The sequence below is a fragment of the Lygodium microphyllum genome, chromosome 14 (genome assembly GCF_053477565.2).
Source record: "Lygodium microphyllum isolate KBCC chromosome 14, Lygodium_microphyllum_v1.1.10, whole genome shotgun sequence".
NCBI lineage: Eukaryota > Viridiplantae > Streptophyta > Polypodiopsida > Schizaeales > Lygodiaceae > Lygodium > Lygodium microphyllum.
In genome coordinates, this window is record NC_141148.1 from 87743866 (window position 1) to 87809056 (window position 65191).

Genomic DNA, 65191 nt, shown 5'->3' on the forward strand with positions numbered 1-65191 from the left:
GTCCCCTTGAGATTGTTGGTCCCCCCTTGCATTCTATTGACCCAATGTCCTCTCACGTTGTGCTAGATTAAGGCTAGCACAATGCAAGGGGGAGCCCATCATTGTGTTTAAAAAATCCTTATCCCATTATATCAGTCACATTACCACCCCACTTCATAAATTGGTTCTTAATGTTCATTTTGAGTAATTTTTTACACCCCATGGGGCTCTTGAGCCATTCTAAATACAAAGATCAATTGATAGTTCAAAAATCAACATTTGGATGGAGAATTGGAAAAAATAATGGTATCCTTGTTGTGAAAGGAATGGCCCAAAACTTTCGTTTGGGCTGTGAGTCTCCTCTCGGGTGCCTTTTTCATTTCTTCATATCTTGGCCTCTTGGTGTGTGTCTATTTTGAGCATTTTTTAACCATAGACTGGCATTTTTCAACTCTTGCATTGTGTGGGTCCTCCTAGGTGTCTTTTTCTCTCGGCCCAAATAATGTCGACTTTTGGGCCATTCAAGATATACAAATCAATTGATAATACCAAAATACTAGGGCTACTCAAAACTATCAAGGACCCCCTCCCCCTCATGTTATGTTGGCCCTACACTAGCACAATGCAAGGGGGAGTTTGGACCAACACAACATGAGAGGGGATCTTGAGACCACATTGATGGGCCCTCCTTGCATTGTGCTTGGCCTAGGGCCCTGGGCCAACACAATTTGCAAGGGCATTGTATTTTCATGGTGATTGATATATGATTTTCCATGTGTATTTGTAGATAGATCTTATTGAGATAGAGGAAATTATCTTAATAATTGGGGAGTTTGTTCCATTTTTTCTATCGTGGTATATTAACATGTCTATCCATATGTGTCTTGGTTATGATATCAACCTTTTCTCACTAAGATAGAGTTTGAAATGATCCAATGTAAATTGAATATTTCTCATATGGGGACATCAAAAGAACCTTTGAATCCTTCATCCATGAAGGTTAAGGAACAATGTATTCAAACATGGAGTGATGATTTGCTTGTACCTAAGAAGAATCAAAAATTTTTGGTATAATGAATTGTATTTTGATTTTGGTATTCATCATATAATTAATTGTAAATGTTCTAATAATCATGAAGCTTATGAGAACTTTAGAAGAGTTCTGATACAATTAATTGTGTTGTGATTTTGTAGCTTATGGTATATAATGGTACATTTATTCAATATGGAATTAACAAATAGAAGGGAGATTTAAGTACAGATATTGCACTTCCATAATATATTAAGGATGTTTAATTACTAGATTAGATTTGGGCTATGATTCCCTCATTGCTTGTCTCTTTAAGTGTTTAAACACTTTCTTTCGAGTTGGTTCTATGTAATATACTTTCTATATATTCACTAATATAATTCCACTCCAATATTAGCTTTCTCCACTCCATTCCATTTCATATGGATGAATAATATAAATGAGCTTAACACCATGGTTTCTCCATTCCTTGAATTGACCAAATTGATATACTACTATATTCTTTTGGAAGCCAAGGTGTGTGATTGTATTTGTTATACTGTCAAAAGAATTCAATAAATTTTGAATTGGTAATTCACTTTAAAACCTAAGGTTAAACTAGTTAAGTATATGAAACTCTTTGTTTAATACAACTAATATTTAAATAAGGAAAAATCCAAAATAAAATTTCTATCTCAAAGGATTTGTTACTTTCGTAGATTCAATAGCATTTTGATATTGTAAGGTGGAGCATGAGTAAAGCACAATTAGAAGCAAGAGAGAGAAGCAAGAGCTATGGAGGTTCAAGCAAGAGAGAGCAAGATGGTGTATGGGAACTCCAATAGTCACAATGTGTGACTTGCTTTCCCTTATACTATTATCATATAAAGAATAAAGTAATAATAATGAGTAGTTGTCACTTGTAGTGTACAAGTGTGCGGAAAGTAAGTACAAGTAAATGTAGGGGACTAGACACGTGTAGCCTTTAACCCCCAACAATCTTCCAGTTAAAGGTGAATGTGCTTGAGTGTGGAGAAAATAAGAAAAATGTGACAAAGTATACATAGAGGTAAATTAGGAAAATGAATAAATGTCATCTTACCCTATGCTTCTAAAAGACATAACATTCTACTAGGAGACTTTTAATAAGAAAATTTGTGGGATTCTAACAAACTATGTCTACTTGTCCTCAATCATCTCTCTAATGAAGTGATAATGGACCTCATTGTACTTGGTTTTTTCATGAAAGACTAGATTACATTCTAACTGAATGGTATTCATAGAGTCCAAGTGTAATGTAGGAGTCATAGTCATACCAAGGTTTGCCACTAGCTACCCTAACCATAGGGTCTCATTGTAAGTCTCAGTGGTTGCACTATATTCAGTCTTAGTAATAGACAAGGATGTGCATTTCTTCACCCTAGATATCCAAGAAGCATCACCTCTAGCAAAGGTGAAGACATAGCTAGAGGTAGACTTCCTACTATCTGCATGTCCTGCATAATTAGAGTCTATCCAGGACTCCGGTATCCTAGCCACCATAACAAATACACGTATATGCAATGGCCCTAAGGTATCTCATGATACTCCCTTTATGGCGTCCCAATGTCGCTTGCTAGGTATCACCATATAATGAGCCACACCTCCCATTGCAAATGCTATGTGAGGTCTAGTAGTTATTGTGGCATATATCAAGGGACCTACCATGGATGCATATTTGATCTTGGCCATCTTAGCCCTCTCATCATTTGAATGGGGACAATTTGCTTGACCTTCACATAAGAAGGTAATAGGCAGCCAATAGGCTTGGCACCTTGCATATGGAACCACTAAAGGACTTTATGAATGTAACTCATTCTATGACAAGTAGAGGAGTTCCTTAGAGGAATAGTGTGTAATGTGGAGACTAAGCATGCGAGAGACATACCCTATGCCTTTCATCTCAAAGATCTTCTTGAGTTGAGTCTTTGGATTTAGCTTATTGTGTTTGTCTTTGGGAATATGGCAAAAAGCCTTATACCTAAAGACACACAAGTGTGCATACCAGGGAGGTTTACTATACCATACCTCCTATGCAACTTGACTACTAAGAGCAATGCATGGGGATCTATTAATCAAATGAACAATAGTAGTAATGGCCTCAGCCTGCCTGAAAGTACTATGGTAAGCCTGCCTAACTAAGTATATTACAGACTTTTTCCTGAATAGTCCTACTCATGTGCTCTGTAACACCATTTTGGGGTGGGATGTATGGAATGTCATATTTTGGAGTTTATATGTTGTGCTTGGAGATGGATTGTTTTTGGTTCCATACGAAGTCCTTACTTTTACTTTTTTGTATGGCCTTGGCTTGGGGTGATCAAGGTCTAAAAACATCCATTATATTGATTTCTCGTGGATCCAATTATTGGCTTTTGTCTCAATGTTGGGTGCTAACAATACCTACTATCCAAGCTAGAGATGTGAAGGGGCATATGCCTATTTATATCTACATAACAATGATGTGTCATTTGTTACTTCCTAGATCTTCCAAAAAAAAGACTACTTCCTAGGACACCTTTTCACAATGCCTCGACCATCTTTGTATTTTATATGTCCATCCACACTCAACACCAAACTTTAATCCACCACGCAAATGTTTGAATACATGGGTGTTGGTTTGGTTGAAAATTTAGAGGATATGTCTACTTTGGTTTGCTGCCACCTATTAGGATGTGCTATTTTTAATTGGTCAAGTAGAAATAGCATATAGTTCACATTTTCCATAGAAAATATATAGGGAACCTCTAAAGTTTCAAAAAGAAATTGTATGGTTGAGGATGTCCAAAAACATTGAGATATTTGGTAAGAAACTAAAGTATTTTGTGATAAGCTTGCAAGTATTTATCTTGAGCAATCACAATCCTATCATGTAAGATAAGACAAAAGACAAAGAGATCCAAATTTATAGCAAACAATTCTTGGATTAATAGATTGATTTAATTCATTGCTCTAGCAAGTTGCAAAGCAAAGCCTTTTGGACCTAAGAAGTTCAATATTTTCAAAGTGGTTTTTAGTTGTGCAAATAAAAATTCTTATTGGAAAGGCATGTTATAGATGGAATGTTATCGATAATGCTAAGGTAGCTACCAATAAGTAATCAAAAGAAATCAAAGGGTGTATAGCATATACTAGCAACTTTGTTTTCGAATTTAATAACTTTGTAGAGGCAATTCACCTTTTTTGATAATGCTAGATAACATTGCATTATCGTGTCTCTTTAAATAAACAAGTGCGAGAACCATTCATTTTTAATAATGCTAGATAACATTGCATTGTCATCCCTCTCTAAATAAATAAGTGATTACTTGCAGTACATTGTACTTCGACACTTTGTTTTGACACCTCACTATCCTTCTCCATCCCTCATTAATGTTGATCCTTTCATACTCATAGCGATTGTCCATATTAGCAAAATAAAAGCACAAATATATACATATACCCACACACATATATACATACATTCCATCACCTCCCCTTGGTGCCATATTTTGGCTATTATAAGGTGGTCAAGTTGTTACATCATTTTTTGTCATGCCCCCTATCTAGGTGCATTCTTTGGCTACACTTAATGGGTAGTCATGTTGTTATTCTTCTTCCTCCTCACATGTCTTCTTGGTCTTTATCTTCCTCCTTATTGTTGATCCTTTTATTTAAAGTAAGCATACTGTGTCAGTGTCTCCATTTGTTGCTTTAGTGCTTTTTGGTTCTCATCTTTTTCATGATGCTTGATTTCCTAGCAATACTTAACCCTTTTTTGTCTTGTGCTTTGGTATTTGCATTGGTTAGTTGCACTTTGGCTTTCTTTTTTCTATGATGTACTCATTTTTTTTCTTGATGAGTTTAAGATAGATATACAAGGATAGTGACCTTGGCTTGATGCATTCTTAAGAGTTAATAATATGATAAGACATAGCAAAATCCAAGATTTTGTTGGATTTTTGCCCTATGGATTTATGAGATGCATTCCAAAGAAAATTAGCTTGGACATGGAATGCCATGTATGAGATGCATTTCAAAGAAAATTGGCTTAGAGAGATCTCACCAACATGACATTCCTCATCCATGGGCAACATCTAATCTTGTATATCTTAGATTTTTAGCATTGAGGTATATAAGGACATGATTGGGTTGTAATAAATATTGAGAGAGACATAGCTTACAAATCACACAGCCACAATTTTTTAAATTCAATTTTTTTCTTCCCATGTGACCTGATTGCGACATCAAAAAAGAAAATCCTCACATTCTCTTGTGTTGTTTGAGTTGCATCAGCAAGGTATTTTACATGGCCACAAGGATGGGATTTAAGATGCTTAGCAATCCCAATTCTTAGTGTCGTTGATCATTGAAATTTTTAACACCAAAGATGAAGGTTCTATAAACCCTTAAAGAGATTAAAAAGTATGAAGCCCCTTTTCTAATAGCAATGAAATCTTCTTAATACTTGTTGGAGCAACAATGCAAAGCAATGGAGAGGGTTGCACGCTGATTTTTTCAAAAGACTTATTGAGTAGATTAGAGCAAAGAAGCTTGTAGTTACAAGTGTAACTTTGAGGCTATGCTTTAAGGTTGCGTGATACACGCATGCTAGAAATATAGAGAAACAATGTTATCTTAATAATGAGCTAGAACAAAGGAGATGGCACAACTAAGGTTAAAATTTCTCTAGGCATCTTCTTTATAATTAAATTTATTCCATAGAGCTTAAGACAATTGATGCCTACGCTCTAGCTTTAATTCCAAGTGCTTTAATTAAGAGTAGAGGAATGAACCACATTTCTAAATCTGGATGTCTGCCGACTATGGCTACTACAAGTCTATAGCTTTGTATTGAATGTTGCACTTTCCTTCAGCAATACCCCAACTAATGGTACTTGAGATGAAGTACTTGAAGTCCTCTTGAAGTAGATATCGATAGTTCCAAGATTGATTGAGAAGAAAAGCCAAGTGAATGTTTTAACCAAGGTACGAGAGGTAAGATAGTGTTAGATGTTTTAGGAGATGAAGAGAATGAAGAAGTGAGGAGTGTATGGCTCTAATAACAAATCAAGAGTTATGATAGGAAAGTGAACGAACCATTCATTTTGAAAAAAGGCTAGACAACATCACATTGCTTGTGCCTCTTTAAATAGGTAGGTGGTTACATGTAATATATGGTACTTTGACAGTTTTGACTTGGCACCTCGCCATTCTTTTCCATCCATTCATTTGAGCTTATCCTTCCACACTTGTAGAGATTGTTCATATTGGCCTTACAAAGATACCACACACACATACAATAAATAATATGTGTACATTCCAACAGTGCATGATTTACTAGATCCCACATTTTAAGCACAATACCATGTACAACAAATAGGCTTCTACATCAACATCATAGTTGCTTGATGCTATAGTAAAGTGAGAAGAGAGTAAGGTAAGAGAGAGATGCATTCATAGGAATGGATTTCTACAATATCTATCATTTATTCATTCACATTTCCAATTATCAACTTACAGTGCTCCTTACTCTTTTTACACCAAATACTCTCCAATTCTCCATGTGTAAATGATTTCAGTCCAACCATCCAAACTTGCATTTATCATGATGCAGGCATAGAGTGACAAGCTTCCTCAAGAAGATGAGCAAGCTCCACAATTGACTCAATTGTTTAGGAGTGTCAATCTAGTTGAACACCTATGCACACGCGAGAGTTGGAAAGCAAAAAACCAAGAATTGCAGGTGTTGAAGAAGCTTCATGCAAGCATTACGCACCTCACTCTAGATTTTATATGCAGAGTATAGGAAGACGTCATGTGTAGTCTGTAAATGTTTTACCAATTCACTTGCTAATGTCACCTCGAGGCATTTGTGGGTGTAGTACTTTGAATGAAGCATTGGAATTTAGCTCTCATCTGCAACACATCTGGCTGCTTGTACATCAGAAGAAAGATGATAGATCTGTTGATGGTCTTCGTGGGATCCACATCACCTTTTTACACAGAAGAGACAAAAGCCACTGTCATCCTGCAAGTGCACACAGAGTAGGATGACATGCACCCCCGCAAAGAAGGCAAGCAGAGTACATTTCCAAGGAATAGAAACCTTCCACTCGGCATGCAAACTGATGTTCAATCAGGACCCTCAATCTGTTGCTATAAATCCTAACGTGGTACGACAACAGACACCTCCGATTCCCAAAGAGCTGCTGCACAATCTGCTGAGCTTGTATTACTGGTTACAAAGCGATTCTCGTCTTCTGATGATGGTTTCCTAGAGTTAGAATGCAGCATTTTTGCATCCCACAGAGACCGCAAATGCCTCTCCAGAATACTTACCACCTCCTAGGGAATAAGGCAATGCATTGTCAGGTAGTTGAATAATCTGTCAACTATCATGCATTCTAGACAATGTAAGCCATCTACACTACCTGCATTGATGGCCGTTTCATTTTATCAAATGATGCACACCTCAAGCCAAGCTGGGCCACATCTTGGTATATATATACTGGAAAATCATTGCCTAATCGTGGATCAATTATGCCAAAAATGCCTTCCTTTTCGAATCGTGGTCTTGCCTGCCATCCAAGAATCAAGTTTCTCAAGATGGATACGATATATTAAATTCATTAGCCCCTTTAAAAACCATATTGAAACAAATATGATACTAAAACGAAACATGATGAACTTTCAAAAATTGCTGTATAAATTCATAGGCAAATTGCTTCCATGCCTAAGACCTAAAGACCCCTAGAACTTACTGTGTGATGAATTCGTGTGATGACCACTATATCATGACAAAACTAGTTCTTGTTTACAACCACTCATTTGTGTTTATGATGAATTGAGTCATGTTCTGATGGTGCCTTACGATTCTGAACAGTAAAACATTCTTTGAAAGGTTTACAGGTCATGTCTATATGCACATTATAGAGCAGAGTATTGATGCCACACTCTGGTTGTGACTGTGGCATCAACACTGCTGTCCTCCATAATTGAAACACAAAACTTGAAAAGTTGTAAAAGCTCAGACAACAAACACCTTGGCCAGGTCAAAACCACAGAGAGAAGCAAATCACTTCACACTATCACTAGCCTTATGAGCATGTATGCATGTACAATTCTTTGCGACCTCATGCTTATTTCCATACAAATAGTCTCACAAAAGCCTTATTTTTACTAAACTATTCAAACCTGTACATTGTAGAAAACACACTTTATGCTTTTATTAATGGTCATTGCTTGGCATATTAGATGCATGTAAATCCATGACATGCTGTTCCCATCATTACATGTGCATGAAGCCGTGCCAGCTCCTTCCAGTACTTTAACACCATCCACAGATGTCGTAGCACAGCTGCTCTCATCTTCAGTCCATGTGCGGAAATGCCAAGGTCAATATTTAGCAGCTGTAAATCATTTTTCTTGGATTTGTGGTGTACTATCCTTTTTGTCCACTACCCCTTCCCCATTGTTGATATCTTTTTAAAAAAGCATTTATGACTGTTGCCTGGTCATCACCACAGTCAAGTGGACAGGGACACATCAACAGGTAGGGGCAGGTCATGCTGTTGCAGATACAACGTAATCCCAACCATTTGACAATGGAACAAATCCTTACAAAATTCTCCCCAATTCAATTCATACTACTTTTCAGCTGTGTATATGCTATCATAATCCCAACCATTTGACAATGGAACAAACTCTTACAAAATTCTCCCCAATTCACTTCATACTACTTTTCAGCTGTGTATATTCTGTCATTACCAGAATCATATGTGGGCTCTTCAATAGCCCAAACTTATTGCAATTGACCGTCATCCTTGGTAGAAAAGCCACTAGACTTAGTTGGCACATGTTTGCAAGTAGCACTCCCACTAAACCATGTGAAAACCCGTTTCTGCCTGATAAGAAATGGTAGTGTTTGCAGGGAGAAACACAGAGTGTATGGCAAACACTGGTACAAATAAACTCAAAACACAGAAGAAGAAGAAGAAGAAGAAGAAGACTGAAGAATGATGAACACTGGATCATGCTGAACAAATCATGCCGGCACAATGGAATCAAAGCTCTAAGATGACTGCATTGTCCTAGCTGATCAGGTGGCAGCTCCTGTAGGGAATTTGCAGTGTGAAGGGAGCGAAACACAGTCCTCCGGGAAGTAGGATATTGAACTAGATGCTGTAGAAGTTCCACCTGAAAGGAGACTATAGTGAAGAACAATAAATAGGATGAGCTGATAGTGCCCGAAACTCGACCTCGGAGAGAAGCCACAAGCTTCATGTCTCCATGCTGGTAGGAATATGAAGGCCTAGCCATCAAGTCATGGCTGAAACATCCAAGGCCCCAAATTAGGTAGAATTCTAGATCCTAGGTATCAATAGGTGAGATGGTAGCTTGATGTCAACCACCCCAACCGAGGGAAGTTGAAGAAGGAAAAATCTTTTCACCAAGGTGCATGAAGAACCACACGATGAGTAGGAACCCCCTTTGGAGGAAAGGGAGCCCTCTTTGAAGTCAAAGAAAGATGATCCCCCATTGAACCCCCCTCTGAGAGAGATACGGAATCTAAAAACTCATCCAAACTCTGAAGTATCTAATGATGAAGGAAATGTCACTAGTGGTGTCGAAGAAGGTACTTGGGGCTCCAATGGAATAGAAGCCAAACAACACCTAGAGATGGACCTGAATAGAAGACGGTGGGGTAAGATGTAGCTCATGACAAGCCACAGGTTGGCAACAACCTCTATCTCTCGGTTGAGCGGACTGCGGAATCGAAGGAGTGGAAGGAATCAAACAGCAAACGTCCCTTGAAGGAGCAAACTGTCAAGGAGACGATATCCAACAGCCACTATCTCTTGATGGAGCAAACTACAGAACCACGGACCATGGAAGCCACTAGACCCAAAAATGGGTGGGGGGAAACCTCCATAGTGCATTGTGGTGGTCTCCAGGAGGGTTTATCGCCTCATGAGGTCTAACAGCATCCTATTGCTTGCAAGTGCTTCGTGCACATCAGATGCGTTTTATTGACTTCAGCATAAAAATCTAATAGTCAATGCAAAAGAATCTCTGTGGCCCAAAATGGTGAGGTGGTGCCAAAAGGGAGATGCATATACTGTGGTTGGGTAGGGAGAAAAGGTCAATGATGCCAATGTATGGTGATATGACCATTCTTGCCACGAGGAGCACCCACTGCTTTGTCCTTCTATCTTTGGAAAAGCCATGGCACACGTGTGTCAAACCCGTAAAAGGAAGGTGGAAGGGAAAAGATAATGGTGTCTCCCTGATGGCACAATGGAAAAAAAGGTTTCTGGAATCTAAGAGTGTTGCCAATCTCGCAACCTTTCTTTGTCTTCACTGATGATGATGATCTTTAGCTCTCTGAGCACCTCTGTTCTGATACCATCTAAAGAAATAGTAGGGTTTGCAAGCAAAAACACAAAGTGTACGGCAAACACTATGACAAAGAAACTTAGGAACAAAAGAAGAAGAAGAAGAGTGAAGAATGATAAATACTGAATCATGCTGATACAATGGAGTAAAGCTCTACGATGACTGCACTGTCTTGGTTGATTAGTGTCAGCCTATGTTGCCCTACCGGATGCTACTCAGCCCCAAACTGCTTGCGATCTGCCATGTCTATAGTCAACCAGTTTCTCATGATCAGCGGTTGGCCAGATTTCAGATTTACTACTATTTATAGCAATTGACTTTACTAGACAGATTCACTCTTCTCTGTCTCTTGCAGGTGCTCCATCAGTTAGTTGTAATCTCCTCCATCTCTATCATGGGCTACAGGCTGCACACTCTCTGTCTCTGTCACTGTCAAAGGTGCTGTCATCATTATTTAGCCTGATCTAATGCCCTCACTAACGCCTTGGGCTACATGCAAGGACTGATCACTTTTTTAGTGTTTCATTGGTGACATTCAACAAAGGCAAGACATCCGCAACTCTCGTCTTGCAAGTGTTGCTGATTTTCCCTCCATTTGGGCTCTCCTACAGCAAAACACAACAGCCTTTGTGTGTTTGCAAGTTATACAAACATGTCTAATCCGCAATCCCAAGGCTTTGATGACTCAAACGAGGGGGTTTCCTATCACTCCTCTGAACAGCAGTGTGATTATCATGGACGGAGATCAACGAGCCCTTTTGTACAGTCTCATCATTCGGAGCAGCCTCCCCCCCCCCCCCCTTGTGTCCATGTTTCAGACAAAGCCCGTTCTACTAGTTTTAAAATCCCTAACATGGAACCACCTTTCTATGTGCCCGTTCTCCCTTCTTTACCCAAAGAGGACCGGCTAGATGGTTCCAACTATTCACTTTGGTCATGCAAGGAGGAATGTTCCTTGACACCTTCAATCTTTGAAAACTTGTAACCCTTCCTATACCCCGTCCCATGGAGGATCCCTATGAGGGAACATCAATGGATCACGCAGCCCTATGGGATTAACTCAACTCTTGAGCCCAACCCTTCCTTTTCATGAGCTTATAAAATTCTGTCCTAGTCCATGTTTGCAGGTTGAAAACAGTGGCAAAAGTGTGAAAGAAACTTGCATCTTTGCACCATCAAAAGACATTTGCCCATAGGATCTCTCTTGAGAAGAAACTTCGGACGCTCGGTGTTGATGAATCTTGTCCATGAAGGATCACATCAATAAACTGTAGGGCATGAGGGATGAGCTTGCATCCCTCCGGAAACTATATCTTCACAGAATATTGCAATGATTCACCTTACTTAGCTACCATCTCCAAACTTCAATGTGTTCTACACCATCCTTCTTACCTTGAGGACCCATGAAACTCTTCTTTGGGAGGAGCTAGCCCTACTAGTCTTGGAGCATGACGAGTGGCTTAGAGAGGTAGGAGCCACTGGATCCGGCTCCACGAAGGCTTTCATAGCAGGTGTTGGAGGACAAAAGAAGGCGGCAAAGCCAAAGGCAAAGAAACAAGATGACAAGAAAGAGTAAAAGAAGGATGATAAGAAGAAGCCCAAGTGCCCACACTGTTGGAAGGGTACTCGTCCAAAGTAGAAGTGTAGGCAAAAGTACCCCCTTTCGGAGCCCAAGGAGGGATCTAAGGATTCGAAGGCTACCCATTTTTCCCAAGCTACCGCTCAATCCATCTTTGTACATGTGTTCGAGGAGGAGGATACTGCTCTTGCTTATTCAACTGCAGAAAAGCCTTGGCTCATGGACAATGAGGCTTCTTCCCACATGCCCTATTGATAGGATTGGCTTCAAGTCATGAGTTCCAGAAGGGCATCTATCGCCATTGGTGACAATTCTTCTGTACCCATTTGTGAAGTGGAGACCATTCCCCTATTGTCGAATCGGAAACATTCTTCTGCCAAAGTTCTTTACGTACTAGATGTTGAGAAACCCTTCACCCGCAATTTGCGTTTTTGCGTTTCTGCGTTTTGCGTTTAGGGTTTGTGTTTAGGGTTTGCAGCCCCAAAAAGGGGCCCCACCCTAGACTGACTGTGCCTATTTATAAGCCACTCTCTCATTCATTCCTCACGAGACTGATCCTTCACTCCGTCACTCCCACTCTCTCTTCCATCATCTCTCTCTCTCCTCTCCTACCACCATCTCCACACTCTCCTGGCGCCAGCCTTCATCTCCAGTTGACTGCGTTTATGGTGGCAACGTGCTCCTCTTCAGCTGCATCCATCCTCCATTGTTGGCGATAGCATCTTCTATGCTCCTACACCTTGCCTTTGGAATCAACACTCTCTTGGCATCAGCATCCACCCTTCTTGCAGCTTCATCTTCTTGCGTTTGGCTACCAAGGAGGTTCCACACCATCTAGCGTCTCTCTCTAGCAGGTGTCACCTTCATCAAAGGTAGTTGCACCTTGCGTTTGGTTCCTGGCTGCTTTCCACCCTTCTGACGTCACTCCATAGCTAGCATTTCACTCCCATAGACTGTCTTCATCTCATCAAGCTTGTGTTTGCAAATGGAGGCTTCATCGGCTGTCTCCCTGCTCATAGGTACCACTCTTCATCCCTGTGTTTGTAGATTCAGAGGCTCCTCACCCTTTGATGGCAGTCTTCCTACTCCAGGTGACACCTCCTTATCCTACGTTTGCAAACTCAGAGGCTTCTTTGACAATCTTCCTACACTCCAAGGCTTCCTTTGTGTTACAGCACCCTTGTATCAGATTCACTTCATCAGCATGATTCATCTTTCAACATCTTTTGTGTTACTTTTCGCTCTCAGTGTTTGCCTTACACACTGTGTTTTCCCTCGCAAACCCTACTGTCTCTCTAGTCACTTAATCATTTTGACACCAGATTTGGGCTTTAACCTGCCACTTATTCATGGTCTTACACAACTAGGTACTCGAGTTGTTTTCACCCAAGATGCAACAATTGTGAAGGATGCTTCTCTAGGCACGATTCTTTGGACTAGTGCATAAGAAGGTGGGCTTTATACACTCATAACCCTTGCAGCGAGGACTTCCCATGAGCTAGGATTGCTTTGGCATGCCCAATATGGGCACCTCAACTTTGATGCTATCAAGCACGCTTCTCAGAAGAAGATGGTTGAGGGACTTCCCAATTTCTATCCCATTCACACTCTATGCCCTAGTTACTTGAGGGGCAAGCAATATAAGCAACCCCATCCACAGGTTGCATCTCAGAGGGCTTCTACACCGCTGGAGTTGGTCCACACCAACCTATGCAGTCCTATGGGCACGGCCGCCATTGGGAAGGCAAAGCATTTGATGCTGATCGTTGATGACTTCAGCCATTATGTGTGGCCTTATTTTCTAGAGTGCAAAAGAGAGGCATACTATAACTTCTGGGATTGGAGGTGTCCACGGAAATGCATCTAAGTTTTGCAAGGCTAATGGCATTTGGGTGGAGTACTCCACCCCGACACACCATCTGAGAATGGTGCGGTACAGTGTGCCAATCAGACCATACTAGAGATGGTCCAATTGATGTTGGAGCATAGGAGCCTTCTTTACTTCCATTGGGGCAAGGCAGTGGCTACTACAATTCACATCCACAACCAGTCTCCTACCTCTGCATTACAGTATATGACTCCCTATGAGGCTTTCTCTGAAAAGAAGCCTTCCGTTTTCCACTTTCACATCTTTGGGTGCAATGCTTTTGTCCATGTGGACAAGAAAAAGAGAGGGAGTAAACTCAACTCCAAGTCAAAGAAGCTTGTCTTCATGGGCTACAGTGCAACAACAAAGGGCTATTGGCTCTACGATCTGAAGAAAAGAAAGATTGAGATGAGAAGGGATGTGATCTTTGATGAGGTTTCAGCCATCGAAGATCCTATTGATGGTTCTTCTTCTACAAGTGATTCTTCTCGTAATTGACTACTCTCCCCCCCCCCGCCCCCAAAAAAAAAAACCATCAGCCCCTCCCCTTCCTTTCAGATTACCTATTTGCACTTCTTCGTCTGCAACTCTCCTCCTCCCTCCCCCCCCAAATCTACTTCCCTTCCTCCTTTGACGACTCCTCCTACTACATCATCTTCGCGTATTCCTACTCCATCTCCATCCCCTCAAGTTTCTTCTAGGGGTGTTGGACCCTTAGAAGGGGAGCCTTCCTCTTCTGATGAGAGGGATTTACATTCACCTAGTGAGGGGAAGTACCTTTCCAAACAGGTGCATTGCAAGTACTGGAGGATACTCGATCTCCTTCATAGTAGGATAATCCTATCACTATTCTGTGGTAGTACTAGCAGCTTATGCAGGACTTGTGTTTCCCACTTTCTTGCTACCCCTTCTAGCCCAGGCAAATCAATCAAATTACAAGCCTAGTGGGATAGTTCAATGTGTGTGAGCTACACCCTTATGTCACAGATTCTTCAGAATCATGAGCCTACTATAGTTGATGAGGCTTTGCGCATGATATTTGGTCTCAAGCTATGCAAGAGGAGCTCAATTCTATCGTGTAACCAAACTTGGGAGTTGGTTCTACGTCCAAAGAAGCGGAAGGTGATTGGTGTGAAGTGAGTCTTTAAGACCAAGTACCTTGCACATGGATCCTTAGACAAGCATAAGGCTAGGCTTGTTGCCAAGGGATTTGCCCAAAGGACAGGGTTGGATTACTCAAAGACCTTCCCAACTATAGCTCGAATGTCCACTATTCGATCTATCTTGGCTCTTGCAGCTCCTCACCGCTAACAAGTCTTCTAGATGGATGTAAAGTCTACCTCTCTAAATGGTGTCCTAGAGGAGGAGATTTATGTCTCACGGCCTCCTGGTTTTCTTGTACATAGGAAGAAGGACCATGTTTACACGTTGCAAAAGGCCCTATATGGCCTAAAGCAAGCTCCTAGAGCTTGGTCCCAAAAGATTGATCACTTCTTCTTCAAAGTGGCTTCCATCGATTAGATCATGACCCCGACCTTTATTATAAGGTTGAGGGTAACAAGTGTGTGCTCATCATCTTGTATGTGGATGACTTGATTATCACAGGGAGTGACTCACAAAAAGGTCGATCGGTCTCAAGATCTTGAGACAAGAGTTCGACACGATGGATCGAGGAATCCTACACTTCTTCCTTCACTTGGAGATCTATCAAATGGCACAGGGCATCTTCATATCCCAGCATAGGTACATCTCTAAGTTATTTTTGGAGTTTGGTATGGCCGGTTATTGGCCTGTTTCTTGCCCCATAGACCTAGAGTCCAAGCTTTTGATGACCAAAGATCCCCTCCCAGATGCTACCTATTATAGGCACCTTGTTGGTTCATTGATCTAGCTTATTCACACTCAACTAGATATTTCCTTTGTGGTGGCATTGTTGTCTTCTTTTAAGAAAACTCCTACACATGCTCACTAGAGAGCTGCTTTGCACATTATGTGTTGTTTACAGGGGACTCGATCCTACAAGATCATGTACGAAGAGTGGACCTATGAGCAAAACCCCGTGTTTCATGCTTGCACAGAGCGCACTGAGTTTCTGTATCATTATGTATGGCTATCGATCATGGATTCCGAGTTAGCGGCATTCTACTGTCCTATGATGGACAATGTGGCGGATCTCTTCACAAAGCCTTTGCCCAAAGCTTCTATGCTTCATCACATGAGATTGCTTGGTCTTCAGACACTGCAAAAATCCGAGAGGGGGTGTTAGCCTACTTTATTTTGTCAGTTTGTCGTCTCCTAGTTGTGAGCCCTAGTCAAAGTCTAACAAGGACATTTGGAGCTTCGACTGTGTTTTTTTCTCAGTTTTGTCTGCATTTCCAATGTTTGTCAGGATGTGCTACACTGTCGGATGCTACACAGGCCCAAATTGCTTGTGATCTTCCATGTCAGCATTTGCGGCTGCATTAAATGCAGTCAGTCAATTTTCCCCGATCAGCAGTCGGCCAGATTTCAGATTTACTGCTATTTATACTAATTGTCTTGGCTTGCCAAACTCATTCTTCTCAGTCTCTTGTAGGTGCTCCGACAGTTGGCTGTAGTCTCCTCCATCTCCATCGTGGACTACAAGCTCCACACTCTCTGTCTCCATCATTGTCACCATCACAAGTGCTGTCATAATTATTCAGCCTGATCCGGTGCCCTCACTAATGCCTTGGGCTGTGTGCAGGGACTGATCAGTCCTCATGTATTCAACTTTCCTTCATTGTTCAATGCAGATCATTTTTCTCTTCCTACTTTCTCTTCTCCTCTCATTTTTTGTCCATGTTCGTGATTCTCTTCTATTGCGTACTCTCATAATTACATCCTTGGACATCATGGATGGGTGCCAAAAGCATTGCCCTCTAGGGACCACTAACAAGTAGGGCACCTTAGGGTTAGCGGGGTCTTGTAGTGTGAACACATTAAAGGAGCTTTAGGGTTTGGGCACCAAGTCCTATAAATAGGACTCGCGGCTTAGTTGTGCAACACTTCTTGCACAATGGCTCTTAGACTCTAGATCCTAGGTGGCCAAGATGGTGTAAGCTGATGGTATGGGACATCAACCCTTGCAATCGGAGGTTGGCCCAAACATGTGAACACCCAGGGACGTAAGTCCTCCCGAGAGAGCATGTCAGAGTGCCGGAGAAGATCCATCTGCCAATACAAGAGACCCTTAAGCCTAGCAATATGCCGCTAAACATTATAGGCGGAATCAAAAAGAAAAGCATTCCGAATGGTCCAGTTATGCCAACAACCCCAATATCGAAGAAAGTGAAACACGATCTTCATATGTGGCTGTGTCGGCGTGGGGTATTTGGGCTGCACAAAAACCCAATTAAACGGGCGTAGCGAGAAACCAACCACCGCTCGCCAAACGGCTGACAAGAATGACCAGATTTTCTTAGCGATGGGGCAAGAAATAAATCGATGACGGGCAGATTCCACACTGGCGGTGCAAAAGAAACAGTTGCCATTGGACATTCGACACTTGGAAAGAGCTGAAGCAAGCGGAAGACCACCAATCAACACCCTCCAAAGAAAGACCTTATATTTGAAGGGTGTCTTGTTCAACCAGCCCTCCATCACAGTTGCCCTCCACCATGACCGGGATTTATGCAATCCCCATAGAGTATTAGCTTTAGTTACCAACCATTGATGATCTTTAATCAGAAGATGATACACCTGGTTAGCTGAAGCCTTTTCTAAATGCAGCCTGCCTGCAAAGTCCCAGTCCTGCCAGGGACGATCCGAAGCAAGGGCAGGAAAGGGTTGTCTGCTTTGGAGCACCATCAAAAGTTGTTCCCATAAATGCCTATAACCACGAGGGATCCTGAAAAGCCTCTTGGCTGTACGAAAGGATATCAACACATTGCGACTGGTAAGGGTGGCATCCGCGACTGAAGTTAAGCCCAAACGTGCCATGCGGTTGAATTTTGGTCGACGAAGCTCATGTTTACCTTCCCACGAAAGTAACCGCGAGACTGCCAACAATTCCAATTGAAAAGAATTAGTAGCCAAGCGATCCTCCGCTGGATGCCACTGAGCCTTCCGGAGGACTAGTCTCCAAGAACATACAAAATGGGCAAGCAGAGATGAGGAAGGACTGGAGAACCAAGAATCCGCATTAAGAACATCCCACCAAGAACTCCGGATTTGGGTATTTCCATGCAAAAGCCCGTGATCCTCAAGAAAATAACGGGCTATAACGACCCATGGGTGATGATCCGAGCACATGTCGCAGAAAAGAGACCAACGGAGCGCCAGCATATGAGTTCAGGCATCTAAAATAGCCCCTCCACCCATGCGTTTGGGGGTGCACGCATGCGACCAAGAAATCCAGGAAATGCCTGCCTGCAAGGAATCCTTCTTCCACAACATGAAACGAATATACTGAGTAAGAGCATTCAGTGTAGTAGTAGTCCAGGGCAGCAATGGCAAGAAATATGTGAGCATTGGTAACATAATTGTCTGGGCTACTTTGAGGTGAACATGAAAGGGCCAGGCCTGAGACTTCCAATACAGAAACTTAGCCACCAGCTTGTGTGAAATCCACTGTAGTAGCTGCTTTGGGGGAATATCAACACCCAAAGGGTACCCAAGATGCCTGACAATGGAGCCACGGGGAACAACCATACCTTGCCAGTCCAATGACTGTAAGTCCGACTCCATGCAGCTGAGAATGGCTGATTTCAAAGTATTGATGCGAAGACCAAAAGCCTGGCCAAAGAGAGCCCAAACATCTAGTGCTTTGCGAAGGCTATCCTTGTCCACACGCAAAATCATAAAGCTGTCATCAGCCAAGGATTGACTAATGAAGTGCTGTCCAGAAGGAAGCCACAATCCAGCCAACTGAGTAGAAGCTGCCATATGAGATAACATCGAAAGAACTAGATGAGTCGCAAGGGCAAAGAAGAGAGGACTCAAAAGGCACCCCTATCTGATAGAGCAAGCAAGGACAAATGGCTCGGTAATGGCTCCATTCAGCATGACTCGCGAAGACGCTGCAGCACTGATGGTGTAAATCAAACGAGACATCCGAGCACCAAAGCCCATAGCAAACATAAGTTCTGCAATGAAAGACCAGTCCAGATAATCAAAAGCCTTTTCCAGGTCCAATTGAATCAGTACGACCTCCTCATTAGAATGCCTTGGATAATCAATCGCCAGTTGCGCATTTAATACATTGTGCAGAATGTTTCGGCCCTTAATGAAACCATATTGGAGAGGATGCACAATGGCAGGAAGATGCTTATGGAGCCGATTCGCCATAACTTTGGAAAAGATTTTATACATAGAACCCATCAAAGAGATTGGGCGCCAATGTGTCAACATAGATGGCGAAGGAACTTTTGGACGCAGTTTAATAAGTCCTTTCCATGAGGCAGGCATGATCCCCGTTTCCCACACCTGCTGAAACAAAGCCGTCAATGGTTTCACCAGTTGGGTAGCAAAAACCTCGAAGAACTCATTGGTGAGACCATCCCAACCAGGACTTTTATCCTTGGGCAAGTATAACAAAACATCCATAACCTCCGCCTCACAAATATCTGACTCCATAGAAGCTTGCATGTCCTGCGGAACCTGATTGCGGACCATATCATAAAAAACTGAACGGGCATGAGTAATTTGGCCTGAAGGTGGAGAAGTGGAACCAAGAAGGTCGAGGAAATAATTCCTACACATATTCACAATAGTCTGCGGATCATGGACCATTTGACCTTCTGCATCCTGGAGTCTAGTCATATTCTCTCGAGCAAGAGAAGCATGGAGAGCTCGAAAGAACTTATGAGTCTGACAAGCACTATCTTGCAAAGTCTCCGTCAGATGTTGCAATTTGGCCTGCTGATAAGATTTCAAGTGAAACTCTTTAATAAGATCAGCCACACGCATTGCCAGGGATAGCAGAAATTCATCATCTGGAGTGTCCACCAGCAGAGAATGAACCAAAGCCACCAGGTCCTCCGTTGCTTGTCGACGCTGCCGACAAAGAGAGGCATGATGGATCCCATACTACTAAGCAACCCACTGCACATTAGAGAGCAATCGTTCAAACGAAGCAGTGCCCTAAGAGGAGAAGTCCAATAAGAATCTATCAATCAATTCCTGCATATAGCCCTGAAAGATTGCATGCTTCAAATAAGACGAGTTGAAACGCAAAGGGAGTCTCTCCAAAAATTGCTTAAAAGGTGCAATGGGTTGTGTAACCAGCTCAAGCTATAGAGGGAAATGGTCCGACAAGGCATATTGCTGCAACACTTTCATTTCGAGCATCTCAGGAAGGAAATCATCATTCTGCATGACGTATATGCGGTCCAACCGCAACCATGTTGTTGCATACTGGGCAGAATGGAAAGTAAACCCTATAGAAGAAGGGTGTAGCCAAGACCAGAGATCTTGCTTAAGAATGGCAAGAGCCAACTCATGCCACCTACGACTTTCCGGCGCGTCCATTACCAAATGCTCCAATGTGGACTGCAAAGAATCGAAACACATATTGAAATCCCCCATCAAAAAACCCCGTCTGCCAAGTGACAAGAAAGTCTGCAAAGTATGCCAAAGCTCCCGGCGAGATAGAGGATCATTCGGAGCATAGAGACCAAGTAACCATAAGATCTCTCCTTCAAATAAAATTTCAATCACCACAAAGCGGCCATGTACATCATTTTTAATAAGAACAAGCTGATATTTTCATGTACAATCATGAGCACACCAGAATAATGCATGGCATGTGTCCCTACATAGAACAAACGAAAGCCATGGCAATCCACAACTTTTCCTGCTTCACCGTTACTCTTGTGCTCAACAGTACACAAGACATCCCACTGATTCTCATGCAATACAATCCACATGGCATGTTGCTTGTGGCGAGGACAAATTCCTCGCACATTCCACGTGGCTATTTTCATGTGTATTCAAAAGAAAATCAGGTACGAGGCACAGCTTGCCTCGATTTGACCTTTTCTGCAAGAATATCCAGGACTCCCTCATCCAAAAAATCAGCCAACACGGCAAAAGAGTTCTGACGGCCAGATTTGAAGGTAGACGGCATATCCGCTGTCTTGGGGATGGAACGGGGATAACGACGATCCCATGGGGTGATGACGTTACCTCTAGTATCAAAAGCCAACTTAGCAGGTGGACCCTTTGGACCATCTGAATACACTCTCCTAGTGGGCTGTTGACGGGGAGCAGAGGAAACCAAAGCAGGAGCAGAGTGCTCTAAAGCCAACATTTCTTTCCTACGCATATAAGTACTCATGGAATCTTGTGGGGCAGTAGGCACAGTATCCACCATGCCAGCAACAAGCCTATTGCCTTTTTTTGCGCGTACATCGACCCAATCATTGCCATGGGAATCCAAACCTGAAACCTGTTGTTTACCTTTATCCAAACCTTGAGGTGCCTGGGTGGCATCCTGCGACGGAGCATCACACACCATATCTTCCATGGGCAGCGCAACATGCTCAGCTTCTCAAGTGTAGTGCTTCTCTGGGCATTCGGCCATAAAATGCCCCAATTTTCCACAGGAAAAGCAATGTCCTGCAAAGTTGCCCCATTTCAAACGAAAGTGTAAAGGATGCATGCCAGAGCAATTAAGACGTAACCAAGCAGGCCTTTTCCTAGCAGTGTCCCATAACATACACAAACGGTTGAGATTCACGGCCCTTAGGCTTGGGGGGACCAGAACAGTGCCCACAACGGCCATGGCGTCCTTTTACAGTGGCCAATAAACAGCCGGACAGTTTTCGACTTCAACCCACACAGGGCATTCACGTTGCAACAGGCGCTGAAAATCTGCCATTGGGTGCCATAGCACAACATGGACCAAACGGCGATCAAAGAACAAAGGCAGTTTGGACAAGAGAGCAGCACAGTGCGCCTCAGATTTCAGCAGCACCTCAAAAAAGCCTCGGGGCCCAACAAAAACCTCTTCAACACATTCCCCTTGAAGCAGACTGTGCAGCCACTGGTGAATACGGGAAAGCTGTGGGATCCTGCCAGTGAAGAAGAGTATCACAGCGCGTTCACAGAACACTGAAAAGGAGCGCAAGACATTTTTCGGGTCCACAATGGCTTCCAAAACTTCTTCAATTCCTGCGTCAGAAAAAGCTTCATGATTATGTTGAACAAAATCGCCAAGCAAAGTGTTGGCAAACTCCAGCAAATGCTCCCAGTCAACATCCTAAGAGTCCACAGAATCAGAGGCCACCTGAGCAGAGGAACGTTCCTGATGACCAATTGTCTCGTCGGAAGTATGCTTGGAGCGTTTGCCCGCAGGCTGGAAGTCAGGACCACGTGGCATCTCTTCTGTGCACGGAACCATATCCTCCGGTTCCTCCGTATCAGAATCCGGACCAAGGGCTGCCACCGTCTGGTCGATGAAAGCCATATCCACCCCAATCATGTTTCTGTCCTCCCTCTCTATCTCTCACCCTCTTGCTCTCTCACTGACGCTCTCTCGCTCTTTTTTTTCGTAAAATGTAATTGTATTAATTACGAAAAAAAATACAAGTTTACTTGATTACAAGGTACATGATGACACTAAGCCATCATGTAAAAAGGTTCCAGTACTAAGAGTTACAAAGTCATGGCAAAGATGTAGATGAAATTGCCATATGCCAGGGACGCAAGTCTTCCCGGGAGAGTAAGTCAGAATGCTGAAGAAGATCGATCTGCCAATACAAGAGACCCTTAAGCCTAGCAATATGCCGCTGAACATTACAGGCGGAATCAAAAAGAAACACATTCCGAATGGTCCAGTTATGCCAACAGCCCCAATATCGAAGAAAGTGAAACACGAGCTTCATATGTGGCTGTGCCGGTGTTGGGTATTTGGGCTGCACAAAGACCCAATCAAAGGGCCTTAGCGAGAAACCAACCACCGCTCTCCAAACGGCTGATAAGAACGACCATATTTTCTTAGCAATAGGGCAAGAAATAAATCGGTGGCGGGCGGATTTGACACTGGTGGTGCAAAAGAAACAGTTGCTGTTGGATATTCGTCGCTTGGAAAGAGCCGAAGCAAGCGGAAGACCCCCAATCATCACCCTCCAAAGAAAGACCTTATATTTGAAGGGTGTCTTGTTCAACCACCCTTCCATCACAGTTGCCCTCCACCATGACCGGGATTTACACAATCCCCATAGAGCATTGGCTTTAGTAACCAGCCATTGATGATCTTTAATCAGAAGATGATAGACCTGGTTAGCGGAAGCTTTGCCGAAACTCAGCCGGCCTTCAAAGTCCCAATCCTGCCAAGGACGATCTGAAGCAAGGGCAGGAAAGGGTTGTCTGCTCTGGAGCACCATCAAAAGCTGTTCCCATAAATGCTTGTATCCACGAGGGATCCTAAAAATCCTCCTGGCTGTACGAAATGATATTAACACATTGCGACTGGCAAGGGTGGCATCCGCGACTGAAGTTAAGCCCAAACGTGCCATACGGTTGAATTGTGGTCGAAGCTCTTGTTTACCTTCCCATGAAAGTAACCCCGACACTGCTAGCAACTCCAGTTGAAAAGAATTAGCAGCTAAGCGATCCTCTGCCGGATACCACTGAGCCTTCCGGAGGACCAGTTTCCGAGAACATACCAAATGGGCAAGCAGTGATGAAGAGGAACCAGAGAACCGAGAATCGGCATTAAGAACATGCCACCAAGAACTCTGGATTTGGGTATTGCCATGCTGAAGCCCATGCTCCTCAAGGAAATAATGGGCTATAATGACCCACGGATGATGATCTGAGCACATGGTGCGGAAAAGAGACCAACGAAGGGCCAGCATGTGAATTTGGGCATCCAAAATAGCTCCTCCACCCATGCATTTGGGGGTGCATGCATGCGACCAAGAAATCCAGGAAATGCCTGCATGCAAGGAATCCTTCTTCCATAACATAAAACGAATAGACTGAGTAAGAGCATTGAGGGTAGTAGTAGTCCAGGGCAGCAAGGGCAAGAAATATGTGAGCATCGGCAACATAATTGTCTGGGCTACTTTGAGGCGAACATGGAATGGCCAAGCCTGAGACTTCCAATACAGGAACTTAGTCGCCAGTTTCTGAGAAATCCACTGTAGAAGCTGCTTTGGGGAAACATCAACACCCAAGGGGTAGCCAAGATGCCTGACAATGGAGCCACGAGGCACAACGATACCCTGCCAGTTCAATGACTGCAAATCCGACTCCGTGCAGCTGAGAATGGCTGATTTCAACGCATTGATGCGAAGGCCAGAAGCCTGACCAAAGAGAGCCCAAACATCCAATGCTTTGCGAAGGTTATCCTTATCCGCACGCAGAATCATAAAGCTGTCATCCGCCAAGGATTGACTAATGAAATGCTGTCCAGAAGGAAGCGACAATCCAGCCAACTGAGTGGAAGCTGCCATATGAGATAACATCGAAAGAACTGGATGAGTCGCAAGGGCAAAAAAGAGAGGGCTTAAAGGGCACCCCTGTCTGACAGAGCGGGCAAGGACAAATGGCTCGGTAATGCCTCCATTCAACATGACTCGTGAAGACGCCGCTGCACTGATGATGTAGATTAGTCGAGACATCCGATCACCAAAGCCCATAGCAGACATAAGCTCTGCAACAAAAGACCAGTCCAGATAGTCGAAAGCCTTTTCCAGGTCCAATTAAATCAGTACAACCTCCTGATTAGAATGCCTTGCATAATCAATCGCCAGTTGCGCATTTAATACATTGTGCAGAATGTTTCGGCCCTTAATGAAACCATATTGAAGAGGATGCACAATGGCAGGGAGATGCTTGTGGAGCCGATTCGCCATTACTTTGGAAAAGATTTTATACATAGAACCCATTAAAGAAATTGGGCGCCAATGTTTCAACATAGACGGCGAAGAAACCTTTGGAAGCAGTTTAATAAGTCCTTTCCATGAGGAAGGCATAATCCCCATTTCCCACACCTGCTGAAACAAGGTCGTCAATGGTTTCGCCAATTAGGTAGCAAAGACCTCAAAGAACTCATTGGTGAGACCATCCCAGCCAGGACTTTTGTCCTTGGGCAAGTGTAACAAAACATCCATAACCTCCGCCTCACAAATATCTGACTCCATAGTAGCTTGCATGTCCTGCGGAACCTGATTGCGGACCAGGTCATAAAAAACTGAACAGGCCTGAGTAGTTTGGGCTGAAGGTGGAGAAGTGGAACCAAGAAGGTCGATGAAATAATTCCTACACATATGCACAATCATCTGCGGATCAAGGACCAGGTGGCCTTCTGCATCCAAGAGTCTAGTCATATTCTCTCTAGCAGGAGAGGCATGGAGGGCTTGAAAGAACTTATGAGTCTGACACGCATTATCTTGCAAAGTCTCCGTCAGATGCTGCAATTTGGCCTGCTGATACGATTTCAACTGAAACTCTTGAATAAGATGAGCTACACGCATTGCCAGTACTAGTAGAAATGCGTCATCTGGAGTGTCCACCAGCAAAGAACGAACCAAAGCCAGCAAGTCCTCCGCTGCTTGCCGACGCTGTCGACAAAGAGAGGCATGATGGATTCCATACTGCCGAGCAACCCGCTGCACATTAGAGAGCAATCGTTCAAACGAAGCAGTGCCCTGAGAGGAGAAGTCCATTAAGAATCTATCAATCAATTGCTGCATATAACCCTGAAAGATTGCATGCTTCAAATAAGACGAGTTAAAACGCAAAGGGAGCCTCTCCAGAAATTGCTTAAAAGGTGCAATGGGTTGTGCGAGCATCTCAAGCTGCAGAGGAAAATGGTCCGACAAGGCATATTGCTGCAACAATTTCATTTCAAGCATCTCAAGGAGGAAATCATCATTCTGCATGATGTATATGCGGTCCAGCCGCGACCATGTTGTTGTATACTGAGCGGAATGGAAAGTAAACCCTGTAGAAGACAGGTGCAGCCAGGACCAAAGATCTTGCTTAAGAACAGCAAGAGCCAACTCATGCCACCTACGGCTTTCCGGCGCATCCATTACCGAATGCTCCGATGTGGACTGCGAAGAATCAACACACATATTGAAATCCCCCATGAAGAGGCCCCGTCTGCCAAGTGACAAGGAAGTCTGCAAAGTATGCCAAAGCTCCCGGCGAGATAAAGGATCATTCGGAGCATAGAGGCCAAGTAACCATAAGATCTCTCCGTCGAATAAAATTTCAATCACCACAAAGCGGCCATGCACATCATTTTTAATAAGAAGAGGCTGATATTTTTCATGTACAATCATGAGCACACCAAAATAACGCAGGGCCTGTGTCCCGGTATAGAACAGACGAAAGCCATGGCAATCCAAAACTTTTCCGGCTTCACCGTGACTCTTGTGTTCAACAGCACATAAGACATCCCACTGATTCTCATGCACTACCGTCCACATGGCTTGTTGCTTATGGCGAGAACAGATTCCTCGCACATTCCACATGGCTATTTTCATGTGTTTTTAAAAGAAAATCAGGTACGAGGCACAGCTTGCCTCAATTTGACCTTTTCTACGAGAATGTCCAGGACTCCCTCATCCAAGAAATCAGCCAACAAGGCAAAAGAGTTCTGCGGACCAGATTTGGAGGTAGACGGCATATCTGCTGGCTTGGGAGTGGAGCGGGGATAACGACGATCCCACGGGGTAATGGCATTGCCTCTGGTACAAAAGCTAGCTTAGCAGGTGGACCCTTTGGACGATCCGAATACACTCTCCAAGTGGGCTGAGGATGGGGGGCAGAGGAAACCATAGCAAGAGCAGAGTGCTCCGAAGGCAACATTTCTTTCTTGCACATATAAGTATGCATGGAATCTTGTGATGCAGAAGGCGCAAAATTCTCCATGCCAGCAACCACCCTGTTACCTTTTTTTGCGCGTACTTCAACCCAGTCTGTGCCACGGGAATCCAAACCCGAAACCTGTTGTTTACCTTTATCCAGCGCTTTAGGGGGGTGAATAGCATCCTGCAACGGGACATCACATACCATATCTTCCATGGGCAGCGGAACATGCCCAGCATCTGAAGTGTGTTGCTGCTCTGGGCATTTGGCCATGAAATGCCCTAATTTTCCACAGGAAAAGCAATGTCCTGCAAAATTGCCCCATTTCAAACGAAAGTGTAAAGGATGCATGCCGGAGCAATTGAGACGTAACCACGCAGGCCTTTTCCTAGTAGTGTCCCATAACATACACAAGCGGTTACGATTCACGGCCCTTAAACTTGGAGGGACCAGAACAGTGCCCTCAGCAGCTATGGCATCCTTCAACAGTGGCCAATAAACAGCCGGGCAATTTTCCACTTCAACCCATACAGGGCACTCTCGTTGCAGCAGGCGTTGAAAATCTGCCATTGGGCGCCATGGTACAACATGGACCAAACGGCGATCAAAAAACAGAGGCAGTTTAGACAGGAGATGCTCTCTCTCTCTCTCTCTCTCTCTCTCTCTCTCTCTCTCTCTCTCTCTCTCTCTCTATGCTCTATCTCTCTCTCTCTTTATACAGATCAGTGGGCACGCTGTCCAGGACGCTGTCTCTCTGACGACGGTCAGGTTTAGGGTTTACAGGAGCTGGACGCCTTTCTTCAGGCCCTATGTGAAAACTCTCTGCACAGGTGCAGTAGCTGTGAACCGTCTTCTGGCTCTCGCAGTCGTTCAGTCAGACACCACAGGAAGGAAGGAGGACAATCTGCAGGTCGACCAGTAGTATATTCAGGGACGGCAGGGGCAGGTCGCGTTTTACAGGCAGGGCAGGTGTGACCCTCCGCAGGACTGAAAAGAGGAAGGAAGACAGCGCACGACCCTCCTCAGGCACTGTCGCTCCTGATCTGTGACTGCCGCAGCCCTGTGGAAACGCAGATCACACACAACTGCAGGACGACTAGGGTTTTTCAGCTCGATGACAGGCAGAACACGATGCCGCACTGGAGCAGATACGGTAATTCTGGGTCAAAGTGCAGTGCGAACGGTGCTCAGGTCAGGTCGTCACCATGTCTCGCTCGCTCTCTTTCCATCGCACCCTCTCTCTCTCTCTCTCTCTCTCTCTCTCTCTCTCTCTCTCTCTCTGTGTTCACTGTTCATGGTAAGTGTGTGTGCATGCAGCTGAGCATCAATCCAACAATGGTATCAAAGCCACAACTGTCAACTTGCTCATGAGCCACAGCTGTCAACTTGCTCATGAGCCTCTCTCTCAGTTTTTCAGCTGTTGTTCTCAGCTACACAACCACAGCTATTGAGCTGCTCTACCAGAGTGCTCTTCACAGGGCCACCGCCTCCACCTCTGCATACTGACTATGCAGCTCCTCCACCACTTCCTGACAGTGTCTCAAACAGCACTCAGATCCGCATCTTCTCTCTCTGCCACCTAGCAGCTCACGTGCTGCCACTGCCACCTGCAGCTCTGGCCTCTGCTCCTAGCGCCACTGCCTGCCTTCCCTCGCCACCACTGTCTGCAGCACTTCCTACAACTCCTCTTGCTGCCATCCTCTGCCGTCCTTCAAATGTCTTGCTGCTCCACCTCCACCTGATAGTGCGACCTGTGCCAGCATGGCCACCAACAGCTCCAACCAGCACAGTCACTGTCTCTTTTTCATCTATAACTCTGCCCAATCCACTTGCTTCTGAAATCTCACTGCCTTCTACGGCCTGCCACACTAGGGGTGGCACCTTAGCTAGCTTCTTGGAGTTCAACATTGGTACTAGAACTATCAACAGATCAAACTTGAGGATTTTCACTCTTCACCTCAAATTTCATGCCAATTTCATCCAAAATGTTTAGGGCTTTCTGTGGAAAACTTAAAATTTTATTAGGAAAATTGGGGCTTTTTAATTCTAAGCCAAATTTCTCTATATTTCTTCACCAAAATTGAGTCTTTTGTAAAATTCCTGCAATTGGGATTGAAGCCTAATTCAGCATTTTATGTGACATTGGGAGCAAATTTTCCCCACATTGGAAACATCTTCCTCAACATTTAGATGCATCATCTTTAATTCAGCTAAGACTAGTAAGTTTTTGAGTTTCGCATTACATTTCTCGTATTGTACCTATTCAGATTTTTGGATGGCAATTGGTTGCTGTTGAATTTAGGGTTGCAAGAATGCATATATGTGGCTTTGAGAAGAAGTAGATTCAAAGTGCACTACTCAAAGTGTATTGACATGTATCAATAGACAAGATTTACAAGACTTAGTATGTTCTCAAGTGAATAGGAATATATACAAGGTCGGGGGAAAAAACTCCTAAAGGAGGAAAAAGGTGCCCTAGCAGTCCTAAGTGTGTTCACGTACATCACTATCAAAATATGGTAACAAATCTCCCTTTGGGAGTGATACAAAGAACAATGGCTAGCACTCGTGTATGGGGGGTACCAAGCCCAGTAGACTAGATCAATTCACAAAGGGGAAGGGAATTAAGCCCAAAGCTTTGTGGAAAGCTTCGAACTTCTCACAAGGCAAAGCCTTTGTGAAAATATTTGCAAGGTTGTCCTATGTTGGCACATAGACCAAGTTGATCTCTCCTTTAGAAAGTCTCTCCCTAACATAATGATACTGCATCTCAATGTGCTAAGTACCTACATGGAACACTAGATTTTGTGCAATTACAAATGCGCTCTAACTATCAGTGAAGATGGAGGTGGCTGATCATTGTCCAATACTCAAATAAGCCAAAAGGCATTTGAGCCAAACACACTCAACCGTAGTTATGAAAGTTGCCCTTTACTCAACTTCACAACTAGAAGTGGCCACAATGGGTTGCTTCTTGCTCAACCACAATATGCATGAACTACCAAGCATGAAGCAAAAACCACTTGTGGATACACAAGTCTTGTAACAGTCAACCCAGTTAGAATCCCAAAAGTATGTAAATCTCACATTATGACCTCCCCCCCACCCCTTGGGATAAAACATCCCAAGGTGTCGAGTACCACTCAAGTAGCCAAATCAAGGCTCAACTTCAAACTTTTTTCTTTTGGAGTAGCAACAAGCTTGCATTCCTCAAGACCAAATCTACCAAGCCCAAGGTGCTTGCTTCAAACCATCCAATGCCGTTTTCAATCTGGACACTTTGTTTTCTTGCCCCTTCTCCACAAAACTACGCGGTTGAAAAACATACACTTCCTTGTGTAAATCACCACTCAAATTAGAGAAAGACATAAGATTAATCTTCGATATCATCAAGGCTCAAATTCAAACTTTTTCTTTTGGTAGCAATAGGCTTGCATTCCTCAAGACCAAATCTACCAAGGCCAAGGTGCTTGCTTCAGACCATCCAATGCCTTTTTCAATCTGGACACTTTGTTTTCTTATCCCTTCTCCACAAAACTACGCAATTGAAAAGCATGCACTTCCTTGTGTAAATCACCACTCAAATTTTAATTTTGATGTTCAACTAATGTGCATTACAACCACCATGAGCAACTAATGCACAAATGCTACAAATATTTATCATACGATAAGTGGCAGCAAAAGGTCTCATCAAAGTCAATACCCTTCTGCTGAGCAAAACCCTTTGCCTAAAGTCTATATTTGTAGTGATCAACACTACCTTCTAGCTTGCACTTTAACTTGTAAACCCACTTGGTGCCAATGGCCTTTTTGCCAAGAGGCATATCACATAAGAACAAGTACCAGTTTTGACAATAGCATCATACTCGGATTATATAGTAGCCATCCATTTTCTAGATTTTGTGCCTCTTTAAAAGACAAAATCATCATCATCCCAAATACTAAAAACATTCAATGTATAACAATTTGATTCATAAGAGGCACTATGAGAGTCCGAGCGAGTACGACTAATCAACAATGCATCCAAATTACTATCGCGCAATGTCTATACCAACCATTTTACATAGTCTTGGACTATTCAATCTCTACTCTCTCCTCAAGAAGTGCATCATTCATATCCGCATCAAAAATAGGCTGATCTATGGTATCATGAGAAACCTACGTAGGATTAAAAACTACCTCATATGGTGCTATGTGTGACTGTGCACCACTAAAAAGAGGCAACAAAGTATCATAGATATCCTATGAGCATACATATATTTCTTTTATAATGAAACAAAGGCTGAACAGCTCTAGTACACACAGTAGTGTAACCACCAAGATGCGAAGGTAGTTGATCGTCCGAGGCTGTAGGAAGCAGGCTGACAGCTGTAGGAGTGTGTTGATGTAGGACAGCCTGCACAACCTGAAAATGCAAGCAGCAAAGGTGTGATGATGGCAACAACTGATGTCATTAGTGTTGGAGAAGCAAACATAGCCTGATCTAGGATGACAAGTGACTGGCAGCACCCAAGAACAGGTTAAGTGATGTATGGCAGCAATCGTGTAGGCTCAACCACCACTGAAAAGGGGGCTAATGGCTGAAATTTGCACGAAGAGTGAAGACTTGCAAAGAAGGGATCAACTGAGTAGTATGGGCAGCCTCCTATTTATAGATATGGATCCTCCAAAGTTTGGGTGTTTGCTTATGAGACGCAAAAACTTTAGTAATCTTTGAGGTTTGGGGTTGTTTTAATGAGCAATGAAGATTTAATGTGCAATGCATCCTTTTTAGCTTAGCAACCCCTCTCATGCCCAAAACTAGAACGAAAAAAGGACTACAAGCATAACTCAGCCCATAATATCTCAAAGTGTCCCACCCCAAAGCAGCCAAGGTCTTGGACCAAGGGTGCACATCAACTACCCAAGGACCTACCAAGACCATAGAGGCAATGGTAATCTTACCTCAAGAGCCTAAAGGCTCAATCCATAGGGGCCAAGGCATCAAACAAAGGTGTTGGTTGGCTACCCAATGGCCTACCAAGATCTACAAAGGAATTGGACCCACTTTGAACTCTTTTTTTTAAATAGAGTAACTTTGCCCATCGGGAAAAAATAAAGAGACTATCAAATCCAACATCACAAAGCAGAACAATATCCTAACCACCCATCTAGGGTGTCAATGACAAAGAAAATGGTGAAGGGTTATGAAAGTGTGGCGTTAAGAGAGCCACCGGTGGAAACAGCTCCAAATCCACTCCAAGGTGCTCTGCACAATGAGATACATAGAATAAATGCTACATGATGAAAATATGCATGCAACAAGGTGCCACTTCAACAATGTCTCTCATGGGGAATATTATTCACTTGCCCAACTGCCCTTTTAAGAAGATGATGATCATGCAATGCAAAGGGAAGGTACAACAAGAAAGGGAAGCCAATATCAAAGACAAATGAAACCTTAAGGTACCAAGTAAAGGGTAGGAACCCCCTCTCAACCATGGATGTCGATACCAAAGGAGGAAGAGGAACTTGATGTCAATCTTTGTGTGGTGGCAAGAACCAAGAAGAATGATGAAGATGAAGCACCGCAACTAGAGGAGCTAGGGAGAAGCAACCATTGTGATAGCATCGAGAGATATTGCATGATCCACCTTCAGAAGGGAAGCCTCCATGCTGGTAGAAGAGCAAGTCTCCAAGGAAGACAAAACCACAAAGGAATGGTGATCTTTCCATGTCTCCAACCCAAGAAGGATGGATGCAAACTTGCATGTTAGTCCTAGACTAAAATACAAAACCTTGCAAAGAGATTAGAATCTACAAAACATAGCTTTATAGTGAGATGCTTCACAGCAAAACAAAACAAAAGGAAAGCGAAAATGAAAGAGTAATAGGGTAATGAATATAGGAATGTGGGAATGCAGTGAAAGACAAAAAGAAAGAAAGCCGAAAACTTAAATAGCCTAAGGACAAAGTAGCCTATGGGCCCATCTTATTAGCCTAATGAACTAAGATTGCAAAGGAAAAGCTAGACTAGCCTAGAGTACCTTAAGGATGCTAGTCTAGGTATATGGCCACCATCATGCACTGCCATAAGCTGCCAATGAAACTCATGACGAGTTGGAAAAATGGTCCTAGGTGGGGGTGCAGGAGGAGACCCTGAAATGGAAGCAAAAAGTGCTACTGGTGAGAAATCTAATGAAGTGGGGTTAGCAGACCACTCACCCAAGCCTTCACGAGACTTGTAAGGTGAAAGAGGAGGGGGTTGCCCATATGCTACATGTTTAGCAGCATGTGTGCCAAAAGGAGCAGGTGGGGCAACAATTGGAGGCATAGCCCCATTAGAGTGTCCAGGTGGGGTACTGCCTATGGATGCAATCGTAACCTACTCTAGTTTCTTGGTGGGGAGTATTGAGCTAAAACACACTTTTCAGCTGATTAGCATTCTTAAACAGCCCCAAAACACACTTAATTAATTAAAAACTCTAAAAAGGGGAGCGGTCCAAGAGAGTTTCAATGGTCCCCCAAAAACCCTAATTCCTTGGGCCACCCTTCAACATCTATAAATAGACAGGCTTCCCCATTCAGCCTCACCCTATCTGTGCAAGTTTCTCACCCTTGAGTGCAAATTTCAGACATCAGTCAACACACACATGGCTGTCCAGCCCCAAAGACTGCTGCCACACCTTCTGTTGCTGCGTTTACTCCTCCACTCTATAGACGACAGCTGACAGCCCATCTCCATCATTAGGCAACCTTCTACTGCTGCGTTTGGACATATTCTACACCTGGCGGCAGCTGGCAACTGCATCCATAGCTTGTTTGGTGTCATCTTCCCAGGCAACAGCTTCCTCTATCAGGTGACAACTCCTCCTCATCACACAACGGCTGCCAGCCCTCTTCCACACCTGTCCAGCTTGCATTTGTTGGTGCTCTAGGTCCTCCTAACACCTGCATTTGCTGCATCCTCTCCACCCTACACTCCAACTGGTGGTCACTGACTTGGGATCCGTCTTCGGTGGACGTCACTCTCCGACACACTGCTTTGCCCTTGAGTATCTGTACACTCTTACATTCATTTGCAGTATTCATTCACTTCAGAGTTGTGTTCTTTTCTCCCTTCTTTTGTTAGTGTTTGAGTTTCTGTGTTTGAGTTTTGAGTTTTGAGTTTTGCGTTTAGGGTTTGAGTTTTGCTTTCTGTGTCTGTGTCTGTGTCTTTGTGTTTCTGTCATGGTCGTACACTTTGTGTTTCCTCAGTGCAAACCCTAGCAGTTTTCTTCACATGGTATCAAAGTCGGTGCTCTGTAAAGAGTATCCTACGGATATTGTAGAGAGCTACTCTTTGTGCGAGACACACAATACGACTCGTAACCGAATCACAATGTCCCAGACACCTTCTCCAATTCCTATGATGTCCTGTCAGGCTTCTCCATCACTAGAGGCCCTGAGACAACATTAAGGATGGTGAGAAGGACGACACTCCACTTTCACCTTCACCTTCTTTTTCTACTCCTATTCCAAATTTCACTAACATGATAGAGGACAACTTTGAGGAGTATTATCGCAACAAAGTACAGTAATATTTACACCCCTCCTACAAGCTTTGCTACCACATTTGGACCGGTTGGTGAGGCTAGCCACCTCTTCGATCATGGAGGACATACGGCATTTGGAGCGTCTGGCGATCCATATTCTTCATTTCAGCCAGGTCCAGTGTCAAGTTCGTACAACCCTTTTGAGTTGAATGAATCAAAACCCTTGCATGTTTCTGCTTTTGAGGTGGCTTTGCGTACGTGAACTCTAATAGAGGGGGCTCATGAAACAGACAGAATTCAAGTACATCTACAGCTGACTCCTTCAGCACCCGTTGCTGCTGCTCGACAGGTGGCCCAAGCACAGCCTCAGTAGACAGTCTCTTTCACTACCCCTAAGGGACTAGCTCATCGGTCTACAAGTCGTTGCCCTTCATGCATCCATATCACCCTTCTCTCCACCTCGTCAGGCGTTCCCTTGGCAGAGCCCTGCTACTGGACATATGGGATGGTAGACACCTTAGCCTAGCATGTCTCTAGGTCCTTTAGGATACCCTAGGTCAATCTAGCACCCATTTTTCACACTCTTAGAGTCGGGCCCATAGGATTCATTATCCTAGGCTTTTCCATTTTTAACTCTTCCGCTGCATTTATTCACACACACACATTCATTGCATTGTCTTTTCAGTTAGATTTTCTCTCTGTTATGTTTTGCTTTGGAGCATCTCACCACTAACCTCTGTGTTTGCAAATTCTCATCTCTTTTGCAAGGTTTGTCTTTCAGCGTAAAGCTAACTTGCAAATTGCTTTGGTCCTACCTGGGCTAGATCCGTGGGGACGCGCACCATTCCTTTCATGGTTTCATCATCCTAGGAGTGCTTGCTCTTCTTCTAGCATACAGGTTTCCCCTCCCAAGGCGGTGACTTCTACCTTGCTCTTCTAGCGGGGTGCTTCATCCACTTTATCTTCATCATCTTCTTCCATTCCTTATGGTTTTGGGCACCACATGAAGACCGACATCAGGCTCCTCTTTCTTCTTCGGCATCTACATTCAGGTTGAGAGGGGGTTTCTATCCTTCTTGGTATTCTATAGGCTTCAGCACTTTGTCTTCGACATCGGCTTCTCCCCCGTCTCTTACCTTTCCCTTTGCATTGCATGATTTCATCATCTTTGAACTAGAGCACTTAGGCAAGTGAATTCTCCACAAGGGACAATGTCCAAGTGGCACCTACTGCGTGAGCATTCTTCAACATGTAGCATACTTTGCATCTCATTCACTTGAGCAGATCGTAAGCTGTTTGCACCGCTAACACCACACCACCGTACTCCCTCATTATATTTTCCTTCATCATTGACACCCTCGAGTGGATGGGTAAGCTTGTACTATTTTGTGATGTGTTGGGTGTACCCTCCCTACTCCCATCTTTTGGGTCTCTATTACTCAATCAGCCGCATCCCATAAAATTTAACTCATTTATTTTAAAAAACAAAAAAAAGGTTCAATGTGGTTCCATCCACCTTTGTAGGGCTTGGTAGGCCACTCGGCTGCACCCTTTGTCTGATGCCTTGTCCTCTCAGGGGTGACTACTTGGACTCCCTTGGTAAGATAACCATCGCCTCTGTAGACTTGGTAGGCCATTGGGGAGCCGCCGTGCACCCTTTGTTCAATGCCCTGGCTGCTTTAGGGTGGGATACCTTGGGAAAAGTAAAAATCAACGTGGCGGGCCTAACCTTTCGGCTCAATTTTGGGCTTGAGAGGGGGTGTTGAGATAAAACACACTTTTCAGCTAATTAGCATTCTTAAACAGCCCCAAAACACACTTAATTAATAAAAAACCCTAAAAAGGGGAGCGGTCCGAGAGAGTTTCAGTGGTCCCCCAAAAACCCTGATTCTTTGGGGCACCCTTCAACATCTATAAATAGACAAGCTGCCCCCATTCAGCCTCACCCTATTTGTGCAGGTTTCTTGCCCCTGAGTGTAGATTTCAGCCATTAGTCCACACACGCATGGCTGTCCAGCCCCAGAGATTACTGCCACACCTTCTATTGCTGTGTTTACTCCTCCACTATGTAGGCGACAGCTGCTGACAGCCCATCTCCATCATCAAAGGACCTTCTACTGCTGCGTTTGGACCTATTCTACACCTGGCGGCAGCTGGCCAACGATTGGATGCTAGGGGACTAAGAGTGGATCTCAGGAAGTAACCCTTACATTAGCTTAAAATTTGTTATAGCATTGCGAGCTCTCCATTGATGGATATGATCAGGGTGGACACAAGGCTCCAGCATAGACTCTAAACTAACTACTAGGTCCCAAAGACCCTGAGACACGAGCACTTGTTGCCTTAGGTTAGAACAAGTGGTGAAATTCAACTCGTTAAAACAAGTCTTGTCCATTAAGGCATTCTTGGCCATAGCAACAAGAGTGATAGTGCTAGGGAACAAAATGGGTAGGGTGGATGGGGTGGGGGAGTAGAGTACACTTGGAAATTAACCCCAAGGTGCCCACCATGCATGTGGGATATATGCATAGAAGATCCCAAAAAGGTATGGGCTAACTAGGCATGAGCATTGTAGCCACATGAGTAGCCTAAGGAAGGGGATAGGGACTCTGTAGGTAGAGGATGGAAATCCCTGCGTAGGAGTGACCCATGGAGTGTAGAATGGCATATCATAGGCAAAGGATGGATATCCCTGCATTTGAGAGGCTACCAGAAAGGGTGGTGAACATCCAAGCGGAGTGAAGGGAGTCCCCAACATAGATGTCCCAACCTTCAGGATAGACAAATGTGCTCACTTGCAAATGTGTGCAAGGCACAATGTTATTGGGTTGCAATCCTCTAGATCCATTCCAAACTAAGACAACATTTCAGAGGAACATCTCCATCATCAATTATCATCCAGAAGTTGTACCCAGCAATTCCATAGGCTCAATCGCATGGCAAGGAAACTAAAAGCCACTAGTACGTGTCCCATTCACTGATATGAACAGAATGACTTGTCCTAGACAAGGAGCTCCAGTCCTCCAATGGGGCTAAATCAAGTGCCATTTTGAAGCCAATCTCCATATGATAGCATGCTGCTTGTGCAACAAGTCCTAGGGCAATTTATCGCACAGGTAACTTCGAGTTCAACATTTGACACACATGTATATGTGCATGTCCACAGACAATACAATTTACATACCCATTCTGCTAGATTTTCTTCTTCAGTTCGTTCCCCATCTATTGCTTTCTCACCGGTGATAAGTTCCAATAACAGAACACCATAACTGTAGACATCACTTGCTGTAGTCAACTGTCGCCTCAGAAAATATTCAGGATCAATGTATCTGCAAACCACATAACAAATGAGAAGGCTTATGAAAAGACGTAAGGAACCAGTCAAAATAACATTTTAGAAAGAAAAGAGGATAACAGCAATCAACAAGATTTTAAACAATAGAATGCAATGCAGAAAGTTTTGATAAGGTTATATTCATTGAAACTAACCCTGCTGCTCCAGCTGGAGTGGTTGAAAGATGAAGGAGCAGTGAAATATGATGCAAAAAAGTTTGATAAGGAAAGGTTATATGATTGTACCCTGCTGTTCCAGCTGGAGCGGTCGAAAGATGAGTCTCAAACCCAGGGCTAACCTTCGACAATCCAAAGTCCGATACCTTTGCTACTAGATTTTCATCCAGAAGAATATTGCTGGGCTTCACATCTCTGTGAATAACTGGTGGGTCCTGCAAAGCATCTTTATGAGGATGCTCACTGCTATGCATTGGACCAAAGTAACAGATCCAAACTATAAAATGAAGGATTACATACCGCGGAAGAATGAAGGTAATCTAACCCTCTAGCAATTCCATGAGCAATATCAAGGCGTTTGAACCAATTATTTGCACTGTCAACTTTATCATCTGTCAAGGCACGAGTCCATAAATCTCATACTTCTAGGCTCCACACTTCAAGTCTCAGAACAGGAGAGTTATCTTTATACTGAAAAAGGTGTAGGCAATAGCCGAAAAAAGCCATGACATCTAGAGCACCAGATGTCATATAACCATAAATTTGAACAGCAGAGATGTCAAAACCTTCACAACTTTAAGGATGTATATGAGTTGATCTAAAGAACATACTGAAAAGCCACATGTGCAGATTCCCATTCGTCACATATTCATAAACCAGCACCTGCATTGACCTTGGGGTGAATAATTTAAACTAATCACATGGAGAACAGAGAGCTAACAGATGTATTGTTGAACCAAAAACAATGGGTTTGTCATCAACATCCTTCAAAGACAAACAGACTGCATATAGCAGTTTGAAAGCAGCATTGTAAACAGATTGTGTTTTTTCCATCTATCTGCATGCAAATCAGTAAGACAAAAATAGGATTGAAAACCAGGGCATCAAAGTGTTTGCATACACGCAACAAAAAATTAAAAGATTAGGACATGCTGAAAGTGAGAAAAATAGGTATATCCATCATTTTGGTATGCCGACTCAATCAACATTTTGTAAGTCATTTCAATGTCCAATCTTTACGTTTCGTGAGCTAGACATTACTGAAAACATGAGGCAGAGCTTCTCAACTAGGTAGCATGCAGATGACACAGCTTTGTAATTATTGTGGGCTACAGAGGCTTCAGGTTGCCTGGGAGGTGTTTTACAGGTCAGAGGGAGGATTGGGCTTCATTGACCCAGAATTTTGTAGTCAGACTTTACTAGGCAAGCTTGGGGTTGAAGACCCCAGGCAGCCAGATCTAGAAGCTGCACTTCCATGAAAGTATGGCAACACCTCCACAAGGTGCTAGTGTGGGATCCTTCAAGCTGTCGAGAGGAGATTGAAAGGCAACCAATTATCTAGAATGGCAGGTCAAGGACAGAGATGGCCTGCAGCACAGCAAGTGCAAGATAATTCAGTGTGCAGCTTGGGAGGTTGTTACTGTCTGCTGCATTCAAGTTTGGAGAGACACCTACTATTGACTGGTAGATGAGGCAGTTCTAGCACAGGCCTAGGAATCAGAAGAGGGGTGGCGGCTCACAAGTAGGAGATTGTTGCTGCTATCCCAACTGATTGCCCAAAACCCCACCCCCCCGCCCCCCAAAAGCCAAAAAAAAACCCAACAGAACCCAAAAAAGGCTGTTGGAGTGAGCAGCAGCTAGGTGGCTATTCTCCCCAGTGATAATTCCAGATCAGTGTCGAGGCTCTTTTTCAAGTCCCTCCTAGATACCATCTTCACAATCTAGAAGGATGGCAGGTTGCTGCTGGGTAGGGGCCATGGCCCAAACCTTCCATGGAGGAGGATTCTGGTTGTCAGGCCAGAGGACACTCTCTTGCATCCTTGATAAGAGCTGCATTAGTGACGGCTATGGATGTGTGAGGGCTGAGCCTTGCACGAGCTGGATTAAGATCCAAGAAGGTGGCAATGGCCAACCTTGTGGGTCATGGAAGTCTCTACAATTTTCTACTCCTATACAATGCGTGCAAGCTGGCATATTCTGATGCAGGATGATGATGAGCTGGTCCCCCTTAGACACGCCTTTTAGGACCTCGTCTTTTTCCCAACCAGGTGGTGTCATTCATGATGGAGGTTCATCCCTCTATCCCTACACTTTCGGGTTCTTCATGGCTTGGGATCTAAAAGGTGGTTAATCTTCAGTTTTTTCCAATAAGTCAGCTCATAGAAAATTGAGAAGCGTCGCATTCCATTGGGAAGCGAGTCTTGGTCCACCATCCTGCGATCAAACCAGCTCAGTGCATTCATTCTCGCAGGAGGGCGACCAAGAAATCCTTCTCTCATGACATGACCCTCTGGCAAAAAAGCCTGATGTCCCTCAAATACCATATTCTTCATAGATTTTGACATATGAGAATCCAACCTTGGTCCACACAGAGGACATGCATGGTAACCTAATGTGACTAGCCCTGCAGAACACACATGTACAATGAGGCATGTCATAATACCAACATCGCTCAAAGAAAACTAGCAAAATAAGAAAACACGCTTTACCGGAGCATTCTCCATAACCTGGATGTGAATCAGTTGTGTTGGTACAACAGTTTGCCTCCATGGCATTACCTAGTGGGCCTTCGGATCATTTTGTTATGCCGCACCGTCTCTTGGACAAGGCTTATGTGTCCCAATGCCTCCACCTCCACCGGCACTCTATGGAAACAGTCATGTTCCAGTGCCTCCATATCAATTGGCACACATTGGACATTATCAGCCTATTTCTGGCTACCCACCTCCCCCTCCTACTTATCCCCCTCCACCACCTCCTTCCTATTCCACTTATCCGATACTCCATGGTTCTTTCTCCTCATCAACCAAACATGCCTTCAATGATAAGACTCGTTTTAACGAGTCGAACTTCACTACTTGGTCAAACCTTATGGGACATGTCCTTGACTCCCAAAACCTGTGGAATCTTGTGCAAGGGTTGGAATCCCAAACTAATCCCGCACTTGTTCCATATGAGGTTGTCCGCTCATGGAAGGCTAGAAAGGCCTCCGCTATTGTTGAGCTGATACAAGGTCTATTACTTGAATTTCATTCATAGCTTCAGCATTTTGACTTAGCATCCGAGCATTGGGCACACTTGACTAACCGAGATGCAGCCCAAGATAGAATCCGTCACATCAATCAAGATCATTAGCTCCAAAACTTTAAAATCACTGACCAGGATGCCTTGAAAGTCAAGTTGACTGAGTATCACTACCTTCTCGCTAAATTCTCTACCACAGGGGCTCCTAAGTCCCCAAATGATCAGGTCATATTGTTTCTAAACAAACTACCGAGGAGATACTTTCATTTTGTGCAACAAGTGATCTCATAGCCCACCATGCCCACATTCTATGAATTTGAGTGTCAGCTACTATTGTGATACACTTGATTGTTCAATCAATTTGAGTGTCAGCTACTATTGTGATACGCTCAACTGTTCAATCAATTTTATAGATTGATCTCTAGAGAGGAGGCTCTTGTTGCTTCTTCTTAGAAGAGGGAGCAAGGGAAGGGTAAACAAGATCAAAATTCCAATCAAAATCAAAAAAACACTCAAACTACTGAGACCCAAGGAAACCCCTGTCATCTCTCAAACCCAGGTGGCACAATATACCAAAGAAAAATAGGTATTGTTAACATTGTCAAAAGGCTGGTCATTTTGATGACGAGTATTAATCAAAGGCAAGAGGCACATCACCTAAAGTTAAGACTCAGACCCTTGCCCCTCAGTCGAGCAACCCCAACAAAGGAGACAAGGTGGTGGCAACCCTTAGCAAGGAGGGTGGCAAGGCCAGGCCCACGCTGCCACTAGTCAACCATCACAATCGACAACATTCTCAATGCTAGACAGTTTGTCTAACTGGTCTACAAAGACAAGAGGCAGATCACCTAAAGTTAAGACTCAAACCCTTGCCCCTCAGACCCTTGCCCCTCAGTTGGGCAACCCCCAACAAGGGAGACAAGGTGGTGGCAACCCTCAACAAGGACAATGGCAAGGCCAAACCCACACTACAACTAGTCAACCATCACAATCGACAACATTCTCAATGCTAGATGTTTTGTCTAACTGGTCTACAAAGGCCCACATCGTCTCCATAGAGACATTTGAGAATGCAAGTCTCATCCACATCTCCGAATTGCTTCTTGACGAGGCGACTGCAAAGGCCCACTCGTCACAGTCGCGTACTTCAGCTACTCCTTGGATTATGGATAGTGGAGCTACCCATCATCTAACCCCCATTGCGGACATTTTCATTTCTCAAGCCCCTGTAGCCTGGCAATGGGAACAACTCCTTGGTCACGATTCAGGCTCACGGTCACGTCAATTTTGCCACTAACTAGGCCCGAATCACGCTATACTCAATAATGTATACTATATCCCCCAACTAGGGGTGAACTTGTTATCCGTTCAGTAGCTTTGCCTGTTGGATCAAGCAGTCTTCTTCATAGTGACCACATTTGAGGTGCTTGACTCTCAAACTAGTTAAGTGATTGCTCACAATGAGGCACAGCCTATTGGCCTATACCACATGACAATTTATTTCTAAGCTGACAGCTAAGAGCTCTAAGTTCCATAGCTTCCAAGCTTTAGCCACTACACAAGAACCTATGAGCACTAAGCGCCTTTGGCATTTTTACTTAGGACATCTCACGACTCTCTTTATGAGTTGTCAAGTTGACAGATGGTTGATGGCCTTTCCCACCTGAAGCTATCGCAGAATATTTATAAAGCTTGTCAAGTCGAGAAACATCACCATACCCCATTCCCTTAGCAGTCCACACATAGAGCTAGGGCGCCTCTTCCATTGATTCATATTGATCTTTATGGGCACACATCCACCGCCGCTTTGAGTGGCACACTGTACTTTTTTATTGTGGATATCATTCTCATTACATGTGGGTGTACTTTCTCAAGCATAAGTCCGATGCCTTTACATAATTATCTACTTGGGTGCCTATTGGTGCATAACGAGACTGGTCATCATGTAAGATGCATGAGAAGTGACAGCGAGGGTGAGTTAACCTCCTCCAAGGTTTCCAAGTTTCTACAGGAGCATGCTATTTCACGTCAACTTACCTCTACCAACTCCCCTTCATAGAATGGAGTCGTAGAGCGTAGGAACCGGACCATCATGAACATGGCATGCTCTATGGTGTTTGCAACAATGCTCCTTGAGCACCTTTGAATCAAGCTGTTAACACTTCAGTGTACATCCTCAACCAATGCTCGACTACAGCTATTCCTCAAAGAACTCCGTATGAGGCACTCTTTGGCTCTTGGACTATAGTTTCCCACTTTAGAGTCTTTGGGCATCGTGCTTACACACACACCACTGATGACAAAATAGACAAGCTCACCCCCCAAGCTGATCTCTTGATTTTTGTAGAATACTCCTCCGAAGCAAAAGTCTGTCGTCTCTTCGATCCTCGGACAAACAAGGTGATCATTAGGAGAGATGTAGTGTTTGATGAGAGAAACATTGTGCAATCTTTTGTACCCGATTCTGTGCCCTTTTCTCACATTATTCCTTCTGAGAAGAAGCCTTTTGAGCCGAGTCTATTACCCGTTCCAAATCCACTCGCCACAAATTCTTCACCACCCCGATCCCCCTCCGCAAGACCAATTACCTCGCTAGTACCAGCAAACCATGCAAGATTCAGGGATCCTTCCATCGGATTCCACTCCGAGGATCCTTGGAAGACCTGCCTGGCTTGCATCTTAGGCTTCATGTGTGTTGATGTTTACAAGTGATTATATTAGCGTATTCTAAGCCAGAGTTGATAGAGACTCTTCAACACCCCCATGTTGAGCTAAAACACGTTTTTCAACTAATTAGCATTCTTAAACAGCCCCAAAACACACTTAATTAATTAAAAACCCTAAAAAGGGGAGCAGTCCAAGATAATTTCAATGGTTCCCCAAAAGCCCTAATTCTTTGGGGCACCCTTCAACATCTATAAATAGACAAGGTGCCCCCATTCAGCCTTATTCCCATCTGTGCAGGTTTCTCACCCTTGAGTGCAGATTTCAACCATCACTCCACACACACATGGCTATCCAATCCCAGCAACTGCTGCCACACCTTCCCTCTGTTGTGTTTGCACCTCCAGTGTGTAGGTGACAAGTGGCAACCCATCTCCCTCGTCGGGCGACCTACTGCTGCGTTTGGACCTCTTCATCACCTGGCGGCAATTGGTGACTGCATCTACAGCTTGCGTTTGGTGTCTTCTCTCCAGGCGATAGCTTCCTCCATCAGGCGACAGCTCCTCCTCATCACGCGACAACTGCCAGCCCTCTTCCACACCTGTCCAGCTTGCATTTGTTGGTGCTCCACGTCCTCCTGACACCTATGTTTGTTGCATCCTCTCCATCCTACACTCCGAGTAGTGGTCGCAGATTTGGGATCCGTCCCCGGTGGACGTCACTCTCCGACACACTGCTTTGCCCTTGAGTATCTGTACACTCTTACATTCATTTACATATTCATTCACTATCGCTCCAAGGCCCAAGGTCTCCCAGCTAAAAAGCCTCAGCAGATTACTGCAACTGCACAGTCCAGTGGGGCTACGCCTCCCGCTTCTGCTTAATCTGCTCCCTCAGCACCAGTCATTGCTGCTGGACATGTGGCATGTGGACAACCTCAAAAGACACTCTCTTTCACTACCCTTGAGGGATTGTCTGATTGGTCAGCAAGTTCCGATCCCATTGCACTTCATGCATCCATCTCACCTTCCTCTCCACCTTGTCAGGCATTTCATTGGCACAAATCTGCTACTGGGCATACGCATTGGTGACCACACTCTTAGACTAGCATGTCTCTAGGTCCCTTGGATACCCTTGGTCAATCTAGCATCCATTTTTTTTGTACTCTTAGAGTCAGGCCTATAGGATTCATTGTCCTTAGCTTTTCCATTCTTAGTCTTCCACTACATTTACTCACATACATACACATTCATTGCATTGTACTTTCACTTAGTTTTTTTCTTTCTACTATGTTTTGCTTTTGGAGCATCTCACTACTGACCTCTGTGCTTGCAGAATCTTTTACAGGGTTTTGTATTTCAATCGGGCTACGTTGTAGGTTTGCTTTGGTCCTTTCTGGGCTGGAGAAGTGGGGATGCACACCATTCCTTTCATGGTTTCATCATCCTAGGAGTGTTTGCTCTTCTTCCAGCATGGAAGCTTCCCCTCCCAAGACAGATCGTGCAGCATCTCTCTTGATGCTATCATGGTGGCGACTTCTACCTTGCTCTTCCAGCAAGGTGCCTCATCCTTTTCATCATCATCTTCTTCCATTCATCATGGTTCTTGACACCACACAAAGACTGACATTAGGCTCCTCTTCCTCCTTCAGCATCTACATCCAGGTTGAAAGGGGGTTTCTACCCCCCTTGGTATTCTACAGGCTGCATTACTTTGTCTTTGACATCAGCTTCTCCCCCTCTGTTGTACCTTTCTCCTTTGCATTGCATGATTTCATCATCTTTGTACTAGGGCACTTGGACAAGTGAATAATTTCCCACAAGGGACATTATCCAAGTGGTACCTGCTACATAAGCATTCTTCAGCATGCAGTATACTTTGTATCTCATTGTGCACACTGCAAGGTACCACTTGAGCGGATCCTAAGCTGTTTCCCCCGACAGCTGTTGTCACCATCCTACCATACTCCATCACATGGATACCAGCAGTCACCTGATCAGCAAGGGTGACAACAGTCCTGAAATCAGCAAGAAAACACAATAGGAACACAAATCCTGAAATTTGATACCATGTCAGGGGTGGTACAGCAATGGAAGTGTAAACATAAGCTGTAATAAACTGCTAAAACACAAGACAAAAGAGAAAGGGAAAGAAAAAACACAATACAGATGAGAACTCAAATGTATGCTCAGGAAATAGAATCCATATATCAGACACGAGACTGTCGCATACAACAGTGAGTCACTGGTTGCGTGGGCACCGGCACCGGCTCTCCTCTCCATGGGAACTCCAGGTGGTGAACTAACCAACTGAGGAGGAGGAGCCTAGAATAAATAGGCACAAATAATGACATAAAATATGTCAGGTTGGCCGGCCAGCAATAAATACCCAATATGACCATAAAATGACATAATAAAAAATGCCTAAATAACCTAAATAATGTGCCCAAGCCTTTGTAGCTCAAACTCACACATGAGATGACATATCTACTAACAGATCCAGTCACACAGTTGTTGCGTTCGCTGCTAGCAACCCCTCTCCATAGTTGGCGACTACTTCTTAACCACTTTCTACTATTGCTGGCAACCGTTGAAAGACTGTCACCCTGTTGTTTTTGCTATCGCCAAGCTGAGAGGACCACATCAACACTTGTGTTTTCAGTTTTCTGCTATCGCCTAGTTTTTCTCTCTCCTCAAGTATCTACGTTTTCAGTCTTTCTCTCTCCTCACTCCCTAACTGCATCAGATCCAGCTTGTGAAAAAGCAAAGTTGCAGCATTGGAATGTGTGCACAAGAGGGAGAAGAGAGCTCAAAGTACAAGAACAATATCTTGTTTACTAAGTTGCTTACAACTACCACTTGGGTACACTCTCCCACACATGATAGTGACCCATAGGCTGTTTATATAGCCTCTGCCAAGCTAGGGTTAGGGTTTCCCCTACCCCTAAGGCTATTCACACCCATCTGCCCTCATACACCCTTGCTTACAGTGGGTTCCTATGCCTATCTTCTAATACCCCCCCTCAATGCCAAGGTGGCATTGGATTACAAAGCATGTAAGATGTTCTCCCCTCCCCCTTTAAACAATCGGGATGCCTTTATAAATCAGGCTACAAAAGTGTTTTTAGGTAGATGGTTTAAAGACTAAAAAAGTCGATCTTCAGATGGATTGGAGGTATAATTGGCTACCCGTTCTTTGGATACATCAGGAGTATTGGAGCATTTACTAGTGATATGCCCTATCTTCTTACATTTGTTACATTTCATTTTCTCGGGATACTTCTTCCAACAGTTGTTTACAAGATGTCCTTTATTCTTACACAAAGAACATCTAGTGAGAATTGTATGTACCAATACTTAATCACGGGAAGTTGAAGATGCCTGATTGGTGCTGCCTTCTTTGTGGTTCCTCTTTTCTTCATCCAAACAGGATTGGATGGTACTTGCCAATGTAGGATCTGGAATGTTGGTAAGAGTGGTTGCAAGGACAGGAAACACCTTTTTTATAGTTTTTAGGAGAATAGCAATAGCAACTTCTTCATATATTGGAGCTTGTACTGAGGCAAGCTGTGCCGTAAGTCCCTTCATGTGAGAGATGAATTTTTCCAAGTCTTCTCCTGATCAATATTCCAAGCTAAAGAATTCAATTTTAAGGAAGATTTTAGTATTTTTACCAATGGCTCCATAGAGCTTTTCAAGCTCATCCCATTTTTATTTAGTAGTATTTAGTTGATCAACATGATGAATCAATGACTCATCTAAGTGTAACATGATGATTGCCTGGGCACGTTGGACATTCTCTATATCAACCAAATTTGCAGAGTTTACAGCTCTAGTGCCTTGAATGAGAGGCCAATACCCTCTCTCCATCATCTTGTACTTGATAAGTACCTGCCATGGATGGAAATCTTTGCCATCAAATTTTTGAATTTAAGGACGGACATCAACATATGTCGTGGCCATTGGGAAGGTCTTACCACTTGCTAGAACAAGAGCAGTCTCTAGTCCCTTACAAGTTTGCCACTAAATGCAAAAGCAAATCAAACACTTGATATCAAAGTTGTAATGAGGAGAAAGGCTGAAAATCATACATATGTAATATTTCAAATATGACTTTGGTGGTCCTTTCTTATGAGTAATCTTCTTACGAGGTTTAATGGTCTTTAGGCTTCAATGATCTGAACCTAGACTGGACTTCAGGCTCCTCCTTGTGGAATGGCTCAGTGGATGATCCTTGTTTTGGACAAGGACGGTCTATGATTTCAATGCTTGTTGTTGATGATTCCGAGGAGAGTACAATGACACTCATCCCTCTAATTTCATTGACCAATGTACTTAAGAAAAAATCACTCAAGATATGCAATACGCTTTTAGTGTATGATGGTCTTGTCAGAAGTGGAGCAGCGGTGGAAGCATAAACATGTGCTGAAATAAACTGCTGAAACACAAGACAAAAAGAGAAAAGAAAAGAACACGATACAGATGAGAACTCAGATGTATGCACGGGAAATGGAATCCATATATCTAAACACGAGACAATCGCATACAACAGTGAGTCACTGGCTGCGTGGGCACTGGCACTGGCACTGGCTCCTCTCTCCACAGAGTCTGCAGATGGTGAAGATGAAGTGACTGACTGAGGAGGAGCCACTGAGTATAAATAGGCTGAAAAAGTGGGGAGCAATAATGCTGGTCGGACAGCATTTAATGTTGGCCGACTGGTGCATAAAATGCTCCACTGGCATAAAATGCCACACCAGAAAAATACCTAAAATACCTAATAAAAATGCCCAGCCCAGATCAAGCTCAGACTCACACATGAGCTGACAAATACTCTGCTAACACCCTCTCTCAGATCATGAGTGATCTGATACAATACAATAGTACAATGAATAGGGATCAGAAACTATACAACATAGAACCACCAAGTAGAACCATGGATACCCAAGCAGTGGGTGATCAAGCCACCACCAAGGTGCCTCGGAGAGAACCTAATGTCGATGTCGATCGTACCAAACACCTGAAAATAGAGAAGATCATAGCATGTCTCTGTGTCCATCACTAATGTCTCGCAGTAGCATACAAGACCATCCTGTCAAATATGCCTCTGAACATAGGTGACCATGGATTCCCCGCCTTTGGCCAGACCGCCAAAGTGTCCCCTCATGTGAGCACCAAACGAAAGCCTCCCGCTCTCTGTCAGATAACCAGTTCATCATGAACCTGGATGTCAATCCCAACTCCAGGATTTGATTCCGCCAGACTGAAGTCGATGCGTCAGTGACGTCCCTCTCTGGAACCTGTGCACCTGTATAAAAGTATAGATGAGGCGCGGCTGCCCCATCTGAACACCCGCTCACACTCCCTCTCTGGCACAAGAGAGTCGTGAGGGATGACCTCATCACTACCACTAGAAAGCAGCCAAGGAAGGGGCCACCAAGCCCTTCCCGCGATCCGAAGAAGAGGAGCCCTTCCGCACCTTGGACTTCACCTTGGTCGGAGGAGCGGAGTCGGAGTCTGATGAAGGAGAGGACTCATCGGTAGAGTCAGCATCCCGCTTCATCTTCTGCTCCTCCTTCTTGGAAGCCGCTAACTTCTTGCAGTCCTTTCGCAAATGTCCCTTCTTGCCACAGTGGTAACACTGAGCCTTCGACTTCTTCTTCCCGTCACCCCTCTCTGAAGCTACATAAGCCTCGCCTCCATAATGTGCCGGAAGCCGCCCCTGTAATCTCAAGGATGCATCATGGTTGTCCTCATCAAAGTCTTCAGGAAGAGGAAAAGGACGGAGAGGTCGAGCAATAGCTCCACAGACGATGTACCATAGCCGCTTCTGCACAAACCAAGCTTTCATGACAGCACTCCATGTGAGATAATCAGGTCCATGTAACTTATCATCAGTGGAAGTGCACGGAGGAGCCATATGGAGAGGATAAGAAGAGAAGTAGAGAAGAGAGGGAATTTAGAGAGGAAACGCAGCCAAAACACAAGCACAGACTACAGAAAATGAGAGTTCACATGCAAGATAACCCAAAATCTGATCAATAGAAGACAAAATCTACTGCAGAAAGTCAAAAAATCAGTCAAAAACTGCCAAAAACAGCAAAAACGGCCTGAATTAAAAGTCACCCAGCCACGAGAGATGCTGAATCAGCAAAACGCAGGCTGTAAACTGCAGAAAAACAGGTAGAAAACTGTCGCCAGCAGCTGCAGATGAAAAACGCAGGCAGCAGAGGGTGCGTAGGCAGCAGGCAATGGCAAAACTGCAAAAACGCAGGCTTAAAACAGCCCCAAAACAGGTCGCCTGGCTGCGACAGTAGTCGTCTGATCAGCAGGGGTACAAAACAGTCCTGAAATCAGCAAGAAAACACAGCAGAAACACAAATCCTGAAAACTGATACCATGTCAGAAGTGGAGCAGCGGTGGAAGCATAAACATGTGCTGAAATAAACTGCTGAAACACAAGACAAAAAGAGAAAAGAAAAGAACACGATACAGATGAGAACTCAGATGTATGCACGGGAAATGGAATCCATATATCTGAACACAAGACAATCGCATACAACAGTGAGTCACTGGCTGCGTGGGCACTGGCACTGGCACTGGCTCCTCTCTCCACAGAGTCTGCAGATGGTGAAGATGAAGTGACTGACTGAGGAGGAGCCACTGAGTATAAATAGGCTGAAAAAGTGGGGAGCAATAATGCTGGTCGGACAGCATTTAATGTTGGCCGACTGGTGCATAAAATGCTCCACTGGCATAAAATGCCACACCAGAAAAATACCTAAAATACCTAATAAAAATGCCCAGCCCAGATCAAGCTCAGACTCACACATGAGCTGACAAATACTCTGCTAACAGGTCTATGTGTTTATAATTGTACACACAGCCTTAAAACTTGAAGCAAGGTACTTAGTTGTTTTAATTTCCTAATGAAAACATTCAGATTGTGTAAGTATTAGCAGCAATGATGATTAAGCAATGTGCCTTAGTGCTTACAATCACTCATCTATAGCTCATGTTGCTAGAGATGGTAAATGTCCGTCTTGATAAGCTTGACGATGACTTTTCAAGTGCATTAACCTTTGAGATTAGGTTCCCAAATTAGTAATTGACTCAGAAGGAGTAACTCAGTGATTAAAATCACTGTTAAACGCCAAATATTGAGAAATCTGAAAGTTGAAGAAGCTTGAAGCTTCTTGGCTATGGCTGCCAGAAAACTATCAGTTAGGGTTTGGCTTCTAGCAGCCAATAGAGGTCGAATTTCCCAGAGCCCTCTTAGGGGGAGATGGCCCACTAGAAGGGATATAAATGCCCTATGGTGGTCGCCATCATTGCGTCTCCCACAGCCCGCGCTACAGTACGAACTGCCCGCCTGCCCAGAACTGCGGCGTTCTGACATAGAATGTAATGCCGTGTCACGTTTTAAAGTGCCACGCAACTGCACCCTGAGGTGGAGAGAAGGTTTGTAGATGGTAGGAGCTGAAATGCCCTCCTTTGCTTGCAGCAAGTCCACCAAGGTCAGGGGGTTCAAAAAACACGCTATGGAGGTGAAGAAGATGGATGAAAGATGGAGTTCTTTTTGTGCACTTAGTGGAGCTGAGATTTGAGGAAGCTAAGGGGATCAGAGGAGGCTCTGATACCATGTGAAAAAGTAGAGTTGCAGCATTGGAATGTGTGCACAAGAGGGAGAAAAGAGCTCAAAGTACAAGAACAATATCTTGTTTACTAAGTTGCTTATAAATACAACTTGGGTACACTCTCCCATACATGATAGTGACCCATAGGCTATTTATATAGCCTCTGCCAAGCTAGGGTTAGGGTTTCCCCTGCCCCTAAGCCTATTCACACCCATCTGCCCTCATACACTCTTGCTTACAGTGGGTTCCTATACCTATCTTCTAACACAGCTTCCATTGCTCCGTTTGCTGGTGTTTGACTCTCAAAGGCTTGCCTTGTTTCGGAATCCGTCAAGAGCACGACACACTCTCCCGCTCAACACCTCTACCTCAGTCCTTCAAGACACGAGAGTTCGAGGTACAATCTTCATTCTTGAACGGTTTGTTTGCAGCATGAGCATTGTATATTCAGTATTTAGTCATTCATTTAGATTCCACTGTGTTCATTGTCTTTGAGTTACCGTAACCCTAACTGTGTTCTTTTGAGTTTATGCTTTGTTGTACACTTTCATTTATGTTTCTACGTTAGGGTATTTCTTCACAATGGATAGCTCTAACACTTGCATACCCTAACTCAAAACAGTCAAATCTAGAAAGTAGGAGGTGATGATGCATTAATGGTCAAAACTAGAGAGATTTGAGGAGTGGATGCATTGCCAAGATGGAACTATTGAGAGGAAGATGATCTTTTCTTGCCTCAAAAACCTCCCATTGCTTGGTTCTACAAATTTTGAGTCTCAACTATTTGGCACAGTTTGTAACAGGCTTCCATGTTTTGGAATCTTACCTTTTAATTTATTCATACCCATTCTTGTTTCCTTTAGTCTGTCTGGCATTGCACTATAACAGCATGATAGTTCCAGTTTGGCGCTTAATATAGACTTTGAAGTAATGTTTCTGTTCAAGCAAGGTAAGTTTTCTGGTAACATAATCTACACCTTTTCAAGCAGGCTTAAAACCAGAGAAACAAACCTGCATCCCGCCATCTTCACATAACCCCTCCAAGCGAACAAGGTTACGATGATGAAGCCTACTCAACAATATCACTTCAGTACGAAATTCAGAAGAACCTTGTAAGTGTGATAAGGAAGCACGCTTTACAGCAACTCTTTTGCCATTGTCTAACACCCCAAAGAAAACTTTCCCAAAGCTACCAACTCCAACTTCACAATCTTTATGAAAATTGGAAGTAGCTCTTGCTAGTTCTTGGAATGTGAATTTTTGAAGTCCCTTCGGAACGTCCCAATGGTCATCTAAGCCTGGAAAATTCAGCATCTTTCATTAGTTCTATTTGTATATTTTCTCACAAAGAAGAAAGATACAAAAATCATGAACCCATATTGTAACCAACCTCTGACAGAAAAGCACTTATCGTGGCCTGATAGCATAAAGCGCCTGGACCTTTTCTTCCAAAAGGCCAAGAGAAGCAATACAAGTAGCAGAAGGGTGAATGCTCCTGACAAAAATCCCAAAATTTTCCCAATCGCTGCCTTTTTTTCTTTATGTTGATTTTCAACCTCGGTAACTGTTCAATGAGCAAGTATAATACAGTTGGACACACATGATGCACTGATAAACATGCACGTCTACAGACACACAAACAACAAACTAAAATCATGAAAAACAATGTCCGATGTATTAGATGTTCACTAACTCAAACCTTCTTCACAAAGGCATTGTCTTGCATCTGTTTCAAACTGCTGTATTGGACAAGGGGGACAACCATCTGTGCTAGGCATGTAATTTTCAAGATTTAGACATGGTTATATCAATATTGCAAGCTGCAAAGAGGTCAACATGTCAAAATTGGATACTTGTATTAATTGCCTTTCATACCAGTTAAATGTTGGAAGAATCCTGTACATGAGTACGTTCTTGTGCAGAAATACTGTGATGAGTCGTTGCCAATTGTCACATTTGAGAAACAGTTACCATTGTAAGATAGCCTTCCAAGAAACCACAAAACCAATCATTTAAACTTTCTTGAAAACAAAGACCGAGTCAATATCTCATCAGCATTGTGAAAAGTATATCTGAACAGCCTAACAAAGTACATGCAGTCAAACAGACAAGACACAATGTAAGTCATCACAGTAGGATATGTTTATAACAGAAGCCAAACTCATTGGCTCTGAATCAGATTTAAATACATGAAGTCATCAAGAAGAGAAGATATAAATGTTATTTGCAACCTTGATATTCTCTGGACTACTGAATCCTAAGAGTAATGTATTTCAAAGCAGCATTCCAGCATATCTAATGTCATAACATGTCACTCTAATCAAGTGCTACAAATTCAAGCATCTGAAATATCAATAGCTATCGTTATAGTGATCCATTTTCATATCAAAAATCTATCAGCCAAAATGTGAGAATCACATAAAGATATGATACGAGTTAAAATATGCAGGAAAATCTTGGACTATTCACATGATACCAAACAAATTATTTGCAAGTTTGAGTATGGCAACCTTAACAAGATGGTGTATTTTTGCATTACAAATCACTAACTCCTTAGATGTGAGGATCAAAAAGGACCGCAACAGTAAGAAAATAAAGACTCGTATAGAAGCTGCAAACATGACTTTGATATAATTGTCCACCATATCTTCTCTGGAAATCTAAAGATCAAAGATTGTTATTATCAACTTGCTTGAAAGATCACAAATTGTTGAGTACTTGGAAATTTAAGTTCGAACTTCACACAAACCATGGAGGACTTGGAAGTTAGGATGACAGTAATATTAGCAAAATCCAATCATCACATACCATCTCAAACTTGACCCGAACCATCTCTGACCTGCTGAAGTCATGATCGAAAAGTAGTGACATGCACATCATGACCCAAAAGGTCTGAACAACATTGACCATTTCTAGCTTTCTAGAAGGAACATAACTACCGCCCCTTTCAAGCATAGAGAATATTACCCAAAAGTAAACATGAACATTCTAGTAAATGTGGCCACTACTAAGGAAACCCTCCAGGCAAGATTAATGTAATGTTCTGTCAGAAGACCTAAACGGTATGTGGGATTTTCCTAAATAGCATTCTAAGGAAACCATCTGGGCAAGATTAATGCAATCTTCTGTCAGAAGACCTAAACTACATGTGGGATTTTCCTAACAGCATTTTACACACAAGTAGGCAGAAGATCAAAGAGAGACACATATATATATGTGTCTGCCCAAGGAAGGAAGAAGCCTTAACTACACCAATGAGGAACTTCCAAAAGGATAACTTAAGCACGTTGCCTAATGAAAACCTCTTTTTAAGAAAATGGCTAACTTACATCATATTGGCTACCGCTGCTGGCCAAGCACCCTCGAAATAGTTGCAGTTCAATGTTCTGCGTAGTAGTAGCAAAAGGTTGTTACAACTCTGCTGGACTGAAAAAAAAATTGACAAGGAAAAACATTAAAAAGAGCAGTAACATGTTCACACAAGGTTTCTCTCATTGTACGTACATTTTTTGGAGACTAGCATTCATAAAATTTGGTAATGGTCCATATAATCGATTCTGTGAGAGGTCCCTGAATCAAAACAAACTCACACACAATATTCAGGAGTAAGGAAGCCGTAAGAAGAGGATATACTGGAATGCATTTGATATAAGACAATCAAATCATGAGCATCTACTGCATGTGTCTCTCATAGCTAACTTGGAACATGCAAGGAATTGAAGCTTACAAAATTTTTAACTTAGGTAGTTGGAGCAACCAAACAGGAAACGTTTTAGTGAGGTAATTCCACTGCATTCTCCTGTATTCAGGCATTTTACACAATGTGCAAATCAAAACAGCACATTACTTATCAGATGCCAGAAACTGGTGTTTCCATCTAGAATTAGATTCAGAAACGTAATACAGGAACTCACAATTCATATAAATTTTCCAGATTTTTCCAAGAGTCTGGAACAGCTCCAGTTAAAAAGTTATTGTAGAGATGTCTGCAATATAAAGAGACTGTGTTACAAGATGTACAAAAGGAATGTCTAAAGAGACTGTCTTACAAGCTGTAAAAAGAGGAAGGTCTTGCCAGCATTACTTTCAACTAACAGTCTTTTACCTTTATATACTCCCATCATCCATATTAAGAATTCCAGATAAGTTATTAGCTTTTACTAGCAATCATAATGAAAGAAGAGGCCTAAGATCTTACTTACAATCGCACAAGGCTTCTAAGATTTGAAAATTCAGGAGGTAAACCGCCCCATAGGCTACAATTATGCAGGTTTCTGTAAACATTGTACAAAAATGGCATGGCAAACACTTTGGAATATTGTGTAGTTGAAAAAAGGTGATTATAACTTCTATACTTCTAAGTTTCTTACAAGTAATTAAGTTCCACAAGCTTAGAGAGCTCTACAGGTATTTCTGAGTTGAAAGGATTGTTCCACAGGCTTCTGTAAAAGAAACACAACTTCAATCAATAATAATGAAAAGTATGCTCTAGAAACCTTTCCAAAGCTTATTTATAACTCCAGAATTGCCTATTGCCAATTTTCATTCTTGAGATAGAATTTCTGACAGCAACTGCTATAGAGAAATAGATGTTGCAATATCTTAAGCATATGAAAGCCATACAAGTCAATTAAATTCACCAAGCTACCAAGACTCCGTGGCAGACTTCCTGTCATAGAGTTATTTCCAAGGTACCTACGACAAAAAAATTGTGTAAGCTAAGAAGTGAAGTGTCAAAAGCCAATTTCAAATTAAAGAACAACTGCCACTAGAATGTAAGGAAGTTCAAGGCAGATATGTAGAGCAAGGGCAATTAGAGGTGAGCAGATATGTGCATATTCATTGGATAGGGCCCAGCACACAAAATATGATGTAATATTGTACACTGCGATCTTTTCCCCCTCATTTGAATCACTCCAACCCATGTTATAGATCCTGTATGTAGGCATCCTCCTGTATGTGACTGCTCTCTAATATGCATATCCATGTCACTTTCATGTGAATGACATCCGTTGCACCAAATAAGTTAAGCTAGTAGGTGTGAAGCTTGGCCTAAATAAACAAGGGCATTGTATGCATGTTTTGAGAATTGTACAATGTACCATGTGAACCAGAGAGAGACAAGAACTCACACACTTGGCTAGCCATTCTTCCCCATGGCTAACACAGATATGCAGCAGTGTTACATAGCACAAAGCCACAACAGTGGATGAATAAGTATAAAATGAGAGGAGCAATACTGCTGATAAGAGGCTGATCCATCTCAAAAGTAAGAAATCTCCTAGAATTCCATGTGGCCCAAAAAGCATACTACTTGTGAAGTATTTTTCATCCTACCTGAGTGGTTGGCCCAAACCTAGCATGCAGTATTGGTGAGTGGCACTAGTGATCAATAGCTGCATGGCATGGGACGTCCAAACTAGTCTAAAAATGAAGCCTTATTCACTTTCCACTTTGGGGGAACCATGTGTCCATGTGACCCAAAAAGCATACTATTGTGTGAGGAATTTTGCATTCTACCTATCTGGTTGGCCAAATTGTACTGCATAGTATTGATGCGTAGTGCCAATGATAAATGACAGCATGGCTTTGGACGTCCAGATTAGCCTGCACAAGAAGTTTTATTCAATTTCCACTGTGGATACCCCATGTTATACATGCATAGTAGTGTCAACATCATGAGCTTCTGCAAGGAAGCCATCCCATACCTAGACAACTGCAACAGGGGACAGGAACCTTCTCTTACTATTTACATCTTAAGCTTGCTTACCTTTTGGAGTGGGATTGCTCTTTATCCTTTCACTCTTCATTGAAGTAGAGATGTGAATGCCCTTATGATTCATGCAAGTATTTATGCTTGATTTGCATTTCAGTCAAGGACTAACATTGCAAGGACCTACTAGTCCTGTCCAGGTTAACTTGGATAGTTCAGCAACCCCATGGCAAATTCTTCCTTTGGTTGAGCTTCACCCTCTTGTGTTAAGCAACAAAGGGTTAACGAACATTGATCAGCCTTTTTCAGCTCATTAAACATTCCCAAAACTCGAATATTAAATGCACCTTAAGTGTTTGGGAGCCACCCAAGACGTTTGAGTGGCTCATATTGTCTACATATAGAGGGCATGGCTGCCTTACAACTCCATGGCCATTGTTGGGGCAAATTGTTGATCCAAGGTAAAGCACACTGGATCGCCTCACCTGTAGTATACATCTCATTTGCCCATGAAGACCTACTTCCTCCTATATCTTTGAAGGCTAGGCATCAAAAAGAAACCCCCTCTGTTTGCCTAGCAGGCCTTGTCCTTCTTCTTCTGCTAGCTGTCAATTTGGGACACTACTTATTCAATGCCAGCGCATCATTATGGATATTGACTTGTCCCTCTTAACCTTTCTTTGACAAACGCCTCCCTCCATCTGACCACTATTATTGCCACTGACAAAACAAACATGTTGTTCCCCTGCCCAAACTTTCTCATGTTGTACATGTCCTCTGCTAGATAATAGAAATTGTACTTAAATCTCAATCAGATGGAAACACCAGAAAGAGATAGCAATAGCCAATCTCAGGAGTCAGCACAAATCAACAATAGCCAGCCTTGATCAGAAATAGTATGAAGATGAATCGGAGGCTCCAATAACACCAATATGCAGGATTCTCAATTGAGACTGGAAAGAGTTTAGCCACTCTTGCTGCAAAATAGAGTAGGCTCTGTCCCAAGGTAATAGCATTGCACTTGAAACTTCGGTTCATGATCATAAGACTATGGTTTCATGTCTCCAGCTCCATAGCAGGCAGCTTAACCATCTTTCATCACATGGAGGTGCCTGCTGCATTTCTTGGTTCTGGGGAGCTTTGGCAGCTGCCCTTTGATGCTCGTGTGGGTGAGCTAACAACATGGTTTTCCTCTATCGATGACCTCATTCCAGCTTTCAGGGATGAAAACACAGCACAAGGCATAATCTTCAACAGCCCCCCAATTGTGTGTAGCCTCCACACAGCTCCTCTGCCAAATGCAGCAAACCCAGCATGACTCTAGAAAGCTCCAAAAACATCAAAATGCAGTTGTCTCATATGAGACTGGAAAAGTTTAGCCACCCACTGCGAACCAGAGTAGTCCCAAGGTAATAGCCTAGCACTTGAAACTTGGGTTCATAATTAGCTGCACTCTGGGGGAGTTTGGCAGCTGCCCTTTGATGCTTGCATGGGTGAGCTAATGACATGGCTTTCTCCTGGTGATGACCTCAGCCCAGCTTTCAAGGATAAAAACACAGCAAAAGGTATAATCTTCAAGAGCCCCAACTTGTGTGTAGTCTCCAAACAGCTCCTCTGCCAAATGCAGCAAGTCCAGCATTTATCACAAGGAGCTCAAGCAGAGTCTTTGCCATGAACATGAAGAGTGCAGGCATGAAAGCTCTGAACCTAAGCTCCTTAGCATATTGAAGACCTGGAAAGCAGTAAAAGCATACAAAACTAGAAATGGAAGGCTAATTGTGCAATATAAAAAGTGAGGAGCAAACGAGCTTGCACTAGCTGAAGTAAAGCATGCACAAATGAATACCTTAAAACAGACAACATGACTAGAACTAAAGCAATCTCTAAAGTGCTAAGGCATTGGCCAAGCACTCTTTGACACTCACAGAAGTTTTAGTCATTTTCCGTTGTGAGAAACTCTATCTTATTCCCATGTAATAGTGTCAACAACATTGAGGAACTTTGAAGCAACATTGGCAGCACCTGAAAATACTGATGGCCACCAAAGATTTACATGCCCAACAAAAGGCTAGAACATCTGCCCAAACTCTCAGTCAGCTCACAAGAGTATGACCTAGAAACCCTCCTCTCTAGTAGGGTTTGGCACCTGCTCCCATGCCATACAACTATCCATTATTGAAACAAAAGTTACTTGCAGGATTCATGAATGACCAAGTCTTGAACTTGAGCATGGATATATAGCTGTTCCATCAGCTCCTGGACATCCTGCATTGCTGATAATAAGTTCAAGACATAAATCCTACAGGCTGTAGCATGGTTAAACTGTCCTTTTTCCCAGCCTCCCCCTCTGAATTTTGTGAGCGAAAAGGTGTTTGCATGTGAGTATGTATGCAAGCATATTGTATAAGTTAGGTAAGAGACATTACAGGTGTTTCAGATTCTTCAGACTTGAAATCTCTGTTGGAAATGGCCCTGTCAAAAACGCATTGTCAATCCTCCTGAAAAGTAAACAAACGATGATTCCATTAGCAGGTTGCAGACTACATTGAATGAAAAAAATTTAGGTCCAAAGAATCATACAAATGAACCAGGTTGATCGATTTGAGCACTGCATCTGGAAACTTTGAATCCAGTGGATTATATGACAAATTCCTGAAGAATTGCGAGACATCAGCAAGGGATTGTAGGGAAGCAGGTACCCACACTGCCAACATTTAGTCTACGTTGGTGCAAAATATCAGAATAGCGGTTTGCATGACAAGAATACCAAAATGCTGCCCAGTAAGCATTTTCTAGCAGTGATGATCCTTGGACAGAGCAAGGTACAGAAATTTCTTAAGAGTAACTTTTACATCTTCGTCTGACACATTATCGGACGAAACAAATTAATCTTGAGCTTGTAACATGCATATCTGTATATCTTCGTATGCAGGACTTACAACAGCACCAGGTTTGTTAAGCTTTCGACTGGAGAAACATCACCGGTTATTCTATTCCGAATTCCCCCGGTCCATATTGAGTGTCCCAAATCCAAATATGTCAACGATGTGAGGGTGCCTAGCTCTTCGGGCATGGGCCCCGACAGGCCTTTGTTGGTCAAGTTTCTTCATAGTACAAAAAGGGAAGATGAGAAAGGAGTCTCGTAACCTCTCATTTTGGCACAAACAGATCGAAAATGTGTGCACGTCAAGCTTACAGATGTATGATTTCTCCCTGTTCATTACACGCTACTCCTTCCCAACCCTTACAAGGGTCGGTACTGAGAGACCATGAAGGTAGACTTGCTCCCCAACTTTCCTTGATTGCTATCAGTTTGTTCCCTGCTTTACAGAGAAAAAATTCGCAGGAAATGCTTGAAAAAGGTCATGGACGTCAATGCTTGAAAATTGCAGTGAATGCTTGAAAACGGTGACGGAGAACAGAAGGTTTCAGGACGTGTAGGTAACCAAAAAACAAAAACAAATTACATGGATGTCGTTGACATTTACCCTGCTTGTAAGAGCCAAATTTATAACGGGAATCAGTCAAAACGAATTCTGCCATGAATGCTGGTGAAAGATACCTTGGGAAGAGGAGCTTGTCGAGAGGGGAAGCGATACCAGTAGAAGCAAATGCAGGACTGCAGAGACCATGATCATGTGCATTGAGCAAGATGGAAGGGTATGAGGGCAGAGGAACATTGGAATTGAAAGAACGAGATAAGGTGATACTCAGGTGATGCAAAGAGCGCCTAGGCCTGATGAGCTGATGAAAAGGCCGATGGAAGCTGGCAGCGTGTGAATGTGCGTGTGGGTCGCTGGGGTGACACAGAGAGACACAGACAGACAAGAGAGAGAGAGAGAGAGAGAGAGAGAGAGAGAGAGAGACGTGTGTGTCGGAGAGAGAGTAGTAAGTCAGCAAATGATGTCTTGAGAAGTTGAGACGAGAGAGAGAGAGAGAGAGAGAGAGAGAGAGAGAGAGAGAGAGACGTGTCTGTCGGAGAGAGAGAGTCGTGAGTGATGTCTTGGCACTTTTATGGTGGTACAATTTGATTGGCTGGGCCCCAGCGGGCCACTGGATTCCCAGTTTTCGCCTTCCTTTCACATGACGCAGTCGCAGTTGTTAATAGCCAAACCATAGATTCTACTTTTTAGAGTCAAAAACCCACATGAAAAGCAACTCCGGGACCTCTCGTAGGGTGGATTGGAATGTGCATAGCACTCCACACACGTATGCAACTCTTTTCTCGAAGAGCTCACGAATGCTCGTCGCTACGCATAAACTTTCTTCAATTATGATATGAGCCTATAACAAAGAATTTCGTCGTGGTTTTCAGAAGGGGAATTGGATAACCACCATTAGGGGATATTCCAAAGATACATCACAAGATGCTTGTGATGGTAAGGTCTAAAGCATCCATGTGTATAGGCTACGAGAGTAGTTTCTCACAAAGGGTTTGAAAGCAGAAAAGAATAGCTATTCCAACAAATTTTCAGTTCCTCGTGGTGTATTTGACAAAACCTTGCTGGTTTAGGATGGATTGCAATGTACATACCACATACATGCATGCAACTCTTTTTTGTAAGAGCTCACAAATGCCAATCGATACCCAATAACTTTCTTGCTACAATTATGATATGAGGCTATAACATAGAATTTCCCCATGGTTTTCAGAAGGGGAATTGGCTAACCACTAGTAAGGGATATTCCAAAGATACATCACAAGGTGCTCACGATGATAAGGTCTAAAGCATCCATATGTATAGGCTATGAGAGCAGTTTCTCACAAAGTGTTTGGAAGTAGAAAAGAATAGCTATTCCAACAAATTTTTAGTTCCTATGGTGTGTTTAATAAAACCTCGTTGGTTTATGAAGCAATTTATGCACTAATTCCTCTCTATGTGACCACATGAGAATGGGGTTAAGCCAACCTCCCCCCCCCCCCCCCCCCCCCAAAATTAAAGATGCTCAAAAGGAGAATTGGCTAACCACCAATTAGGATATATTCCAAAGACATGTCACAGTGTGCTCACCATGGTGAGGTCTAAAGCATCCATGTATATAGGCTATGAGAGGGGTTTGTCACAAAGGGTTTGGGAGCAAAAAAGAATAGCTATTCTAGCAAATTTTCAATTCCAACAAAAATCATTAAGGCAAGAAGACTCGTGATGGCAAGTTTGTGTCTCATTAATGTTTTTTGGTTTTGAGAACACCATTTAAAAGGTCATTGCCCTTCTCCTTGCTAAGCATTGAGTTTCTCCAAACTATATGAGAGAGCTACTTAGCAAAACCAACATACCTTCTTGCTTCATGACTTTATTCCCCTCCCTAATATGGAAGAATCTAAGCATTTGCAGAATCTTAGCCTCAAGGGAAAAAAGAAGAATTGAAAGTCGCTCTCTTAAGCAAAAATCTCCTTTTAAGCCACCCATCTTCCTTGCTTTTGGGCAACACAACACCACTCACTCACTACTGAGCAATAGGCCCAACTTACCGATTTTGAAGCAACCCCCTTCGGATTTCATGTCACATTTGAAACCTGCATCTATCGCCCACATGTGCTTGTACCATCCTCTATATGAGAGAGAGAGAGAGAGAGAGAGAGAGAGAGAGAGAGAGAGAGAAAACATCAAAGAATATGTGTTCATCCTTGTCCCATGTTTAGATCCTCATAGAGACAAAACATTTTGGTTGCCTTGCTTGGACATGGATGGAACCCACTCTCTTAAGTTTTGCTTGAACTCATATCAATGTGCCAAATAAAGGGACTCATTGAAAACTTGTGGAGTAGCTAAATAGAGGATCTTACTAAAAAGCACGTACTATTAGGATAGGATAAAATAGGCTAGTTTAGGATGGTAAAATAAACGAGAATGAGTAGTGTTAAAAATTAGATTAGATCCATTGATTTCTTACACAAGGTTGGATGCTTTCATATTTGACCTACTTGAGAGCTTGAGAAGGAGGTGAATGGGTGTTTTTAAGTGGATAAGATGCATGTGTAAGACTAATATCAATGGGCAAACAAGTTGACCATATTTAGAAAACAAGGCATACTAGGGATGTTGATCAAGAAATTTCTATAGATTAAATTAGCATTTATGAGAGGCTCTTTATAGGACATGATTGACAATAAAGCACCCTAACCATGATCATAATTGTCCATGGCTGCTAAACCAAAATTATCAATAATTTTTTTGCAACTTCATCTCCCCGTAAATTTCACATTAGGAATTGGTAAAATTGCAAATTTGCATTGCTAGAAGTGCAAAAGTCCTTCATTGTCAAAAATTTATGGATTCTTAGTACAATGATTAATCTCTAATACAATCAAATGGCATGTGAATAGTGTTGATTGAGAAAATCTACATGCGTAGAATTGCAAAATTCCTTCACTATCAAAAGTTTTCACGGATTCTCATCATGGAGTGTGTGCAAGAATCGAGTTTTTGGAGTGAGCTTTTGGTGACAACCTTCAGTTTTATTCCACATAGTCCACTTAGTCCTCTTTTTCTTTTGGGCATATATCAAGCACCACTGCTGCTCCTCAACTGCCACCACTATTACCACTAGCACCGCCACATCTTACTCTTCCCCTCCTCATTAGAACCACAACCAATTCCTCTCTCTCTCTCTCTCTCTCTCTCTCTCTCTCTCTCTCTCTCTCTCTCTCTCTCTCTCTCTCTCATGTTGGGGACCAACTAACCACTAACATCTTACTCCCCTCAATAACCTTACCACTACTAACATCGCCACTACCACCACCACATTACTCTCCCCCTCCTCATCAAAACCATAACCAATCCTCCTCCTCCTCCTCCTCTCTCTCTCTCTCTCTCTCTCTCTCTCTCTCTCTCTCTCTCTCTCTCACATATTTTGGGGACCAACCAACGACATCTCACTCCCCTCAATAATATATATATATATATATCTCGGAGACCCACAACATGCATATCCCTCTCCTCGTCCCCCCCTCAATAACACCCTCTCTCTCTCTCTCTCTAGCAACATATTAGTAGTTCTCTCTCCTTGACTACTTTACATCACTAGATTAAGCTTATATGATTCATTTTTACAATATTATCACAATGTTAGTGATTGAATTGCATATACACAAGCAATATCACACTAATTTATACATTCACATCCCCCCTCTCTCAATTACTGCATGAATGTTATAATTACATTATGATGTATTAGTACTTCAATTGTGCACATATGAGCAAAACTAGATACACTTAACACATTCCTCTCTCTCTCTCTCTCTCTCTCTCTCTCTCTCTCTCAAAGCAATTACTTCACAATCTATGTAAAATATAGCTCCGTATTGCTTCATTACCTATAGTTGTTATTCATTCTAAAAATTATTCATTTTAAACTCTAAACTTCAACAACCAAAAATTTTAATATAGAGATATATTTCACATTGTATTGCATGAACTCACTACAAAAACTATAAAAAATATACTAAATCCACAAATGCACTTGTAAGTTAGTGAATTACAATGCGTAAAGCATATAAACTTGTTTATTACAAATATTAAATATCAATCTAGCTCCATTGCTAGATCGTAAAATGGGTATTCTCTAGCAAACTCCTAGACTCCCCCATGAAAACTTGCTAGCTTAGGCATAAATATGGAGGCATATATTCCAAGATGATGGTATTCATGGGATTTTTCTCAATCGAATAGGGAAGTACATGTGTTTAAGAGGATGGTATCCATGGGATTTTCTTGAAATGTAGATAAACATATAAATAAGTTAGGTGGGTTACATTACGTCTTCTTTATGCTATATCCACAAATAATATCATTGTAGGGCTAAAGTGTGGCCAATCAATATTATCAAAACATTTTAGAAATTGTAGCTTCACCCTGGATCCTTCCTAAAGAATGAGTTACAATAACAAATGCATGGGAGGTATCACTTTCATATGATCAGCCATAGTCTCTTTAGAATAAAACATAAAAGTGCGACATATTCTAAAGAATATATGTAGAATTACTTACCAGAAATCTAGATCTTTATGTGTCTTACACCTTTTTTTCTTCGATTATTTTTAGTATAATGCCTTCTCATTAGAGGGAAATTCATCTCTAAGTAGTCGAGGAAGATAGGACATCTCTGATACACCTCCTCATTCCAATGTTGCTCAAATTGGTGGTCCTTACATATGAGCTACTCCTCCTTCAAGTGCACCTAATCCATGCATTTCCTTGGTAAAGTTTGCAACACTCCCTTCTCCAATTGTATATACATGAACTTGCCATTCGTAATTCTATTACATATAGATAACACATCGATAAGATACCATTACAAATATACTTCTATAGGAGGATACCAAGTTATGTATGTAGAGAAATCTCTATGTTGCTAACTTATATAACTTCTAAGACTCAATATCATCATCTAGTCTGAAATTCTATTTATCTCCTATGTGAACTAGAAGAAAAAATATTTGTCCATTTGAATGTTGTAGTACTTTCCTCATTAAAAATGAGAGAGAGAGAG

The 65191-nt window shown here is 43.0% G+C and overlaps 1 protein-coding gene across 2 annotated transcripts; it reads right to left on the bottom strand.

Annotated features, from left to right (window-relative positions):
- Window positions 1-6442: 6442 nt before the first annotated feature.
- On the bottom strand, window positions 6443-60580 carry LOC148025817 (uncharacterized). Of its 2 annotated transcripts, XM_087693059.1 has the most exons (23): window positions 60261-60580; window positions 59895-60018; window positions 59638-59802; window positions 59279-59350; window positions 59125-59196; window positions 56506-56592; window positions 55609-55680; window positions 55356-55427; window positions 55188-55259; window positions 54900-54971; window positions 54713-54784; window positions 54490-54555; window positions 54315-54371; window positions 52861-52970; window positions 52685-52750; window positions 52376-52549; window positions 51997-52283; window positions 38273-38324; window positions 37962-38053; window positions 37731-37876; window positions 37336-37480; window positions 7441-7587; window positions 6443-7354 (listed from the first exon to the last, which is right to left on the bottom strand). In XM_087693059.1, the coding sequence occupies exons 1-23, from the start codon at window positions 60376-60378 to the stop codon at window positions 7175-7177; spliced, it is 2520 nt and encodes an 839-aa protein (XP_087549185.1). In that variant the 5' UTR covers window positions 60379-60580; the 3' UTR covers window positions 6443-7174. The 2 variants fall into 2 exon arrangements, with proteins under 2 accessions (XP_087549185.1, XP_087549186.1); XM_087693060.1 differs by lacking the exon at window positions 56506-56592 and having other exon boundaries at window positions 6452-7354; window positions 60261-60579.
- Between the last annotated feature and the right edge of the window lie 4611 nt (window positions 60581-65191).

Coding starts and splice junctions, on each gene's coding strand:
- LOC148025817 (XM_087693059.1), bottom strand. CDS start 60,378: ATGTTCCTCTGCCCTCATACCCTTCCATCTTGCTCAATGCACATGATC. Junction 59,197..59,278: donor TCGATCAACCTGGTTCATTT/GTATGATTCTTT, acceptor TTTACTTTTCAG/GAGGATTGACAATGCGTTTT. Junction 38,325..51,996: donor GTGAAGATGGCGGGATGCAG/GTTTGTTTCTCT, acceptor AGGTCAATGCAG/GTGCTGGTTTATGAATATGT.